Here is a 69,393-nt window from a genome sequence, read left to right as displayed (position 1 = left end):
AATAATGCAAACCAAATTGATTACACTATTTGATCTAAATCTCTCTCTTTTTTTTTCTTATTTATCCAATAAGAATGCCGTACTCAACAATTTCACAATCGAAGTCCAATCATTTAGAATATATATATATATAAATATATATATCTGGAAAACAAAAAGCATAAAGGAAAATTCTTCCAAACATGAAACCATGCATACAAAACTCTCCCTAGCTAGAACTAGTCATACATTAATCCAAGTACAATAACTTCAAAAACAAAAACAAAAAGCACCTCATGATCATGATTTGGGCATAACAAAAAGGTTATCACGAAACCGTAGTATATATCAAGCTAGGCGCTGCAACAGATACAAGGTCGAGTTGATCCGCTAATTAATTAAATATTACCAAAAAAAAAAAAAAAAGCTACAGTCCAAAAAGGCGCTTACAGGCTTTAAGGATCTTGCCTCCCGGTCTGTGTTTCTTCGGATCCATTGATGATCTTCTTCTTCTTGACGCACTAGCTGTACTGTCCCCATCATCATCATCATCATCATCAGTAGGGGGGGATGCTAGGGTCATAGACTGGTCATGGATCCTACAGTACCTCTCGGAAACTGATGATGATGATCTTCTCATTGACAATGCCCTCTTAACTGCAGACTGGAATCCAGAGTTTGAGGAAACTGAGCAGTTCCTGCTCAGTACCGCGCCATACCTCTCCAGCTTATAGTTTCCGGCTTCGTCTTGATCAACTTGCTCATGATCTGGTAAACACTTTTGGTTGTTGGCCGTCATGTTCTTGCTGTTGCTGTCCTTGCTGATCTGATTGCTTTCTTGGGCTTCATATGAGTTAGTGATCATGTTTTTGGTGGGTTTTAAGGTTTGATCATGAGGAAATGAAATTGAAACATCCGAAAACTCCATGGATCTGGATTTCTGGGTGTGATCTATGACTTTGATCTTCGAATAACCCTTCATTTTTTTTTTTTTTTTTGGCTAAACGCGAGGGTTGAGCAGCATCAATTAGCTAGGTACTATGACGGCTAGTACAGAGAAGTCAGATCATGAACATCTTTGATCAAGGGTACTAATCTCTACTATTAACATATATGGGCGCGTGTATATATATATATATAATATTTATATATATAATGTTACGTACAGTTGTGGGATGCATAAATATTGTATAATTGTTTTGAAAAAAGTAAAATTTATTATTAAAAAATTAATTTTTTTTATATAGATCTCATATTCATTTACATTTATTTTTTTTAAAATGATTATATGATACTTGCGCACTCACTATTATAAATATCATTTATATATATATATATATGAAAGACATTTCTGATAAGGAGAGACCAACGGAAAGGCCTAGCTAGGATGGGCAATAAAAATTAAGATAAGAGGTTGTTGGAAACATGATAGAGACATGAGGAGGGTGAGAGCAACGTAGTAGATTTGGAGGTATATATTGATTTCATAATAATAATAGTGGGAGACTTCTTTTTTTTTTTTTATTTGGTTGTTTTTTTCAAGGAATATTTTTTTTAATCCAAGAAATAAGCACAGTATATATATAAATACATCATCAATTAAACTTATATATATATATTTATTGGTATTAATTCTTTAAATGAAAGCAAAATATGATTATAAGAAATATTATTTTGATGTTTTCTTAAGAAGTCTTTTTTTTTTTTTTGGTTGAAATAATATATAAACAAATATGGGACCCAGAGTTTGTGGATCTAGATCAATTCATTAATATTGTAACTAGTGGTGAATTAAAATGTGTCCTTTCGCATATGATGCATGCGCCCCGAATGAATTCACTTTATTAATAAGATTTTGCGTCACATCACATGTAGCAAGTTATAACACGTGTGACTTCCTCTATATATCATAGAAAAATGATAAATACACATCACTTTATACAATGAGTAATGTTACATATAGTTGTAGAATGCGCAAACGCCGTACAGTCATTTTAAAAAAGAATGAGATTCACTCATAAAAAATTAATTTATTTTCACATGAATCTCATATTTATTCACTTTTTTTAAAATAACTGCACGATACTTACACACTCATGATTGTAAATATCATTTTTCAAATAATAATACCCTTACCTCTTCTCCACCACCGCTCTACCAGCCAGCCCACGTGGCTCTCTTTTTTATTTTTCTTCGTCGTCTTTAGAGCATCCCCATCCCATTCCTCATACCACTATTATCCCTAAATTATAGGAAAAAATTTAGGGAAAAGCTCAAAAACCCCCTCCCATCACATTCCCTATTTTAGGATTCTGATTTAGAAAATGAACAGTAGTTACTATTCATCTCTTAAATCATTTTTTATTAATATTTTATTCAAATAAATAAAATAAATTCTTTTTTTAATCAACTACATTTTCTCTTATACTTATATTTATTATACTTTTAAATAATATTTTTAAAAATAATTTAAATAATTACCAAAATATAAAAATAATAATTTTAAAAATATTATTAAACCCTTAAAAAAAATTTAAATTTTTGTTTAAAATATTCACTATAATAATAGTCCAAAACATAAGAAAAAATATTAAGTAGTTAAGTTTGAAAATAGAAGTGAGAGAAAAAAGTTATAAAGAAATAATAGAAGAATATTATTTTAATAGAATAGAGAAAGGATAGGGAATGAGATGTAGAAGGTTTTTAAAAAATGAGTAAAATTTAGGATAAAATTATAGGGAGTGTCCTTTTTAGCTAAAATTTAGGAAAAAATTTAAGAAATCGGATGTGAATGCTCTTAGGAGATTAAAAACACTGTTAGAAAGCTCGGAATCTGTTCTTCCGCCCAAAAGCCACGCTTGCTCAGAAGCTCAAAACTCAACAGCCACTGTGAATAGGGGTGTAAACTTAAACCGGAAAACCAGAAAATCGGACCGGACCGGACCGGTTTTTAAAACATAAAAACCGGCCGGTTTCGGTTCTGGGATTTTTTGGACCGGACCGGACCGGTTAATTAAAAAAAATAAAAAATAATATTTTTATATATAAGTTTTATACAAAATATTTTTTATATATTAAATATTAATATATATAAGGTTTATATATAATGTATAATTATAAATTTTTATGTGAAAATTTATATATATCATATATATTCATATATGAAATAATTTCTTATTATAATTTATAAATTATTACATAAAATGTTAATACTAAATCACTAAAAGTTTATAACTAATACTAATATATAACTTGTAACTATACCAATAGTCTAATATTAATACTATTATATAGTCTAATATATTAATAAAAGTATAAAAAAAAAATTTTAAATCAATTTTTTTTTTTATAAATAAATTTTTAATGAAAAATTGTGAAATTTATATTTTAAAAATACTAAAAAATCGGACCGGAAACCGGTAAAATCGGAAGTACAGTTTAGGAGGATAACCGGTGCGTAATCGGTTTTGAAAAATACAAAATCGATACATATCGATTCGATCATAGATTTTATCTAAAATCGGACCGAATCGGACCGATTACACCCCTAACATTGAATAATTCAATATGTCGTTGGCATGATAACACTTTATTCGTAATAAATTCATTTCATATTATTTTATTATTATATAATAAATAAATAATTCAATATAAAAAAAAAAAATCAAAATCAAATTCATCACAAACTTAGGTTTGGCTTTGTATTCGGTGATTGGCTAAAGACTTCAAGCGTTATTAAAGTTGATAGGTGACTTTAGAATGGTCTGCGTTGAAACTTGGGACACTTTTGACTCTAATGCCTCTGTGAAAGTCACATCCTCGCACGTGTCAAACACACTCCATTCTCTCAAATTAAATTTGGTCAAACCAAACCAAACCAAAATCATGAATTTACCCTCTCAAATTCCCACGCACACAACACTCTCTCTCCGTCTCTACGTGACATTAGGGCTCTTTTTTCTCTTTAGACTCGCCTCGAAATTTCCAGTCCTCGAGCCAAGGGTCTCGATGCTTCGTAATGCCATTTGTGAGTGAACCGATTGAGGTTCCTGCTTCAATCTAATGCTTGAAAAAAAAAATGTCTTTGTTATATCTGATCTATGTGTTATAAATGTGTAAAATTTGCTTAGTTTGTGCTAAATATGCAATTACTGAACTATGCGTCGAGCTTGGAATTTTTTTTTTCTGAAATCTGCGTAATTTGAGTTGAACATGGAATATTGAACTTTTTTCTTCAGTTTGGATCCGCTTCATACAGAAACTTGTATGGTATATCCATAATTTCAGCTAAAATTGCATGTCTTCAACTCTTTCGTGCGGTTTGGATCTGCCTTTTTTTTAAAAAAAAATGTTTAACATTTGTGTAATTTGAGCTGACTTTTTTTTTTTTTTATCGGAACCGTATGTGCAGGTTGAATCTTGTTTAAGTGAAGAAGAATAGAAATGATAGAGTAAATGGCGCTAAAGCTTCCAGCTCCAAAAGCTGCTGAAATCGCAATTGGGTCGATCGGATGTGGATATGATATATCAGAAGACTTGAGGCTCAAGTACTGTAAAGGCGATTCGAAACGTTCACGGTTGATTGAGATTGATGAAGATGGGGGTAGTGAGATTGTTTTGCCTGGTGGAATTTTACTCCCAAATGTCTCCAAATCAATAAAATGTGACAAGGGGGAACGCACACGGTTCAGGTCTGACGTCCTCTCTTTCCAACAGGTATTGTTCCCTCACTAACTTCTTGATAAGTTACGCAGCACTATGGTTAAAACTGGTTGATTCGTGGTTTCTTAAGTCAGTTGTCTTTTTTGTTGCTTAGAATCTTTAGGCATATTCCCATAAAGTCTTGGCTAAAGTACAATTTGGTCTTTCAAGTTTATTTTTTTCCTGTGAATTTGGTCCCTGTGGTTCTTATTTGAAAGATTTAAACCCTGATATTCACTATGATAGCATGGAGTCGCCTGAGAAATATGTTGCTGAATCTACGTTTAAAACAAGTGATAAAGGGGACCAAATTTGTCTGCAATTGTAGGGTGTCTTGACACGTTTCTCTCCCTCTCTGACAGATGTCAGAGCAGTTCAACCAGGATATAAATTTGACTGGAAAAATTCCTTCGGGCCTCTTCAATGCCATGTTTGAATTCTCGGGTTGTTGGCAGAAAGATGCAGCCAACACTAAGACTCTTGCTTTTGATGGGGTGTTCATCACACTCTACACAGTTGCATTGGAAAAATCCCAGATGGTATTCTGTGATCATGTTATGAAAGCTGTCCCATCATCATGGGATCCATCTGCCTTGGCAAGGTGAGATTTTGATTTTACCTAATTTTGTTTTTAATCAAGCAATGGCATTGTTGTTGCTCCGATGCCAAGCTTACTCTTGAAAGCTTTCTGTCGCTGAATGCTAGTATTTGATTTCTCGATTATTGAGGAGGAAGTTTATTGTATAAGAGTCGTATGAAATGGTCGAATAAAATAGAACCATAGTTCAGAACGTGTGATTTTAATCCTTCTTTCCATTTTCTACCAATGTCAACCAGTGAAAGACATAAAAGTGTAGCAATATATTTTCCTTTGTTAGTAGAAATCTTAGCGAGGTTATTGATCGTTTCCCAGCTGGTAATAGGTGTTGCTTTTGTGACCACTTTATAATGTATGTGTTTGGCCAGCATTTATGCATTAATGTTAGAGCAAAATGCAGTAGCTCTCTCTTCCTCTGCAACAATGATTATAGAGGATTATTCTACTGACATTGTAATGGGTTGGTGTCACTGTGATTGGTTTTGATTAGTCTCAATAACATGGACTAATAATTAAATTAATTTTTGTGGATTTATCTCATCTTGCATAGTTCTTCTGAAATAATAAGAGCCAATGTGTATCCATATATATAAAATTTCCCAACTAATAATTAGGTTTGTTATCTGAGAAATTTAGTAACACTTTTTTACCATCTGAAGGCTGAATTCCTGCTTAAAACCTGTACAAACCAGTCTTCTTTTTAAGCTTTTTTTATTCCCTGATAAATATTTTTCTTTCCTTTACTTTTTCTAGTTACATCGAAAACCATCTATTTCTGGGAAAAAAAAAAAGATTCTTGGCTGTGTTTTAAAATTAAAGCTTTTATTTTCTGAATTAGTATCCAGAGCAGTTCTGATTTACTTTTTTTTTTCCTTTGAATTAAGGCCGTGATAGCCTGTGCTACTAGACGTTTTTCTACAAGTAAAAAAAAAAAAAAATCCAAAAAAAAAAAAAAAGCTGTCTACTACAATTAGCAGTTGCTTGCAAGCAAGAGGTTATGTTTGCTCTATAACCTTAAAGCTCATCATATTTTTACATGATGCTATCGGTAGGATAACAAGTTGAATAGCCAAGTTTTATCTTGCTGTTTGTTTGGTTCCGTATGGCAAATGGTAAAGTAGTGTAGTGTAACTGATTTAATAATTTCTTTCAAAGTAGTGAAATTGATTTAAGGAGAAGAAAAGTAAGATTATACAAGTGCAAGGGATGTAAATTTCATTTTAACTTTTGTTAATATTCAGTACACCATGATCTGTTTCATTTTTATTCCGATCTGTTTCTTTTTTATTTGATCTTAACGCACCATATACAAGTGTAAGAACTGGAATGCATTTTTGACATTTTCAATCATTCCAGGTTTATTGGCACATTTGGTACCCATGTTGTTGTTAGCATAAAGATGGGAGGGAAGGATGTAATATATGTGAAGCAGCAGCATTCATCAACTCTGCAACCTGCTGATGTACAGAAAAGATTGAAGGAGATGGCAGATAAAAGATTTTCAGATGCTAATGGACAAAATGGCATGGTTTCTGAACGAGTTTACCAGAATGAAAAGGTTTGTGATGAAATTCTAAAACCTCCTTTAGCCACCAAGATTCAATCTTTTCAAGCCCTAAATCAATGAATCCTAAAGGCTTTCTTTACCACGACAAACATCAAGATCATCACTTTCCCTATCATACCGCCCACTTTTTTCCCTCTTTCCTAGGCACCCCTGTGGCACAAACGCACACATGAATGATGCATATTTAAGATTGTAATACTCATCTTCATGACTGTAGTTTGGCCTTTCATAGTCTGTGCTCATGTATATTATAGTTGTGGCTAGAATTTCTTTCTTGTCCGACACTTAAGAACCTTCTAATGCTGATTCATATTGGTAATGCTGTCTGTTCTTTTGCAAACTACTTTTTCTGCCATATCAGTCCTATTTTGGAGATTTCTCCTTTCAGGTAACTCAGCTAATCACTTTTATTTTCAGTTTGAAATTAGGGAACAGCGTCTGAGGTTTGCAGATATCAGTCCATCGAGTACCTATTCACGCAAGGAGGTTTGTTACCATATAATGTTCTTGATAGCATAGTTGAAGAACTCTGCTAAAGAATTCTGAAACAATATTCCTCTTGGTATTGTTTATATTTGTATGTGTTTGTTTAATGAGTTTAATCACAGGATATTCTAAGCATTTGCAAGAGAAGAGGTGGAAGTGATAGTAGACACCTATCTCATAATGAGTGGTTACAAACTGTCCAGTCTGAGCCTGATGTCATCTCAATGTCCTTCATCCCAATCACCTCTCTATTGAATGGAGTCCCAGGGAGTGGATTCTTGAGCCATGCCATAAATCTTTACTTACGATGTAAACATGATCCTTCTAAAGTTTTCATCTATATATTGCATTTGTGTTTGCACTATTGCTTTCAAGAAACTGAGTCATATTATTCCATGCCATTTCTCTAGTGGTTTGGTCATCTTATTTCAGAGAAGTGTATATTTAGTTTATGATTTCTTAAATGATTGGAATTGTATCTCTTCCTGATAGCTCTTCAGACCCCCGTTTTCTTTGATAAATTGTTTAAGAAATTAAGTGACATATTGTTCTTCTTAAGATCTGATCCAGCCTTTATTTTCTTCTTCCAATATAAAACTCGGGTTATTTTCTATATTAGGTATTTTCAATCGATAAGCAATGCTTCAATAAACGTTCTGCCTGAAACAGTAGCTGGACAACTAGGAAAGCATTGTTCTTAGTTGTCTGTCTTATCAAAAAAAATAATTTGTATAGTTTTTCTATGTCTGGCTTTTGTTCTTGCAGATAAACCTCCAATTGAAGAGCTCCACCAATTTCTGGAGTTTCAGCTGCCAAGGCAATGGGCACCTCTGTTTAGTGACCTTCCACTTGGTCCACAACGGAGGCAGCAAAGCAGCCCATCTTTGCAGTTTAGCTTAATGGGCCCCAAGCTTTATGTGAACACCACTCCAGTAAAGCTTCTTCTCTTGTCAAATTTCTGTTTTTCCATTGGATGCACATACAAGTTTTATATAACTTTTTCCCCTTTAACTTGAGCGACTATACACATGTTATTAACTTACATTATCTTTAAATCCAAGAGAAGGAACAAATCTGAGTTGTTGTCTGGTTTGATGGAGTAACTGGAGACTGTTGTGGATAATCCATATTACACTGCACTCATAGACAAGTCCTAGAATTCTCCTAAAGAACAAACAATTCAAATTTAGTGTACAAAGTTCTGCACTCATTTCTTGTGTTGCTGAAAACCATAACTTGTTTGTATTTTTTTCCCTTTATTTCATGGAAGGTTGATGTGAGTAAGAGGCCAGTGACGGGTCTCCGGCTTTATCTAGAAGGTAAAAGGAGTAATCGCTTGGCTATCCACTTGCAGCACCTCTTGTCTCTTCCCAAAGTCTTCCAACTCGAGGATGATCTGAGTTCCAGCTTCCGCCAAGATTCCTTTAATCATAGATACTATGAGAAAGTTCAATGGAAGAGCTTCTCTCATGTCTGCACTGCTCCTGTGGAGTCTGACGAAGATCTATCAATAGTAACTGGGGCCCAATTACAGGTTGAAAACCATGGATTTAAAAATATTCTCTTCTTGAGACTCTGCTTCTCAACCGTTGTGGGAGCTATGATTGCAAAACGTCCAGAGTGGGATGGATCTCCAGGGTTAGCTCCAAAGTCAGGACTTATATCAACACTGATCAGCCATCATTTCACGACAGCTCAGAAGGCACTTCCGCGGCCAGCCGATGTGAACATAAACTCTGCTGTTTATCCTGGAGGACCTCCTTCGCCTGTTCAAGCTCCGAAGCTTCTGAAATTTGTTGATGCAACAGAAATGGTGAGGGGGCCGCAGGAAACTCCTGGTTATTGGATTGTCTCGGGGGCCAGACTTGTTGTTGAGAAAGGCAGGATTTCTCTCCGGGTTAAGTATTCTCTATTGACTGTAATATTACCGGACGAAGAAGTGGTTGAGGATCCATAGTGGACAAAAGAAGAAAAAAGATGTAGAGATGGGAGTTACAGTGAAACTTAGGTAGCATCCTCCATCTATCGTAGGAAATAGATGGAATTGAAGGAGACCGGAGGATAAGCTTTGAAGCCTAGAGGTGTCTGTTGTTCTTTATTTCCACCTACGATGTTTCTTTCTCTAGTGTAGATGCTAATTACAAAAAGGCAAGGCGGCATAAAATCACACGGGCAAGGGCTCAACGTCGAGTATTAGGTGTTGCAAAAGTTGGGGGCTATAAGTTTAAGTGATGGCCTGTGTGCAGCATGCTAGCTACCCCGGGTTGGGTGTTGAACATAGATGGGGGGTGATTAAAATGAAGGGGTCAGACACAATAGCCATTCAACAATGTGCATGAAATGCATTCTTTTTTTCTTTTTTTCTTTTCTTAAAAGAAAAAACTTGTTCTCTAAATTTACACTCGAGATGGTGGTACGTAGTGTAGCCGACTGGATGGTTCCTTTCTGTAGGTGCTTTTTCCCATGCTGTATTGACTGCGTTACTATAGGCTTTCGCTTTTAGAAAAATGTTAATGTATTTACAAAAAGTTTACTTCTCCACGTATCAGTCAGCTATTGATATGCTAAGATTATGATATTTGAAATTCAATTTTTGAATTTTAAAAAAGAACTAGTAGAATGAAGTTTTTTGTAAGTAAATGTAATACTACTTATCCATCCAAGTCATTTAATCAAATCTCACAAATCTTATACATCTATCTCTTTTAGAACAAACTAGTTGAAGACGTATGCTATGTGTATGAATTATTAAAGTCACGTGTTGTAAACCAAAAGACTAGTAATTTGAAATGAAAACTACCCAACTTAATTAGGGTTTTAATAATTTTTAAGTTTTCTTCTTTTAAAATCATATCTAAGGAGAGAGTGAATAATGTGGCTAAACAGGATCAAAACTTTGTGCTTCGAGAATCATATGTTGTGATCGAGAAGTAAGTTGTAATATTTATTTAGCCTTTGGCTTATGCTTGATATGTTAACTTGAATGAGGTTTTAAGAGGTAGACAAGAGGAGAAAGATCTGGAATGTTTACCAAAAAATCCCAACATGCTTCGCAATAAACAGACTTCATCAAGATATAATAACATCTCAACTTAGATGATCAAGGAATTGATTAAAGTTGTAAATATACATTGGAACTTTGTGATGCTTCACTTAAGCGCAGGTCAGGTATAATATATATACTAAGGATGTACAAAATTATGTTCATGGGGAGGCCAATAAATCCCTTCCCTTGTGCAGGGGAGAGGAGCAGGTTGTGCAATGTAGGTGGGACAATGCTGTCCTGGCATCAACACTGAGAAGTCAGATGCATACGATGCTGAAACCTGTTACAAAACTCACCAAAATTATTTTTATATATATATATATATATATACATGTGTGTGTGTGTGTGTGCATTCGTAGCTATCTAACCAATGGGAGGGAGAGCATACAAGATATGGATATCTTCCAATGACAAGTAATTTGATTGGACAATAGGAGAACTAATGCTATCTAAGCCAGAATTTATTTCATAAACTGCTAAATAGAACTAATCAATTCAAGGATTATTTAGAAAAGAGAAAAAATTCAACAAGACCTATTGGACTATGGATATATCATGAAAGAAAAGCCAACATAAAACGGCTTTGCATAAAAATTCATTGAAAGCATGACGGGATAGAGATAGACTCACTCTTTCTTTGCGAAGTTTCTCTACAGGTCTGGATTCAGGAGAACCGTCGGTCAGACTTTCAGGTGAAGAAAAAGGACCTGGCCTGAACAGATGTTCAAAAATGGCCATGATAAGAAACATTGATATCAAGATAGCAGTGGCAACAAAACCAAAAGAAATGGCATTCATGGATGTTCCAAAGCTTTTCCATGAAGCTTCCTGATTCCCTCCTGTTTGAGACGGGCTTGGGTCTGAACTTGTGTATATGTTCCAAGGCTTTGATCTTTCAGAACCAAATTCAGTCATAGTTTTACCGTGCTAGAATATCTGTTTCTTCTTCTCTCCTCTTTTGAAGAGGGCCAAAGGGGGCAGGAAATACAGCTAAGGAGCTAAATTGTTGGGACTGAAGCTAATTCAATCATGGCTGCAACTGTTGATTCTTTGATAAAAGTATCTTTGCTCATATGCAAATAGTCACTAGCCCTGAAACAAATGATAAAGCAAAAATATCAAGATTGACAGTAAAAAAAAAAAAAAAAAACAGAGAGAGATATCACATATGCTGGACAGAATTTCTAATCAAGAAGCAGAGAACCTTTAAGCATTTGTTATAAGAGATCACTCCAATGTCCCAATAAAATATAGAAATTTTCATATTAATTTCCACTTTTTTAAGTAGATAATTCATTATTGGACAATTTAAAACAACAACATTTCCCACAAGAGTAGCTGCTTTCACAAAATGATGATACCAATGTAAATGATGCAATCTAGCGAAACACTTGGGCTCACATTAACGCTTTGGGATTAGGTTGATCTCTGTTCATGTCAATATGCAATGTAGAAAAAAAATAAAGCAGAATTTATTTTCATGCAATGATAAAATTGTTATCAGATGAGGAGGATGATTAAAATGAATTATAATAAAAGTTATCAAAAAAGAAATAAAAGTTGCAGAAGATCAGAAAGTTTAACTGATTCCAAATAACAATAACTTTGAAAAGTACCATTTGCTCTACTTATCCCCAGTTTATTGTTCCAAGATGCTATGAACTGCGAGAGTACAATGGCAACTGATGTAACAGACTAATAAACTTGAATGGATAATATGAGGATCTAGCTTTAAATTCATCGGAAGCAAGAAATGAATAGCCAGTGGAAGGTAGACAAGAATACGACTGAGACAATGGATTACTTACCAAGAGTTTGCATCAAGATCCTTGATGGTAGTATTCTTTTGTTGCAATGACGTGTGGATTCACATATCACAACCCTTGCTGCAATGCAAGCTAACCTGTTAATAGAAAGGAAGCCTCTAATTTTGGTCCTGTGACAAAAGAGTGGCCATTATTTTAGTCTTCCGACTCTATAGCTTACCTGCCAAGACATCCACACTTCTCAATGCATTATTTAGAGAATGCAGTTCAACCCAGCTAGCTTTATACCCAATAGAAAATGTAAAGACAAAGTTATATGATAATCCCAGTGGCACTTCTCTTTTTTCGTTTTGATGTTCATGACCCTGATGCCTAACTTAATGAATACTATACCTTGTCTGAAGAAACAAACTTAAAGAAATCAAAAGAACGGACCTTGCTGTCTACGGAGCCAAAACAAGGTTGGCCTATTAGTGCTTTTAAAAGTAGCCACCTTTAGGTGCTAAATTTTGTTGAGGTGGTAATTTCCAGCCCAAACCAATCAACCAACATTAACCCATCTGGCTCTTGGTAGGGACTAATTTATGTGATGATTTTTAAACCTGCTCAATAATGAACAACACTTGCAAATAAATAGGGAAAACATTATTATATGCATTATTACTTTTTTAACAAAAAATATATGGTTATAATTATCTCTAAGTGGATTTTAATACATTTTATAAGGTACACACGAGTTACGTGGACAATGTTCGGGTTAAAGGTCTCGTTTATAGCATTAGGGCCTGGCCAATTCATATCCAACATAGCCATTCAGTTGTAATCATGGGAAAGGTGGCAGTATCTCACATAATCTCATAGAATCTACCACGAGAAAAGAAGCCACAAGGAAAGAAAAAGCCGCTACATAATGTTTAGACTAGGATAATCTCAAAGGCTGATGCAAGGTATACAGATCAGTGTAGACTAATATAGAATTCCTCGACAGAGGCACTCAATAGGTATTGGATTGATCCCTACACATGGAATTAGGTATTGTATTGATCCTTACACATCTGACAACAAGAAGAAATCAGCAATTCAAGAAAGAAAACATAGAATAATTATGAGAGAGAGAGAGAGAGAATAATGTAAGACGCCTTACAGCTATGCAGTAACAGAACAGCCATCATTCAAGAGAAGAAAGAAATGGGTCTACGGAGAAAGAACGTGGATAGAAAAGGGTTTGGTATAGACCACATTTATTCACATATTCCTTTTAAAATAACCTGTTCAGAGGAATACTTTTGTCAGAAACACTAAAGCCAGCAACTGTACTATTTGCGAAACTAAATTTCTAGCAAATTAACAATTAAACGCATGCTGCCTCTCTCTGTCTCTCACTCACACACACACTCACTCTGGCCAGCATTTCCAATAAGCCGGAATCCTTTACCATAAAAATCTGAGTAATCTAATAAAGAAACGGGCAATAATTACAATATGAATGATTAAAACCACCCTATAGGGAGAAAGAGAGAGAGGCTCCTTGCCTAAAATGCATCGAGTAAGATTCTTTATTCAACAAGACAATCACCGTGTCTCAGAATGATATGAAAGCTCATCTTGAACTACCCCGAAAAGAGTTACTTCTTAACGTCTGAAAGAAACATCATTTTCATCCAAGAATCATTTCATGTTACAGAACCCGTGTCTTTCTTCTATCGATCTTAGTATCGAGTGAGGAAATAACTCAAGTCCATAATGCTCAATTGATACCCTACATAGCCACCGCCACTAGAAAGAATACAAACACCAAAAAGAAATTTCCAAAGCCACAAAAGAAACAGATAAAATTGAGACTCTTCCTTCACGGCCTCAACTAAAGGATAAAAGGCAAACCCCAAATTCACTTCAAAAGGAGCATCTAAGAACATGCTCTGTTATAACAATAATGCATTTACAAGATATATGAACCTGTATTTATTTTCAATTTCGCATAAACAATACCCATTTCATACAAAAGGGTCACCTCAAAAAAGATTGTTGTTCCCCATTTCCATGTAAGACATTTTCTAAAAGAGAAGGGCCCCATGACAAGAAAGCACGCTAAAGAGGAGGTTGAAAATAGATTTGATTGAAGCATATATTTCTCCTCTCTCTTTTCTTTTTTTTAACCCAAGTCTCCACCCCAAGCAACCTTTTACTTTCCCAACAATTTAGCAAGCAAATTTCAAAGAGTTTCAAGCAAATTTAGTAAGCAAGTTGATGATATTGCATGGAAAAAAAAAAAAATGGTAGAAGTACTAAAACTCCATGCTTTTATTACCTCTTTACCACGTTCATGGCTTTGCCTTCTCTCTTTTTGGCTCACTTACGAGTGACCCTTTACTTTTTATGCATGTGCCCCCCTCCCTCTCTTTCTCTTCTCTCTCTCTGCTGGAAGAAATGATGGTTGTGGTTGAATAAAAGAAAATTGACAAGTTTAGACATAATTAATTATAGTTTTTCTTAAACAAAATATGAAAGAAATAGAAGATATTGGCTGATATAGCAATGATTACGGTAAATATATAGTTCTCAGATGATCTCAAGTACTCTTTTTTCCACCCTTGGTGCTCATTTGGAAAAGTGAATTCGAGTGCCCTTGATCATGTGTTGTCTGTCATATTTGGGTGTTGGTTTTTATGGGGTCCCATTCAGAATACGAAAATCTGTCACAGATTGTGATGTGCCGAACCAGTTTGATTTTAATAATTTTCACAAATAATTTAATTTTTTCAAATTATAAAACATTAATAATATTAAAAAATTATATTTTATTTAATTTTTAATTTTTATCTCACTTCATTATTTAAACATGCAGCTGGACAAAAAGATGAACAAATAAATAAAGGGAAAATGATAATCCACCGATCAGTAATTTTTTTCTTAAAACATTTGTGTATTTTTTTTTTAGTATTTTTTTTAAAAAAATTACTAATACAAATAACTTTTAAAAAAAAAAAAAAACATTATCTATACTTCATTCGGTGCCATCTAGGGCTGAAAAACCGACCAGTCGGTTCGGTTTTGGGCCCAAACCGAGACCGACCGGTCGGTTTGAGAGGGGTATCAAAACCGGCCGAACCCGACCGAAATAGTGCATGGAAACCGACCGGTTCGGTTATCGGCCGGTTCGGATTTGGGCCGGTTTGGGCCACTGTGTTTGGGCCGGTTTGGGCACTGTTTGGGCCATTTTAAGACCCAATTCAACCTCTTTTTAAGCTCATTTTGTTATTCAAAATCATCTACTACAAAGACTTTTTTTTGCAGAATTTTTAAAATTAATTAATTTAAACAATTTGTTTTTATTCATGCCAAGCATATATTATTAGTAACTAATAACTATTAACTAATAACTACTACATATGTACTACTTATATTTTATAGTCTTATTATTAATTACTAAATTATTAATTACTAGATAAATAAAAAAACTCCACTAGATGTTATTGTTTAATACACATTACAAACAAAATTAAATTGTCTTATGCAACAAATAACAATTGTTTTTAAATAAAACCCAAAAAATCTTCATTCTTCAGTCTGCAGTCTTCGACTCTTCAATCATCAATAGTTGTGATGTATGATGCTCCTAACTCTATAAGAAAACACCAAATAATCAAATTATCAATATTAATAAATTAGGATAATGAAAACAAATTAAATTAAATAATAAAAATAAATGAATATGGAATTGAATGAGAAAAAGTTAAAAACACATTACCAGATTCTACTACAAAGCTCTCAACATTATCCATAGAGTCTCGAATATCAATTGGCGTTGACGGATGTCGCAACCAATTCTGAGTACAAATAAGTGCCTCAACAGTTCTTGGAGCCAAGGAACTCCGAAAAGGATCAAGTACCCGACCTCCCGTACTAAATGCGGACTCTGATGCAACCGTGGAAACAGGCATGGCTAACACGTCTCGTGCAATTCTCGCAAGTATAGGATAGTTAGGCTCATTCACTTTCCACCAATTCAACAAATCAAAAGATTGACTGAATGCCTCACAAGCATTTGATAAATACCGATCAATCTCAGTTTTGGTAGATGTAGATCCAGAGGCAGTCGATGCTTGCAACCACTCATAAAAAAGTTGTGACTCAAGATTGTCTTCAACATCATCTGGAGGTGCAGATGACGGAGGGGAAACATGTTCTCTGCTACTCGAGAAAGAACCGAACGTAGCATTATACTCCTCATACATGTCTGATAATAATTGTCTCACCCTCGACAATAAATCTTCAGCCCAATTGTGATCATAAATTTTTTTCAAGTGAAAAGTAAGAAGCCCCAACTTACTACGTGGATCAAGGAGAACTGCAATCAACAACAACAAATTCAATCTATCCAATGAACCCCAATACTTATCAAATTTCATTCTCATGCTTATGGCCATGCTCATCAAACAAGTATTCTGACTCTCACACAGTCTAACCAACTCTTTTTGGAGCCTACAAATCTCCAAAAAACTTGTGTTTGCCGTGACATGTAAAGAACCAGAAAATCGACAAGTAGCATCATAAAACATCTTCAAAAATTTCACAAAAACCCGCACTGTCTCCCACTCGTCAGCTCTAGGAGGCCCAATGTTTCCATCCTTAAAGTAAGAAAGAAAATTGTAGTCCTCACTCTCCATTCGCCTAAAAGCCTTTTCAAATTTCTCAGCAGCCTCCAACATCATGTAAGTTGAATTCCATCGGGTTTGTACATCAAGGCACAACATTTTTTTACAATCAATTTTTTCCTTTTCTGCACATCTCTTAAACTTGTCTAATCTTGCAGGGGAGGAGCGAACATATCTAACCGCATTTCTAACCATTGTAATGGCATCATCACACTCCTTAAGACCCTCATTCACGACAAGATTCAGAATATGAGCACAACATCTCATGTGCATATACTTCCCTTGCAACATATTCTCCGTCAAAAAATGTCTCAAATATGCAATTGCAGTATCATTTGAGCTAGCATTATCAACAGTAACAGTAAATATCTTATCAATGCCCCAATGAAGGAGGCACGATTCAACATATTTTCCAATGGTATCCCCTCGATGATTAGGGATTAAACAAAAATTTATAATTTTCTTCTGTAATTTCCAATCACTATCAATGAAATGGGCAGTTAGACACATATAATTAAGATTTTGTACCGATGTCCACGTATCGGTAGTTAATGAAATCCTCATTCCCCCATCTTTGAATAACTTTTTAAGTTTGGCTTGTTCAGATGTAAATAGTTTCATACAATCTCTTGCAACCGTCACTCGACATGGCACTTTAAATCTAGGTTCAAGCAACCAAACCATCTTCTTAAATCCTTGCCCTTCAACAATTCTAAATGGTAATTCATCGAGAATTACCATCTCCGCAAGCGCCATCCTCACAGCCTCCTCACTATATTTATGAGTTACAAGATTTCTTAAAGAATTATCACTCTCTCCAAACCCCTCCGAGGATACCTCACCCGCCAATGTTGTTTGGTATTTATCTAAAGGCCCACGCTTATGAGGATTTTTGGGACATGAAGGTAGATGGTTTTGCATAGTTGAAGTTCCGTTCCTCTTCGAGTGGCAAGCGTATATCTTGCCACAATAATTGCACTTGGCCTTAGGATCATCTACGGAACAACCCTCAACTTTTGTAAAATGATCCCAAACAATTGACGGATCCTTCCCCTTCCGTTTCTTAGGAAGTGGACAATTACTACTATTAGGGCCACTTGAAGTCGGGGGTTTTGGTATTTGAGAGTTCGAATCAAGATCAATTAGACTTGATGAAGAATCCATCTAACATGTAAAACAAGAAAGAACAAAAAATCACCACAATTGATAATTACACAGCAGCTAGTTTGCAACGTGGCAAACATCACAAATCTAAGATTCTAATCTACATTTTAGATCGCTCATAAATCTCACAAATTATTTTACTTTCAATAAACATCACAAATTATTTATAACATAAACACATCATAAATTTTACTTTCAATAAACATCACAAATTATTTTTTTTTCAACAAAATTACATCAATCCGTGAATAAATTGCACACTGCCGAAAAAAATCACCACAATTCTTCCTCAAAATGATATTCACTATTTCAATCATCTCAAACAAAGCAAACACAATCCCTAACCCTAGATTGAAATACCAAATCAGAAATGATATATACTGAGTCTCTCGGGTTCTAAATAAAATCTCACAAAATACTATTAAATAAATAAATAAAAAACAAAATCATACCTAAAAACAACAATGGACGGTGGACCGCTGGGCGTCGTGCGTCGTTGAGCCGTGAGTGGCTGGAGGCGTGGACGGCGATGCGGCGTCATGGACTCACGGACTGAGTCACTGAAACGGCGCCGAATCCGATTGCTGAAATCGTCGGGACTCGGATTCGGAATGACTCAATGAGAGTCTGAGAGAGGGACTCGGATTCGGAATGACTCAATGAGAGTCTGAGTCTGAGAGAGGGACTGACTCGACTGAGGGAGGCGCCGAGGCGGAGAGGATTAGAGATGAGAAGTTGAGAACAGAGAAATGCTGAAATGGACCTGGGGACTCGGGGAGGGCCAGCTCGGGGACAATATGCCCTAGTTGGAACGGCGCCGTTTGGCATAAGCCAAACGGCGCCGTTCCCTTTAATTTTTTTTCTAACTTTAAAAAATAAAAACGACGTCGTTTCACTTATTTAAGTGAAACGGCGTCGTTTATCAAATGAATATATTCAAAAAATATATATATATACGGCGTCGGCCGGTTTTTCGGTTTTTGGTTGGTTCAAACCGTGACCGAACCGGCCGACGCCGGTTTTGATGATTTATCACCGACGGCCGACCGGTTCCCTACCGGTTTCGGCAGGTTCCGAGCTCCGGCGGTCGGTCTGAGTCGGCGGCGGTCGGTCCGGCCGGTTTGTGTACAGCCCTAGTGCCATCCTTGAGGTAGCACGGAGGTCACGTGAGTCCTACAATAGCTTGGAGGTAAATATCACGCCTGCCCAGTCCTTTGTTTCTTACCTGAACGAGATTTTCGGATTTAGATGTTTTAAATTTGAACCTTACAATGTAAAGTAAAAGAGACATAAATATGTGAGATTTATGTATCTGACATATTCACACTCCTTAAGCTCTAGACTTTGAACCTTACAATATCTGACATCTGAACCTTAAGCTCTAGACTTCGGTAGAGTACGATCTTTTGGAGAATTGATAGTTATTAATGCCTTTCTTTAGTTGTTTTTACCTAAATAATCTTCAATGATAACTCTTGATTTTTTTTTCTTTGTTGAAGAAATTGGAAACAATTCTTCGAATTGATCTAAAAAGATATAAAGAACTCAGATTCAAGGTTTATCCATCACTTGAGGTAATATGGGAGCCAACCAATGTTCTCAAGGTATCATTGTAAATAAGGACAGTCATACTAAAGACAGACCAAGTAGCATCATTAGCTTAATATCCATAAGAATTGCTGATAGGTGGTGGCAAAAAGCAAACTCACCGATTCCCAGTCATCATAGTCACAAAATCCCGATGCCTATAGGAGTTCAAACCAACGGGTAAGTGTCAAAGCCTACAGAAACTCATAATTTATGAATAACGGGTAAATAGATCTCTTTCTATTAGCCAGAAAATCAAGCCTTGACCCGCCCATAGAACTTGTCCTTCTCCTGAGTTGTCTGGAACCGACCATGCCCAAATTTGGAGGATGTATCGATAAACTTTAGCTTAATCTCCTCCATGGCAAGCCTAGATGTCTGCTTCAAGAGCGACTGCCTCAAGGTAACCACACGCTTCTTGGGGCCAACACAGCAGCCCTTTATCAGCAGATAGTCCTCCTTCACAACACCATAGTGGGGGAACCCTCCAATTGGTGTAATATCCTTCTCAGTCCTAAAAAGAAAATACGAAGACTAGATGTCACTAGAAGGGACGACCCAAATTGTCACTAGAAGGAACATGGAGCCAACAGCCATCAAGAAAAATATATAAATATAATGAAGGTCAGAACAAAATTTGGGCAGAGATTCTTTAAAATTGGATTTTGATATTTCAAGGAAATATGAGAAAAACCAATAGCCAACCTGTCAAACTCAGTCATGGCCAAGTGAGACTCTTGGCCTGCCTTCCCAAGCCTGTAAACTTTCTTGTTCATCTCGGTACGGTGATGGTAACCATTCTGTCCAGCCCTGGCAACCGTAAATGAAACCCTAGCAGGATGCCAAGCACCAATACAGGCTACTTTACGAAGCCCACGGTGAGTCTTACGGGGCAGACGGGTGACACCCCAACGGGTCACAACACCCTCATAACCTTTCCCCTTGGTCACTCCAATTATGTCAATCATCTCATCTTTCTGGAAAACAGCATCAACTGGAATCTGCTTCTCAAAGAAACCATAAGCATAATCAACCTTCTGGGCAACGGTTTCACCATTCACCTGGATCTCCATCAAATGAGCTTTCTTCTGCTTCAGTCCCTTCATTTTTCTTATCTAAAAAATCAAACATAAGAAAGGAAAGACAATGCATCCATGAGATTGACTTTGATAATTTGATGTAAATACTACTGAAAACAGAATAACTGGAGCTCAGGTAGCGTGTGGACTGTAAATGCCAAGGGGAAAAGATCGATTGCAATTTAACCGCATAAAATCAAATGAAAGAAATCCATCGACATCCAAAAACAAAAAGAACAAATATATAGGAGACTTATTTCTGAATGAGGTTTCTACGTGCGAATTGCATCAATGGAAAATAGGAGTAATTATTACGTACTTCCGGAGTGTGGACACGTGGTACTCCCACCGTATCATAGGAAAAGTCAATTACAATCAATGCTTAGATAGACAATTTTGATTACATGGCATATGTGCTAGGATGGGAGTACCACATTATCCGTACTCCAAGAGTACCTAATAATTCTTCGGAAAATAGAGATTAGTCAGATTAAGCCACTTGAGTCAAAGATTGTTTGAGACATCAACAGATGGGAAAAAAAATAAATGTACCTGTGTATGAGCCAAAGCACGAATCACAGTGCAGTACTTCTTCATTTTCTCCAACTGTGCCTGAATGTCTTTTTTACCATCTTCAGTTTCATACTTCTTGGAATACTTGATGAAAGCTTTCTTCTTGGACTTGCACCAGTTCTTGTAGAATCTCCTCTTAACCTCCTCACTAAGATGCTGGGCCCAAATGGTGCTTAGAGAACGAAGACCACGTGGTGTTCTGACATAACCGACAACACCAACTACAACCATGGGTGGTGTTTCTACAACAGTTACTGCTTCACACGTTTCCTTCTTGTGTAGCTCTGGGGAGAAAGGCATTCTTAAATGAATTTTTTCCACAAGAATAAATTGATCTTTTGACATTAGGAGATATACTAATAAAATGACTCAGGGGTCTGAGTTTACAAGTAAAATAGATATGAAATGTAAGCAAGAGAGGAGTGCAGGAATTTTTACTTGAAACAAAAGATAAAGAAAGCAAGCTACAATACAATGCAGATCATTAATGAAACAAAAAGCAATTCTAAAGAAAACAAATATATGGTATTATTTTGAAAAATGTTTGATGAAATTCTTAATTAGTCTCAAGTTGCTCAGACAAATTAAACATGGAGAACCAGCAAAATTCTAGACAGCAAAAACATGATATTTTGTCTTCTCAAAGTTTGACTGGAGTTTCAAAGCATTTCCAGTATACAAAAGAAAGTTAAAAAAGTGAAAAGAAAATTGGAAATAAAGATTTAAATATTATCATAGGTTTACATTTACTACATTGTCTCTACTGAAGTCTTAGTGGAATAAACACATTCTCCTTCTATTCTAGTAGATCTCCTTCTATTCTAGTAGAACCAAACAAACAACAGGGAAACTCACTAGATCCTGGTTTCTCGACTTCTCTGACAATATGAGTCATTCCAGCTTTGTAGCCTAGGAAAGCAGTCAATCTGCAAGGTTTAGTTGGATCATCTTTGGGGAAGGCCTTCACTGCAAAGAAACCAAGGGGCAATCAATTATTAGAACCCAATGGCATAGCTATTGACAACTCTGCAATGAAATGGAAAATTGGGACCAGGATTATATACTGGAAATGTAACATCCTGATTATTTGCCTGCAAGAGAGCCACAACTAAACGAAACACAAACTTTGGCTTAAAGTATACAAGTGTCATTATCAACAATTTGCCGCCTCAAGGACTCAAGGGACTAGAAATTATGAAGAAATGGTTAATTTCAGGTTGCAAACAATGTTAGAAGATAATCCCCAATGAAAAAATTCATTCAGAACAGCAACAGGTACAAAATTCCCACAACATTTTGACACCTAATAACTTCCAAATTTCATAAGTGGATCAATGGAGTAACGCATCAAATGAACACAAATTATATCTTGAATATCAAAGAAAACCTTTTCCTCTGTGGCGGGAGGCTCGTTTCCTTGGAAGAAAACCCAGAGAACCATGTCTTGGGTGTTCAAACTTGCGATGAGACATGATTTCTTTTTGGTATTACTATCTGCAAAGCTCAAGAAACTCAATTATATGTTTTCCAACAAAACAAAATTCAATCTATCACAAAAGGTCAAATAAAAATGATCGCACATGTGGATAAATTAATCTAGTTGGGACCAACTTAAAAAAACTAAGATATCCTCCAAACAAAATCTTCAGAAATGAATAAAAATAAATCATTTCCAAACTGAAAATAATCCAAACTTTTATATACTGAAAAAAAAAATCAAGCATCTTTTGTTGCATAACAATTCCAGAGTTCCAAAACTAAAGGCATGGAGTCACATTTGGTAGTTAAAATAATATTTTTTCATTGCCCCAGTTAACACACCTAAGTATATAGATCCCCTACAGATGCAAACACATGATATTACCACAAGCTCCGCAGATGAGTAGAAAAACTCCCCAACCAAAGGCCTATGGCATTAGAATATGCCAATTCTCGGGCTCATTGGTGTTTCTTTCCAAATTCCCACTGTAGGGTTTTGGCAAAAAGAACCCCTTTGAGACTCCAGCCTTGATTATTCAACGAGATCTTTTAGGGGTAGTCTTCAAATTCACATCATGGAGATGAGAAATATCACTATGCCCACAACGTGCGGGGCACCCAAAAACACAAATTCACTAACACCAATTAACCTTAATATAAGAGCACAAAAGAAATTGGTCCGATAAAATTCAAAAGTCAAAGCCAATTACATTGAACCTCAGATCCAACTCAGATACTAGATTAAACGTATTTCTTTGCTCAAATTGTTATACACATATGCGGTATACATACATGACCGCATATAAATGCTTGTATACGCTTAATTACACACACTCGCATATACTAATTCACATATATGTTGAAGGAGATTTATTTCCACGTGAGAGAATAAAATCATCAAATTTACACACTGACCTAAAGAATTTTCAATACAAACAACATGCGACTAAATAGTTCTTTTATTTTTCAGAATGGAATTTACATCTGAGAAATATAGATGTATAAAACTCACAGAAACTCAAAAGTCAGACACAAATGAGCACAGATCTATCTATATTAAACAAAATCAGAACGGTTTTAGAGCATCCTACATGGTGAAAGATCGACAAACGAACAAAGTTACCAATAGATCGACGAAAAAGGGAAATGACCTAGGAGGGGGTGTAGGGAAAGGTGGCACCGGCTTTGCTCTGATACAGTAACACTAGGGTTTAAAGCTCGTGGTTTTATAGAGGTTCTGAGAGGGAGGATTGCGTAGATATGAGCTGGAATGGGCCGGGCTGGCTCAAAGGCAGTCCGTGTTGGTATTTGGGCTGGGTTTAAAGAGCATCCGACGACGTCCAGTTTTAAGGTGCTCGTGGGCTCATCACAGCTATGGGGTTAGGTTTTGGACCAGTTAATATAAAATGGGTTTAATGAAGTCATATATATCAACCTGCAAAAAATTATGTTTTGATCCTTAATTACTAGAAAAACCAAAGGATATTGGGAAGCAAATTAAAACTGAAAACCTTATAAATTAATTAGTTTAGATGAATTAATTAATTAATTAGCAAGCAGTAGTACTGGTCATGATATGACATGGCCGGACTTATTCGCGCGATCGATCGATCGACATGAGTGATAATGATTATTATTATTATTATTTGGGTCAAGAAGTCAGCATGTGGGGATCATTGACCAAGAGCAAGCTAGGACATGATGTGGGTCTTGCATGCAACTTGACACGTAGGATATTTTATATATATATATATATATATATATATAATAATGAGTGACAATGATATCCACAAGACATGCACGAACAAGTGGACATAGAAACCCATCTAGATATGAGTTGGGTTTCCACGGCCATATATAACTATAGATATATATTTATATGTATATATATAATATAATATAATATATCAATAATGATCACATGCATATTATATATACCGATCTCTTATTATAATTTAAGGTATAATTGCATGATTATCAGCTATATATATCAACTATATATCCAGTTGTTCAATTATAACTAATTACTCTGACCTTGAATATATTCATGAATTACCAGATTCAACTGACAGTACTTGTACGTGTTTCCTTTTTTTGTGTAATTAATTATATATTCTTCAGGAAGCTGATCGATTAATCCAACTAATTTACTGATCAGGGAGTTGATCATCACGTTCAACGTACGTACGTACACCCCAATGATCTTATACAAGAATAATATTTTAGAGAACCTATATAATATATATAGATCACTAGGTTAAAGTAATGCGTAAAGCACGTTTGTCTAGTTAGATTAAACATTTATTTTATAAAAATAATATATTTTTTTATAAAATTTATAAAAATAATTGATGGCATATCTAACTTAGAAGACACTGCTTCAACTTTTATACGATTAATATAATTAATAGAATATTACAAATGAACTTTAACAAACAAATTAACTACTATAATCAGTACTTTAACAAGATGATTGAGTTTGCATCATCAAGATTATGGTATTCAATGTCATGTTTTGGGTCAAATGAGATTTATTTCTCTTTTTTCCTACATATTTTGGCTTTGTATTATATTTTGTTAAATAACTATATAATCTCGTTAAAGATATTTCACTGTTGTGGTTCTGTTTATAAAATTTTGATATTTATAATTACTAAGTAGTTGTGAAATTTATGATTTAAATAGTCAGATACTCTAATAATTTTTTATCTCATTTGTCAGATACTCTAATAATTTTTTATCTCATTTTATTTTATTGTTGTGCTTTAACCAAACGATCTTCAAAATGGTATTAAAAAACTTTGAAAAAGATATAAATATATATTAAAATGTTTAAAAGTTTTAATTAATAGTATTTCATTGTAAATATCTAAAGAAATACATCCTGCACCTTGAGATTATCATTTTTTTTAATAGAATTATATATATATATATTTATTTTGTATGCTTTTCCTGTAAAGCCATTATGCACACGCACGCACAATAAGTTGGTGAGCCATTATGCACACGCACGCACAATATATATTAATACACAACAGTCCATTAATAGAGTTATATATATTGCCATTAACTTTAACGAGAAAAAAAAAAGAGGTTAAAACAAGAAATTCCATCTCATACATACTTTATATATATATATATATATATAGAGATAGATAGATAGATAGATAGATAGATAGATATATGCAATCCCATTAATGCATTAATGAGAAACTAGCCAGCTAAGATATCATAATATCATGTGTGTACTCGCGTATACCTTTAAATTAATTAAATTAATTTCAAATAAAATCTTTTGACCGATGGACACAACTTTTCCACCACAGCATGCATTATGTTAAATTAAAACGTAAAGGTCAGATCATCATATATCGACATGAATCCACTAACTTAACCCACTAATGATCAATATTAAATTCCCCTTTTTTCCTACACTAATTATATATGGTAAATTAATATTTTATTCCTCCTATATATGCTGTGACACAGACCAGAAAAAGAAAAAAAGTAAAGTGTGTGCATATATATATATATATATAAATTAATTGGGTCATGAATGGATCAATTTCAGTCTATATATTTTTTTGAACAAATCCTCACTTTCACATAATTTAAATATATAAGTTTTATGTACTGGTCAAGATTTATGAACTTCGCTTTTATATATGCTTTTGACAAAATCATAATATATATATATATATATATATATATATATATATATATATATAGTGGTGTTGGAATTCCATTAGATTGTCAGATTTTTTGTGTGCCTTTGGGTCTGGTGCATGTGAAAGACAGAGACCTCAAACAAATAAATTTTCTCGCGGGTGTTGGGTATTGGGATGTCTTAATATTAATTAATAAAGCTGAAACAAAAGGTAGAATTATTAGTAATGAGAGTTTTAAAACCAAACGAAGACAAAACCTCACGTACTTGCATGAGAGGCTTCTTTTGCATGTATTTTGAGAAGAATATATATCCTACTCGACTAATGAATTATTCCCCTGCAACATACATTAATTATACAGCACTAGGTAGAAAAGTGTGTCATAATCCTTGATAATCTAGCTTCCTAGCTAGCTATGAGATACTGTTCTTGGAGGTATTTACAATGAAATGAAAGGTAATTAGATTTCAATATATTAATATAAACAAATTAAGCAATGAGGTTCGATTTGCTGACTGCATGCATGCGCGCATGATTCTATTAATCACATGTCTAAAGATCATCTATCCCCACTCACCTAATTAAATGTCTGTCTTTTATATCTGTTGTTGTTGGTGGCCATAGTTGGACAAACCTTGACACACATAGACCATACGTAAGAAATTAATAGCCTTAATTTAATTAAGTCCCAGTACTACACCCATCTCACAAATCATGGCATGCATGCGAAAGGTTGATAACTGGTTGTGTGTGTGTGTGTGAGAGAGAGAGACCCCACCTTTTCTCCTGCAACAGTTGTGGTACTTTGGACTGATATAATGAACATGCAATGTTCAAAGTGGGGGGTACCGGCCATGGAAGAGTCTTAAAACTCGAAGGGAGAAAATAATAATTGAAAGGAAAGTCAGCAACATATATGTCTTGGAGCATTGTATATTTTGGGTGCGATTCCAATGAGAACATGAACTAGTCACTGTTATGATACATACAGTAGCTAGCTAGGGAGCATTTTTCAATCAGCGCGGTGTGAGCTGGTCGCTTTGTCGAGTAGTTTGTGCACACAGTACGTACTTGAATCAAGGGGCTAACTTCAACAACCTTATAATTGTACTACAGAGTGAAACACTGATCACTTCTTTCTATATCAATTAAAGGTGTCACTTTTGATGGTGAATAATATATATATGCATGCATGGTGGTATATATTACAACACGCAGTACTAGTTATGCTTGGTTTCTTCATTCAAATGATCGTTTGAACTGAAACTTGCCGGCCAATCATATACGTATAGCACAGATCAAAAAGAAAACTGATCGCTTCCAGTAATCCTGTCTCTTTTCTCCCACGGAGATCAGGAAATGCGGAATAGTGATGTGTATGTGGTGCTTACTCTTAATATATGGTAATTGGTGGGGCTAGCTGAACCCCTTCTAGTTTTACTTAATTTGGAGCCTAATAATACAAGTCCTCCTAAACCAACCCCACGTACCGCCTCTCCCGGCCCTTTTCCCTTTTCCTTTTCATTTTTTTTTTTTAATTTTGTTTTATCTTTATAAACGGATGGATGAGAATAAGGAAGGACCATGGCCACCATCTTATAAAGATGCTTCGTTCCTTTGTCCTTTAAGTAAGTCAAGCCAGCCATCTTTTGAAGGAAAGCTACTTGGGGCATTGCCAAAGGTGTTCAAAGGTTTCAAGCGTGACTGTGGCCTGAATATCAGCTTTGTCTTTGATCTATAGCTGGACTCATTAATTCTTGGCGTTCATACCATGCAATGTTAATTGGATAATAATTTTGTTTTTTCCATTCTCGGCGTTCATACTAAGAAGGGATTATACAAAGTGATTACATAAAAACAATCTTACAAATTGATGTAGTTTTATATGATTCGTCAGATTGTAAAGTTACTTTTACTAGAAAATAAATTTAACGGATTACAGGAAGACATGTGAGTTTGTGAGATTTTTTTTATATAATTATTTTGTGAATGAAAGAGCACTTCTACCAGATGAACTGCCAGCTCTGCAGTATGAATTGCCACGTAAACTAAGCCTAACTAACTGATCAAGTACTGCGGCCTTTCCGCCAATAGAGAAGTTCCCTCTTTGGACTTTACCTACAATACATATAACAATACTCCTCAAGTGGTGCTATTACTAAGCTAAACAGTTTACCATCTGAGGGGTTTCCAGCGCAGGATAGAGCCAGACTGCAGACAGTGACCCTTCAAAATGGCAGGCCTAACCCTCAATAACACGGATAGAGACACCTCAAAAGTGCACTCCTTGCCCGAGTCACTTGCCAAGAGGGCATCGAGCATATGTGGAGCCAAACCACTATTCTATGACAAAGCCCACATGAGAGAGAGAGAGAGAGAGGGAGGGAGGGAGAGGGGGTCATGTTAACACAAGAGCGCTCTTTCCCATGTATGGGGGGAGGGGGGCATGGATTTTTCTTTTGAAGGAGAGATAAAGGTAGTGAATGAGTTCAGGTCAAAACAAGAGCACTCTTTTCCATGTGAGGAAGAGGTCATGGATTTTTCTTGTGTTTCTTTTGAAGTGGAAGATCATAGCAGATTATCTATGCTTTTACTTTTCAGCCCCTCCCTTTAAGACTATTCCATCTTCTAATAAAGCTCTCAAAATATGCCGCATTACATTGAGACTTGTCCCGGCCCTGTAGGGCACGGAAGGTGAAGGAAGAAAGTTGAAGAAAGAAAAGCTTCCACTGGTTCCTTCTTCCAAGCAACCCTTATTCAATCCAACACAATTATATATTGATCATTCAACACCATGGTAATGATATATTAATAATCATAATCTTTTACTTCTTACAACCTCTGTTTGTTGCAGGCACAAGTTTCCGACTCAAGATTTAAAAAAGGAGGAATGAGGAACTCTAGGCAGTAGAAATATGCCGGCCCCTCTTTTTCTCGCGTAAGTAGGATGAAAAATAAACTGTGTGAATGTATATACATACCTAAGCATACACAAACTGTGGAGAAATGATTGGACCATTTGATGAGGGAGGCATGTGATTATGACAGTGAGTCATATATAGACGACTACCGATGTAGGGTATACCATAATGTTTTTTCATAGGCCCTCCATGCATATAATCAAGATTCTCATATGCTTTTCATGCGTATAATAATACTATATGTCATGACAAAGATTACATTAATGTTAGCTCCATTACTGCTGCTTAGATCTTCTCTTCACTATATCAATATGTCGTTTTGATTATAATACTAAGTTCTTCCAAATAATTGATAATGATTCTTATTTTTTTTCAACTACGTTATTCGGAATGATGTTATATAGGAAGTGGGAAGCTAACCATTTTTGCAAGCTCTGCCTTAGACTAGGAAGAATTTATTCTGATCTTGCCTGCCAGTGAATCATGCCCTTTTATTACTACCCAAAAGAAAAGGAATGATGCTCTGTTTTCAAATGCATTTTCCAGTGAATCAAGCCTGCTAGAACGTATTGATTGACTTAAGGAGTCCACTCTTCTGCACCATAAGTTTAATCATGATTTAGGCTGAAGTTTTCTGCAAAATTGATTGTTTCAGGTAGTAAGAAGGCAGCATGCAAAATAAAGCTGAGATTTGAGTCACATTCTGGGGCAATACACAAAATGGCATTATATATAATAGGGGTAACATCGATTTCTTTTCTTTCTTTTTTCTCTATTCTGCATCATTTATTCATTGGAAAATAAGGACTGCATGATAGTCATTGCACAAAAGCATCAGGACATTTGAGCCATTCTGAATGATAGAAAGTGCAATTCCATTATCTCTCTCATTCAAATCAATAAAGAGCATCCTTTAATTAAAGCTAAAGGGCATTCTTGTCATATGAATAAAGAAAGAGAGCACCCAACATTACTTTTCTCCCTCTATAATCTGGACTTTAAATTTCTGTTATCCAACGGCTTTTCTACTCTACTTTAATTTACTTGAAAAAAATTGAACGATCCCTCTTCTCTCCCATTCGTTTTCTTCAGCTTTCTCTCCCATTAGCTTTTCTTAACAAAGAGAAATACAGATAGGAACCAAACCATTGCCAGCAGAATGTCATCTTCTTATCATCTTCTCCAGTCCTCTCAAATAAAGGAAAAGGAAAAGAAAAGAGAAGAGAGAAAAGGAGAGGCATAGCTTCTTCCATGTATTCGAAGGTTCCTTCTGGGAAAATGTTTGATTCCTTAATCCCATACTCACACCCAGCTCCTCCGATTCCCATTGCGTTCTCTTCCTTTTCAAAAAATCCTCTTTTTTCCCAAGCGCTTAAATCTTGTCCTCTTTGCTTCAAGTATATCAAAACTCAATCTTCTTGAAGACATTCTGAAAAAAATATGGTCCCTTTCATTGTTGTGGCACTTTTCTCTCTTCTTGGTACATCTACCGCTTCTTCCTTAGCTAGTGATTTCCAAGTCTTAGTCACACTTAAAAAAGGATTCGAGTTCTCTGACTCCGTTCTGAGTGCTTGGAATTCTTCGAATCCTAACTCAGTTTGTTCTTGGGCTGAAATTCAATGCTCAAGGGGACGTGTTATTTCATTAGACTTGACAGATATGAATCTGTATGGCTCTGTGTCATCTCTGATTTGGAAACTTGACCGACTTACCAACCTCTCTCTTGCTGGAAATAACTTCACAGGTACCATTGAGATTGCAAATTTGGACAGTCTTCGTTGGCTAAATATCTCAAACAATCGGTTTAATGGCGGCTTGGATTGGAACTACTCGAGCATTGCCAACTTGGAAGTGTTTGATGCTTATAACAACAACTTCACTGCCTTTCTTCCACTTGGGATTTTGAGCTTGAAGGACCTCCAGCACTTGGATCTTGGAGGCAATTTTTTCTTTGGCAGAATCCCAAAAAGCTATGGAAATCTTGCAGGCTTGGAGTATCTTTCGCTTGCTGGCAACGATCTTCACGGAGAAATCCCAGGCGAGTTGGGCAATCTCACTAACTTGAGAGAGATGTACTTGGGCTATTTCAATGTATTTGAAGGTGGGATCCCAGTGGAGTTTGGTAACTTGGCGAATCTGGTTCACATGGATTTTTCTAGCTGTGAATTGGACGGGCCAATTCCAAGCGAGCTGGGGAATTTGAAGGCGCTCGACACTCTCTACTTGCATAGCAATCTGCTTTCGGGTTCAATTCCAAAGCAGTTAGGCAACTTGACAAACCTGGTGAACCTAGATCTTTCCAACAATGCACTGACAGGTGAAATCCCGCCGGAGTTTGTCAATCTTAAACAGCTCAAGCTTTTTAATCTGTTCATGAACAGACTACATGGGTCTATACCGGAGTACGTCGCCGACTTTCCAAATTTGGAAACTCTTGAGCTGTGGATGAACAACTTCACCAGTGTGATTCCCGAGAATCTCGGCCAAAATGGAAAGCTTCAAGTGCTCGATTTGTCCACAAACAAGCTCACCGGTACAATCCCTCGGAACTTGTGTTTTTCAAATCAACTCAGAATACTAATTCTCTTAAAAAACTTCCTCTTTGGGCCGATTCCTGAAGGACTGGGGACATGTTCAAGCCTCACGCGAGTGAGACTGAGCAACAATTACTTGAATGGTAGCATTCCGAATGGGTTCCTATACTTGCCTCAGCTAAATTTTGTGGAATTGCAAAACAACTACCTATCAGGAACCTTTGCAGAGAACGCTAATAGTTCCTCAAAGCCGGCTAAATTAGGCCAACTTAATTTGTCAAACAATCTCCTGTCTGGTCCTTTACCCTATTCATTTTCAAATTTCTCTTCCATCCAAATCCTCTCACTTAGTGGAAACCAATTCTCTGGTCCAATCCCATCTTCTGTAGGACTCCTTCAGGTAGTAAAACTGGACTTGAGTCGAAATTCACTCTCCGCTTCAATCCCACCCGAAATTGGAAATTGTTACCATTTGACATTCCTCGACCTGAGTCAGAACAACCTCTCTGGCTCACTCCCACCAGAGATTTCCAACATCCGTATACTGAGTTACCTAAACCTGTCCAGAAACCACTTGAACCAAACAATACCCAGATCAATCGGAGCAATGAAAAGCCTCACAAACGCCGATTTCTCCTTCAATGATTTCTCCGGTAAATTACCGGAATTTGGCCAATTCACCTGCTTTAACGCTTCCTCTTTCGCGGGTAATTCTCAACTTTGCGGTTCCCTACTAAACAATCCTTGCAACTTCACTGCAATCACAAACACACCCAGTAAAGCCTCTGCAGATTTCAAGCTGGTATTCGCTCTTGGCCTTTTGATATGCTCTCTAGTATTCGCTGCTGCTGCCATGATCAAGGCCAAGTCATGGAAGAGAAATGGTCCGGATTCATGGAAGTTGACCGCATTCCAAAAGGTCGAATTCAAGGTATCTGACATCCTCCAATGCGTGAAAGATGGCAATGTGATTGGAAGAGGCGGAGCTGGGATTGTTTACCACGGAAAAATGCCCAATGGGGTCGAGATCGCGGTCAAAAAGCTTCTTGGGTTTGGCTCAAACAGCCATGACCATGGCTTTCGAGCTGAAATTCAAACGCTAGGAAACATTAGGCATCGAAACATTGTGAGACTGTTGGCATTCTGTTCCAACAAGGAGACTAATCTCCTCGTTTACGAGTACATGAGAAACGGGAGCTTGGGCGAGGCACTGCACGGCAAAAAAGGCGCATTCTTGGGTTGGAATTTGAGGTATAAAGTGGCAATTGAAGCAGCCAAAGGCCTATCCTATCTTCACCATGATTGTTCACCACTGATTGTTCACCGGGATGTGAAATCCAATAACATTTTGTTGGATTCGACCTTTGAAGCACACGTCGCCGATTTCGGGCTCGCCAAGTACTTGATCGACGGCGGCGCGTCGGAATGCATGTCAGCAATTGCAGGGTCTTACGGCTACATTGCGCCTGGTACGTGCCATTTTTGCTCTCCGCTTGTTATATGTCAAACTTATATTTTTGTTAATTGTCGAACTGTCAAATCTCTGCAATCTGCATACATATATATATATATATATATATCTATATAATATTATTATTATATATATCCGTTCGAAGATTATAGTATTCATCCATTCTAGCTTAGGAATATCCTGATGTATGCGCGTACACCACTAGGGTATCTATGGAAACCAAATACCCAAAATCTCAAGTTCAATTAGAGGCGGAGACGAGAAAGAGATGAGCCATTAAGAATTTTTAGGGGTAACCAAACTGCCGACTCTTCATTCTGTGCCGAGAGGGAGGGGTTGTGGGGACACACTCAGCTTACTCTGATATGAGTACCTGACATGTCAATCTCTGACACACACAACAACAATGATATTATAAGTGTGAGTGTGCCTCCTGCTGAGTCCGCCCTGACAGTGATGCTTTACGTAACAGAGCGTTGAGTGGCGTGAAAGGTAACCGACATGCAACCATGTTAGCACGACGTGTTTGTTTTGTTTTAGATTTCTTTCAGATTTTGGAGTCATCTTGTCGAGTAGTTTTTTGGTCTTACGTGGAAAGTCTTCCCACTCCCATTCTCTCTTTTGGCCTGCTCTGTTCTCTTTTGGCAAGTTGAATCTCCTTTTGTCTTACACCTAATGTGTTCTCTTTTTCTTTTCTGCAAACTTGAGATTATGTCGTTGATTTTTTAATAACTTTTTCATTATTAAGTGTGATGGTTGACTGTCCTTAGAATCTTAGGTCAAAAGTATATTTATCTTATTTTATTTTATTATTATAATTTTTTAAAATTATTATATAAAATATAATAAATAATTTAATTTTTTTAAATTTAAAAATAATAATAATATTAAAAAATAATATATTTTTTTTTAACATTCATCTCTCATCTAAAATCATTTCATCTCTTATCTGAATCCAAAATAGTCCTTAGACAATATTTTTTTATTTTTCTTAATCCAAGGACATATCATCTTATGGTTACCAAAACCAAATATCAATAAACGAATGAATGAATGATTTTCTTTTTTCGGCTTAGTTTTAATATATTAAAATGGACTATATATGTTGGGTTGGGCCTTGAAACCTCAACCCAATAAGTTTAATTATGTTGTACGTACGTGAAAATCTGACATTGTCTTCGTCTTGTTTATTTTGCAGAATATGCATACACATTGAGGGTTGATGAGAAGAGCGATGTATATAGTTTTGGGGTTGTTCTCCTGGAGCTCCTCACAGGGCATCGGCCAGTGGGAGATTTCGGCGAAGGAGTGGATATTGTACAATGGACCAAAAGGGTAACAAGGTGTCGAAAGGAAGAGGCCATGGGCATTGTTGATCCCAAGTTAAAAATGTTGGCCAAAGACGAAGTAATGCACTTGTTCTTTGTTGCAATGCTATGTACCCAAGAAAATAGCATTGAACGTCCCACCATGAGAGAGGTGGTACAAATGCTATCAGATCATGAGTTCCCTCGTCACTCATTGGACTACCAATCTTCATCGTCTTCCATTGATGTTCCTGATCAACAAACAAAGAAACAAGACACAGACAAAGATTGCCCTAAGTAGTTCAAGCAAGATCTTTGATTTTTTTTTGTTTTTTGTTTTTAATTCTAAAGTTCAAGTGGTGTCTTGAATTGGGATTTTATTCTCTGTACGTATTATATTATTATTATTATAGTTGTATGAATTTTACACATGGTGTTTTATTTGATTGCAGCCAATTTTTATACCCTGCCCTGGAGATCATGTGATCATTGCTGTTGCTCATGTCAAACTCGACACAACTTAAGTATTAAGTAGAAAGTAGTAGGAGAACATTCATATAAGATAGGTATTATTTTAGTTTTATTTTTATTTATATCAAAATGTATGGCGTCAAATTAATTAATGAGGAGTCTAATAAATATTTGTAGACATAAATATTAATCAGAGAAAATCAATTGTTTTATATTATTTGGTGGTTTTTGGGCATTTGATTGATCACGTGTAAATTATGATCCCTAAAAATCATCATGCTTGCCCATTTTTCTGCTCCTAATTCAACTACCATAACATCATGGGAGACCAACCAAATTCCAATTGCAAAACAACCAACCAAATGTTGAATTAGTAAGGAATAAACTTATACGAACTTATAAGGTGTAATTTGATGGAGCATTTAGAAAAAATAAAATAAAAAGTAAGCAGAAGAGAAAGGCGGATGAGTATCAATGTGCCGCTGCAGAGACAATTCCTGCTGTAAGTGCCGGCCAACACAAAATTTGGAATTCCTAGTATTTATTAACAAAATTTTAATGATATTTAATAATTTAATTTAAACAAATCAAATTTCTTTCAAGGGCGAAGTGAGATGAAAATTTTGTGAATAATAATAAAATAATTTGTAAATAATAATAAAATAGTTTAAATTGAGTATTTTTTTAGGTTTTGAGAAAGAAGAGAAAAAACATTGAATAAACAAATATTATAAAGTTAATATATTGTAATAATATAATTTTATAATATAATTTTTGTTTATAGATTTGAAACAGTTAGAATTGTTTTTTATTTGAAAGTTTGAAAAAATTATAATTATTAGTTGAAAAATTGTAATAATTAATTTGAAAATCTTAGATATAATTTTAGAGTGTGTAAGTTCACGCACTCTATTATTAAATAAATATTTTTTTTATGTATATTTTATATTTACTTAATTTTATTTTAAAAAGAATGTATAAGATTTACTCACTTTAAAACTGTAAATATAATTTTTTTTAATATTTATATTACTCAATATATAAATAATGAATATATCAGTAATTAGGCTATTTTTTTACTCTGAAAGCCGTTTTCGGTCCATACAAACTGAGCCCAGTCCCCAAAACATTGATCGGCCCTCGTTTAATTTGACCTCCTCATCCAACGCTCCAAATCCATCTTACACTAAAGTTTGAACAGATCCTAGCCGTCCAATTCACCGCTAAGGCGCTAAGGGTTTCTCTTTTCCTTCTCCTTAACACTGCCTCTCTCTCTCTCTCTCTCCGCACATCGGAAACTGCTTTTCGGACCAAAAAAGCGGTTTTCCGATTCATATCGTGCCGAGCCGTGTTGATCCTCGTTTTAGAGGTTCGTTTTAGTTATTACGTTCGCTTTCCTTTCCTTCCACCTTTTTTACTATTAAGTGTTACTGTGTGATAGAGATCCTCCTCGAGCTCTACTGTCCGTCTCGTTGATTGAAACGTTTCTCTCCCCCTCTTTCCCTCTCTCAAATTTGCAAATAAAGTTTTATTTTGTGATCTCTTTGACCGCTAATCAAAGATAACTCGGAATTTCTCTACATGTTAGGGTTGCGTTACTTTCATTTCTCTTATCATAGTTTCTCGCCAACTAAACAAAGGTTTTCTCACGAAAAAGATCGAAACTTTTGTGCTCCTTTGGGCTTACTTCTCAATAGTCGTTACGTAGCTTTAAAAATTTGGCCAAAGTTACGCCTGTCTCATAATATCTAAAATTTGGTGGATTTTTAAAATAGTTTTGTAAAAATTTGGAGAGTTATAAATAATATCTAAAAATAGTATATTTATTTATTATATCTGATACATTTCCTTGGTGCGAGAGTTTGGGGAATTTTAGAAATATAAACGCATATAATAAACCCTTGGGTTTTTATTTAGGTTGCCATTTTATGGGTTTATTCAAATTGTCATTTTAAGCGAGGAGATTTAAGTCTCCTTTCTGTGCGTACTGTTTTGATAGGTCTGCTGATGTGAGCCTCGTGCGTTAGATTAGATACATTATTATACGCGCGTTTTATTTTATTCAATTCATATTTTTATTTGATAAGGTCAGAATTTTTTAAAGTGAATTTTACTAGCTCTAACGTTGTAAGGTTAAAAATTAATGATTCTTTTGGGCGATTCCTCCGGTTTGAAGTCCACCGACAATTTTAGTAGGATTTCCTTTATTCGAAACAGTGTTCTGTTGGGAAACAAAGCTGTACTTCCTTAAAGACTTAGGCCGCTTGCTTTTTTCTAACTAACTTTTTTTTCTTCTTTGTTGTTTAATTGTAGGGGAATTCGAATTTTGAAGATAGACAATGGCTGGTGAAAAGAGTATCGAGGAATGTATCCTGTAGTCTTCTGTTTGATGATCTTAGCTTCTATGTCCAAGTATAAAATTGTATCTTTTAAGTCTCTGTATATACTTGCTATTAATTCAATAATAACTTCTGGGCTGTTTGTACTGCAATAGAATTGGCTTTATCTATCCAATCTGTCATTGGTATTGGAAGATTGAACCTTTGGACGTGTAAATTTGAAAATTGCATCAAACTTTGTGATCTTGATGGAAAAGAAGAATCCCTCCCTTACAAACAGTTGATATTCCAAGTGTAAGTCATTATCCAAGAGGTAGTGTGGATTTGCGAATACTTTTCAGATGTTAGACTAGCCACATACTGTGGATTTGATTTTTTGGATTGGGGGTGGGTTTAATTTTCTGAATTGACCTCATAACCACAGCCTGAATTGATCATGTTGCGACAGTCAATTTCATTTTTGTGGACGTATTTAAAAAGATCCTTGTTTTGGGGGTATGTCAAAAAATTCATTTAGGCTTTCACGATTTACTTAACTATATATTCCAGCTGAGCCTGGGGCTGCAGGAGGCTTGAAGTTGGAATCTGTTATAGAATTGCGCGAGCAAGAAGTGGTATGTCATATTTAGCTATTCGAATTTTTCCTCGTATTTTGTTTCTGTTTTAAATTCTGTTCGTTTACTTTTTTCTCAACTTAGAGTTTGGCTACAAATTTGAAAATCATTGAGGTTCAAAGCCTTTTGTCATGTCATATTTTTTGAAGTTAGTAGTTGGTACTTGTATCGGTTAAATTTATCCTTTTCTAATTTACTAGTTTTATAATGCAATGAGATTATTTTTTCTCTATATGATTAGACACTGCCCACTACAATACCTGCTTCTTTTCCTTTTTATAGACTCTGTGAATTCTTGTCCTACTTGTTTTTAATTAGGTGCTCCCCTTTATACTCTCTGTGTACTTGGGCTGTGCCCCTACCACTCTTTGATATAATTTGGCATATTTACTTATTAAAAAAAATGAGATTATGCTGTGTTAAAGTAAATGTATTTCTTGCAGATTTCTGGAAATGACGGGGTACCATCTAAGTTAACCTCCTCTATACCTTCTTCAGCAGATGCTACCTCTAGCACCAAAGGTGAGACTGATCGTGAGTCAGTTGGAGAGCAGGGTGTTTTCCATCCACCTACTAGCTGTTACAATTATTATTACTCAGGTTAGATGTCAAAATGGTTCTTTGTCCACAACATTAATCTTTAGAACTCGTGAAGTTTTTGGGAAAATCATATGTAACGGGGAATAATATAGCTGCATAGAACGCTTGGACTGATATTTTCTCTGTGTTATGTAATTGGTCTTACAAACCAAATCATGTGCTGCTCTGTGATGTAAAAGATCTATCATTATAATAATATTGTCTATCAAGTTAAACTCGTAAAAAAAACTTCTCTATCAGAATAAGCAAAAAAATGAATAAGTAATTTGTTTGCTTGTTTAGATATTTATATGCAGAATATATTCTAAAATAATTTTTTCTCTTGTTTTTTACTAAGAAATAGACGAGCCTCTTTTAGAAGATGAAAATAGGGTAACAGAAGGTAGTGCTTCCCCTACTTGTTCTATGCCTCTTGAGGGAGCAGTAGGGTTTGACAAAAAAAAAAAAAAAATATGCACTAAGTGTTAATGACTAACAACTCAACTTCGATCTAAATAATTAAAACCCAAATTCCAAACCATATTTCAGCAAATTAACGCAACTCAAACAGCCACATAATAAACCGGACAGCCCACACTTCAACCCAGAATACCATATTCCAATTTCAATATTGACCTATACATTCACCAAAACCAACGTCAAACTCAAATAACCAATATATCAACCCTGCCTCCTGCCTTCATGGACTCGTATGCTGGGATCCGCGCGCCTTCCTCCGCGTCAATCTACGCAGTCCTCCGACCGGCACGTCCAATTACGCTGGTCTTCTTCCCTCATTCTCTTTAGGGCATAGCAGTCTCGAGTGTTGTGCTGGTTATTCATGTGGAACTCGCAATACGGGTGGTTTTCCTCATCTCGGGGCTGTTCTCTTCGGGGGCTAGCAACAATGGACAACAACCATATAGTTGTTGAGGAGGTTCGGGATTTGTATGCTGGATATTTGTCGTTGGTGCCTTGTGAGGTGGAATGTCTAGGGTCGGGAGTGCAGTTGGGTACTATGTCTGGGGATAATGTTGTTTCCCTAGTTTCTCTTCCTCCGATAAACAATATAGCGGGTTCACTATCGGATTGGGTTTTGCACAAGGTTAACGAGATTCAGCATATTGTGGTGCTTTCACATGGAGGATGTGAAGACCAATTTAAAGTACTACTCACTGCAATTGAGGCGAGCCACTTGTTTGAAACCAAATCAAGTTTTAAGAAAAGCAGGGAGTTAAAGTGTCTTTCTTGGCAATCAACTACGACATTAAAGGTGGTAGCTCAAGTCAAGGAAAGATTAAAGAGAGGGCATTATGAAGACGTTGTCGTAGAGGGAGTTTTGGGTGGAGTATTAGTCTTACGGGAAACAAGGGGTTGTGGTTGGGGAGGTGTGTTCTATTCCAATTCGGGTTTGATGTATTTTGGGTAGTTTTTCACGGGCTTTTTGGGTCATTAGGAGCTCTCTAGTATGGGCTAGGGTGTTTTCTTGTATATGTCTAGTGTAATTAGTTACTCCTATTGATATATATAATATTTTTACTTATCAAAAAAATATCTTTACATACTAAAAAAAAAAGTACAGCTAGATGCTATTTTGCCTTTGACAAGATTTTGATACCTGAACTATCATCAATAATAGAAGGAAGGAGGGAGGGTAACTTGTAGATATGGGCTAGATTTTGAATTTGATAGTGTATCAATCATGCTTATGCAGTGGCAATCGTGGTGTCCAGCTGGTGTCAATGGTACTAGAACTTAACTGGCTCTGGTTGCACAAAGGTTAAGGATGACCTGGTTGAATTGATTCAGTTACATTGAAAGTTCTCTTTTGCTTAATTAACACTCCCTCCTGCCCCCCCTTCCCCTCATGAAAGAAAAAGAGCGGAAGTATAATCTGAATGTTCGAGAAAGACACTGGACCAGCATCAGCACTTTTGCATTATTACCATATCTAGCTATATACTTTACCCAAATATAACATCTGAGACAGCTCATTACTGATATATGTACAGAAAGGGTTTTATCCTATTTGTTCAGAATTCTCTAGCAAACGTGGAAAAGTTTCTGGGAAGTTCCAATTTGCTTGTTCAATTTGCAGATGATGTTGAACCTGTTAGTATTAAATATTATGATTCTGAATTATCAGCTCTTCTATTCATTTTTATAGGGGAATATTTTGTGTGTTCTGTCATTTTGCAGGATTTAATGGATCCTTTACTCAGTCAGATGATAATTATAATCTTAAAGGAGATGGTTCTCAGACAGTATGTTCTGCTACACATATTTTGTGAAATTTCTGATGAAACTGATTTATATACTGCAAGCATGGCATTAATAATTGAAATTAGTGGCTGTTTCCTTCTTCATTGGATTTTACACCAGGGTATTCAAGACAATGGTTCAGTGGTCTATTATCTGCCGGGCTATAACCAATTTGCTTCTGGATCTCTTGTGGGTGCTGGTGGCCAGTGTGCTGGTCAACAACAATATTTTCCTTCCTCGGGATATCTTCAGCAACCTGTTTCCTATGGATCAGAAGCTGTGCCTTGTTATTCATGGGACCCGACATTTGTTGGGGATGTTCCAAATGGAACCGCCGCTGGTGTTACAAATGTGAAATGTGCTTCAGGTTCTACTCCTCTTGCAAAGTCAAATGACTTTTACTCTATGAAATCAAATGGCAACACTGCTAGCAAAATTTCAAATTCTCTTCCTCATACACAACCTAACAGGATGCTAAACAAGGTACTTTATGTTTGAAAGAACCCTCTTAAAAATATGATACTAATTATGATGTTTCAGGGTATTATATCGGACCCTGCTTATTATTGTGAAGTGGTAAAAGTTCTGTGCGATCAGATTTTTGATAGGCTTGGTATTGCCTGAGTGATGCCTAGGAGGATGCTGGATCTATTGGCTTGTTGGAGAGGAATCCAGGGTAATTGCCAAATTGCGGCTGTTTGGAAGATGGTGCCATTATGTCTTATGTGGTGCATATGGAATGAGCGGAACGAACGTTGTTTTGAAAATAGAGAACGTTCATTGGGAGGAATTAGAGATTGTTTTCCCATACATTGTTACTTTGGGCGTCGGCTATTGTATTGGATGGGATTAGTTTTCATGATTTCTTTGCTGCTCTTTCCAGTGCCTATAACTTGTAATTAGGTGTTTTCTCTTGTATACTTCCTGTGTACTTGGGCTATGCCTAATTATGTGGTTTAATAAATATTCTTACTTATAAAAAAAAGATTATCGAATGCATAGCTGTTTCGTAAACTATAATTAAACTTTTAGCAAAATATTTAAGATTATTATTGCATTGCCTCTCTATCTATCCTATCCTTGGGGTTTAAGTTCTTTAAATTGGATGCTCCATCATTGATTGCAGTTAGAGAAGTCTATTGCATTCTACTTGCCCTACATCTGTTTCAGTCATCCCTATAAAAAAAACTTCGTCATTAAAGATTCTTTTTAATCTATCAGGAAGAATGCTTTTGTTGGAATTGATATGTGAAGGTGTTATCATTACCTTCAATCATGGATTCATTTATGTGATAGAATTGTTTTTTATTATTTGAACATTTAATGTTTCAGGTGCCTTATGTGGGTTCTGACTTCTCAAAAGGCCTTTTGAAGGATTACCATCCGATTGGAAAGTTTTCTTCATTTACTTACCCAAAACAAGGTCTGCTACCGCACAATGGTCAAATGAACTACAGACCAAATGGAAGAGCAGGGAATTTAAATGATAGGTATAAGTCAAGAGACAAATACAACTGGACTGGAGAACTTGAAGCCTTGACTGAACTAACTCGTGGTCCTAGGGCACACGCCAAGAGCTCTCCTTTAGACTCATCGGGTGAAAAGGAAGCATTTGGGTTCTCTGTCCGTAGAGATCAATACAACCTTGACGATTTTCAAACTGATTATGAAAATGCAAAGTTCTACATCATAAAGTCTTACAGTGAAGATGATATCCATAAGAGCATTAAGTACGATGTTTGGTCTAGTACCCCAAATGGAAATAAGAAGCTAGATGCAACATTCCGTGATGCTGAAGCAAAAGCCACTGAGAAAAGTAGCAGGTGTCCAATCTTTCTTTTCTTCTCGGTGAGTTGAAAATGTATTCTTTTGCAATAAATCTTGCCATTTTTTGTGTGACTATTAAGGTGCCGTTTAGATAATGAGTTGAAATGAGATTAGTTGAGATGAAAGTTGAATAAAATATTATTAAAATATTATTTTTTAATATTTTTATTGTATTGGAATTTAAAAAAGTTGAATTGTTTATTATATTTTGTATGAGAATTTGTGAAAGTTGTAATGATGAGATGAAACACTTTCACTATCCAAACATGACATAATTCTAAATTTTCCCGATTCTTTGATTTTGTAACTAGGATGCTTTAATAAGCTAGCTTCTGTGCTCTTGCTTCATCTCTATTTCATTGGAGACTTTTGTTGCTCAAGAGCTGGCTAGAAGATTATAGTATGGTCATTCTTTTGTTGATGCTTGGAGGAAGATAGAAGATAGAGTTAAGAAGGATAAAAAATTTGTTTGAATAGAAATAGTAGATGTTACTGTCATGGTTTGGGATTTTGTTGGGTGTTTCTTTGTTCTTTTTAAATTATGTGTAACTGTGAGCGTACATTGATTTTTGGAAGTGGGCAGATAGATGTAATCTATTAAAGATGACCATACATTACCTTGAAGTGTTGCCTGAAGTTGTGTATCTCTTGTATACTCTGTACTTGAGTTGCACTTTTTGCACTTATCAACTAAGATTTACTAGTTGTGAAAAAAAAAGGTGTTGCCTAAGGTTGTATAACCACTTCACCTTTCATTTTCCGTTTCTCTTCATTGTAGGTTAATGGAAGTGGACAGTTTGTGGGCGTTGCTGAGATGGTTGGGCAGGTGGACTTTAATAAAGACATGGACTTTTGGCAACTTGACAAGTGGAATGGGTTCTTCCCAGTGAAATGGCATATAATAAAAGATGTTCCTAATGGTCAGTTGCGGCACATTATCCTGGAGAACAATGATAATCGGCCTGTAACCTTTACCCGGGACACTCAAGAGGTATTACTCAATTTTCCTCGTTTATGGCACTCTACAAGTGCTTGCTGCTTTCAAAGTGTACCTGGTCTTTATTTTTTTTTGCCCATTTTTTTAATGGTGTTAAACTGGTGTCTCATGTCTTTAAAAAGAAGAAAACATGAGTCAGCTCCCTAGATTGGAAGGATTCAGCAATTTTTGATATGCAATATTCTTTTAATGTCACTTACTAGAAAAAAATGTTTTCATATCTCTTCCATTTTTTTTCTCTTGCTCAGTTTAAAATTGAGACACTATTAGGAACCGAAAGGACTAAAAGTTGGACACTAATTGCATGTACATACTTCTATATATTTTCTATAATTAAAATTTATGCATGAAACCTATCACCTTTTAATTCAGTTGACTGGGTTGCTTTATATCAAAATTTATTAAGAATTTCATTCTTGTGGTTTTTAACATGTAGAAAAACACTTGTGAGAAAGGCTGAGGAGAGAGGAGAGAGAAACACTTGTGAGAAAACCCCGTGTGAGAGTTACCATCTCGTCGCCGCCTTGGCCAGCGAGTGGTTGCTCACCGCCTGCTCAGACATCATCGTCGAGCCCCGGCGACCTCACAGAGGGTTGTCCATAGCTGGTCATCCCGCCGGCGAGAGATACTTCAGTGCGTAAGGTTATTACCCGTAAGAGAGAAATCCATTTTGCAGTCACCTAGGCCGGCGAGTGGCTCCCGGCGGCACAGAATAGACTGACGGACCACGGCGGCTACACCAAGGGTCTTTTGGCATTGGTAACCCTCTGGCGACCTGGTTTTCTTCTAGATCCGTTTCGGGCGTCCGTGTCGTTGGTTCTGTCTCCTAAGAAAACAGATCTGCCGCCACACACCCTTACAGGCGAGAGACAGCACGGTGGTCACAGACCACCCTCCGTCGTTCTAGCTCATTGGTCTTCAGCAGTGGTTCTTAGCCGTGTATCGAGTTCTGAACTGGTTTCAATGTGATGATGAATGGCTGTTGAAGGAGGGGAGTTGGTCAGTATGGGTTCTTCTATGGTGTTAGCCATAGAATCTAAATCTTTTACTCTGGTGAAAGAGGGGAGTATGTTGGCCATTACTGAAAGGGGTCGAAGGGTGATTTCTAAGTTGGTTTTGGGATCAACAATAGTGCAGTGGCTAGCTAAGGCTATGGAAGCGTGCACAAAGGATGAAAAACAAGATTTTTTCTCCACTGTTCGGGAAGGTAGATGCAGCTTCACGGCGCACCGCTGCTCAAATACTCGAGGACGTTATATGGCGGTAGAAGAATATGGTGGTGGTGGGAGGAGGAATTTTATCTTCATTCCTGAGGAGGGGGGCAGTGGTTGGAGAAGGATGGGGGAGGTGTTGCATGACTTTTCCTTTGGCAAGAGAGGGAGCGAAGGACAAGGTGCTGCAGGATGTGGCTCTGCTAGGGAAGTCGAGTAGCAGACATGTCGGTGGCGTGTTAGGGAAGGAAAACTTGGAGGTGCACAAAAATTCTAGTAAATTCTCAATGGTGAGGCGATCCTATGCAGCAGCTCTAAAGACGGGTCATGCTTCGGGAGTACAGAGTGAAGGAGATTCACAAATCACGTCTTGGGACCAACTTGTTGAGATGCACAATTCCTTAAAGGATATGGAAACCCAACTTGTCGAGTTGAAGGTATCGATAGCTTTCTTGTCTTCGAAAATAGACCGGCTTTCAGTTGGAGGCAACAGGGTTGTAAGAAACAAGAAGACCCCAAGCATTTAAACCTAGTTAAAGGAAAACGGAAGATCGGATTCGACTCTATCCCTATATCTAGATCCAGGAGAGTATGGTGGGTCAAAAAGAAATCTAGGTTGTTTGAAGCAGGGTCTACATCGGGTATCGGCGTAGAGACATCAATAATGGAATGTCATTCCCCTCATGTAACACAGGGTCCTCGATCCCTCATTAGAGTTGAAGGAAAATGGTGTACTACCAAGGTCTGAAGGAGATGTAGGAACCCCAGAGGTAAAGGGACTTGTTGTCACCCCAGAATCTCCAACGAAGACCATGATACCATTGGAGCGAACCAATGGAGTTGCTGGAGAACCAAAAGGTTTGGAGTTAGTGTCTCATGTAGATGAATGCCTAGAGTCGGGAGTGCATTTGGATACTGTGTCTGGGGATAACGTTGCTCCCTTGGTGTCTCTTCCACCAATAGCGGACTGGATTTTGCCTAAAGTTAACGAGATTCAACAGTTTGTGGGAATTTCACATGGAGGATGTGAAGACCAATTCAATGAACTAATCACTACATTTGAGGCAAGCCACGTACTTGAAATCAAAAGTTTCAAGAAAAGCAGGGAGTTACAGCCTCTTTCTTGGGCAATTAACTAGGACGCTAAGGGTGGTAGCTCAACTAGAGGGAAGTCTAAAGGGAGGACATTGTGAAGACGAGGGGAATCAAGGGTTTGGGGTTGGGTGTTAGGGTAGAGTTTTAGGTCTACAAGAAACAAGGGTTGGGGACCGGTTTGGTGTATTTTGGGTTATTTATTTCACGGGCTTTTTGTGTCATTTTGGGCAAGGTGTTTTCTTGTATACATTTTGTGTACTTGGTTTCTCATTTGATATATAATATTTTTTACTTATAGAAAAAAAACATGTAGAACTTACTGATAAAAAGAAAAAAGTAAACAAAATGTAGAACTTACCTGAGCAGAATGAAAGAATTGTATTAGGTGTTAATTACATGGACCTTTTAGTTACTGAATCTTCTTTTGTGTCAAGTGTCCCCCTTGTATCCTTTCATGTGTACTTTTGCAATGCCAATATTTTATTACTTACGAAAAAAATTTGAATCCCTTTTATGATATGTTATTATTTAAATCTTGAACTTTGTTTCTAAGCAACAAAACCTTGTATTAATGAAACTTTAACCCACCGATTGCCCAAGGAACCACTCTCAGAATTGTTAACATTTTATGCTTCTTATTTATTAGGACTGTTGTTTTTGTTATTATACTTTGCAGATCGGACTTAATCAAGGCTTGCAGATGCTTTGTATTTTTAAGAGCTACACAGCAAAGACATCTTTGTTAGATGATTTCAAATTTTATGAAAGTAGAGTGAGGTCTCTTCATTCCAAGAGCAGTAAGCCTGCAACTCTGCAAATGGATATGTACAGTAACGGAGATTTTTCTGTAAGTTGCTTTCCTTTTGAATAATGCTACAATTTTTCCCAGGGCAGAGGACTCCTTTTTTCATGAATGTTTTTACAAAATGGCAGCACTAATATGTTATTTTCAGTTGGTACATCATAGTGTACTTGCCAAAAAACAAAAAACAAAAAAAGGGACCAACCTTGTTTTAATTGGGACCTTGAGAATTTAAATAGTGTGTTTGCGTTAAATAGTTTTGATTTTTCTTTTATTGAGAATTTGAGACCTAGACGATATTTGTAGAGGAAGGTGGGTCTTGTGATTAATTTTTACATCAAATTACCGAGAAGGAAAAAAATAAATTTCAAGAATGTTTTTTTTATATATTCTAATGGAAACTTTCAGAAAAAAGGGAGAACTTCTGCTCATTTCGCCTCATTTGCATCTCATCTTCTCATCTGTATTCCTTTCTTCTCATTTGCATCTCATCTTCTCTTATGTTTCTGAACCATAGTTAATCTTTTAATTGCTTAACTCTTTTATATCATAAAATTTTACTTAAAAAAAGACTTTTATGTCATTTCCTGATAGTAAGGAATTTAGCTTGGAATTGTTGTGAAAGCTAAAGACTTCACCCAATCATGCATAATCATGTTAAGGTTAATGGCTGTCTTGTTTCTCTTACATGCATTAGAAAGGAAATCAAGGCGTTTTTATGTTCTCCGATTCCAAACCGTTTTTGCTCTTGCATTGAAATTTTATTGATGCTGTTCTCTCTTCTTTTTTTTTTCTCTCTCAACAGAACATTAAAACAGGAGAAAGGAATATTGAGGTGGAATCTGGAGGCATCAAGAGAACTACCAATCCCAGTTCTCTTATCAATCTCACAAAAAATCTTTCCCTCAGTGCCTGCCCTGCCCCTCAGAAGAGTATTTCTGTAAAGAATCCTCCTACAGATAATTGTATTCCTTTGGTCTGAGCAGCGTCGGCATTTTAGAGTTTTTAGGTGTAGTTGTCAAGATATAGGCTGAGCGCCACCCCCCCTTTTTCTCCCCTTCGTTTCCTGTTCAAATTTATTGTATTTTCAAGTTGGTGCGTGTTTAATTTTTTTCGCATATCCCAAATGTTAGTTGAGATATGGTTTGGGTAATTAGTTTGTAGTTTTGTGCTCGAATCCTGATTGCATCACAGAGATGATGTTAGCATTTTGTTTCTCTCCATGGAAATGCTTTCTTTATTCAACGTTTTGGATTTATTACGGTAATGAAATGGTGCAAATGAGACAAATACTCTTATGTTGTTACTTGAGATAGCAGCTCATTAATATAGATACTTGCTTATCTGATCATACTAGACCTCTTTATGCCCTTCATGACTTCACTCGTCCACTAGGATTTCCAGCAATCTTCCCGTTCACCCATGTATTTTTGTCTACATTCCTCGAATCTTTTTAAATATATCTTCACTTATTGTTTGTTTTGGCCAATTTTGAATGATAAGCATTGTACTTCTTTATTTTCAATGAAGGGACATCGTCAATCTGAAAAGTTGCTAAGTGCCATGATTATCTTTGGTTCTTCATAAAGAAAGAAACAATAGACTCAACTGTTGAAAATGTCAAAAAAATGAAATTGAAACCCCCCAAGAAAAGAAGTAAAGAACAGAAAAGGCACTCGACGTATCGGTTCGGAAACTAACAACACCGCGTCCAAAAAACAGCTAAAACCCTTAAACCCTGAGCCCCCCAACGTTCAGAATAAATAAAGAGAACCCCTTCTTTTTTAAAACAAATAAAGAAAACCCCTACTTGCAACTTCGGGGGCTGTTTAGATCCATGACGGCAAATCCCAAGCACTTGCTAGACATAAGCGCCGACGAAGAGGAACAACAGCAACGAGTATCTATGAGCCCGAACCCAGGAAATGGAATTCAACGCTACCTGGTCGCGATCGAGTATATTGGGACTCGTTTTTCTGGGTCTCAGCAGCAGCCTAATTTCCGTACGGTTGTTGGCGCTCTTGAGGTACGTTCCCATGCTTCCGTTTCTTTTGTTTTCTGGAAGTTCATTCCCATTTTTTGTTTTATTTGGCAAGTGAAAGTTTCATTTTTTGCTTCTTAGAAAGCAAAAAAGTACTTTCCAGATGATAGAGTTTTCTTGGTTTTCAAATAGTGAGATCCTCACGACTTCATATTTTTTTCCCTTTATCTTCTATTGTTTATAACATAAAAAATCTTATTTTTATTGCTTATTATCTGTTATTTTTATTTATTTATTTTGTTATCCCGGTTTTATTATCAAGTAAACGGAGAATATGTTATGGTATGTATCAGTACAGACCCTGCATTTTGTTTTCGTCGATGTTATTGGATGAAATTGCTAGTTACTGTTTCGTATTGACTGATTGGCTAATGTTGGGTGTCTTATGGTTGGTGCAGGAAGCTTTTCGTAAATTTATTGGCCAGCCAGTTTCAATTTGTTGTTCAAGTCGAACTGTAAGTTTATACTCTGCTACCCAATTCATATTATTTCTTACAGTAGGATATTTTCTTCATTGTAGGCTCGTGTTTCTTTCCTTTTGTATAACATGGAACCTCACCGAGACCCTTTGGACTCACTTAGAGAGTAAACCCCGGATGAATGCGCCCTCTAGAATTGTGTATCAGGTAATCTAGGAGAACTCCTAGGGAGGAATCGGACCCAAGATGTCTGGGCCTACAATTCATCTCAAGCCCGTCCTTTGACCATCAGGCTACACTCTGGAGGGTAGTAGGCATCATCTTTTTAATAGATTTAGAGACACATGTATTGTTGTTATTTTGTATCTGCATTGATGCAATCTTCCACCGATGGGATTAATGTGTTTGCGCGCAGCAAAAATAAGCTCCTTGTCCATGTCATATGTCTTTGTTATGCCCTACCATGTGGTACTTTTATATGACGTATGAGGTGCAGGGATGTCTACTTTCTTATTATTGCAGGATGCAGGAGTGCATGCCGTATCAAATGTTTGTCACATAGATGTTCAGCGCATAAGCAAAAGGAAGCCTGGGGAAGTGGTATGCAATCTATCAGTTATTATGTGAACGTATGCTGTGCACATGGATGCACAAGTAAGAATGTGTAATTTAAGTTGAAGGCACCAGTAGGAAAAGTGAAAAAAGGGTACCCCGCTACCAATCCAAGTGGTCTTATTATCTTTCTCTCTCTCTCTCTCTCTCACACACACACACACAAAACAGCTGATCTTGGAGGATTTTGATCTGTGGATGAGCTTTGCTGTTTCAGTTAAACTATCAGGGCTCCGGAATTATATGAATTTAGGACCAATTTCTGAACTGATCTTCATTTTTTTGAAATGCAGTTACCACCTCATGAGCCTAATGTGGTCAGAAGAGCTGTGAACCATTTCTTACAGGTGTGGCGTCAAGAATTCTATGACACAATGTTTTCATCAACATAAACATTTATGCTTGTTATGGCCATTACAATATATTTATTCATATTTTCTGGATGTCCTAATTCCATTGTCATTATGTTGGATGTTCTGTTAATTATGGTACAAAACATTGTTCACATTCAATCTGTTAGGATGTGGATGAGTCTGTTTTCAATAGGTGGTCTTTTCATTGAACTACCTCCATTTAGATGAAGGTTTTGATAGGGCAGTTGCAATACAGAGGGAAAACCATTTCATGCGCTTTGATGCAACCTTTTGCATCAGGCTCTATATATAAGTTGTCAAATTCCTATGGAACACGAGTGAAATTGTGGATTTGAAATGCTTCCAACTGGTGTACTTCAAAGTTCATTTATCAATTGGGATCATTCTACCAATCTACTGACATTTTTCTTTTTGGCCCCAGAGGAATGAAGGTGATATAATGGTGATTGATGTCCGATGCGTTCCAGCTGATTTTCATGCTAGATTCAAAGCTCAAGAACGCACGTAGGTACTCAGTTAATGTAAACTACGTTCATGGTAGTTGCAGCTTATATTGGTAGGCACTTTTGAGTTTTCGTCACTTTCAACCAAGTTTTAGATTATATAGTGGTCTGTTGGAAGTAAAACTGGGTAGCTGCTAATGCCATTTGGCACATTATGTTAGTATCGATCAGAGAGGAATTGCCAGGCCTGGGATTAATTTGGCTGTATATTTTCCAGCAGTGAAGTTCCAGTAATTTGTTATTAGGGTTTCCTGATTACTGATATTGAATTCTGGATCAATGTCAGACGCTCATTGTGGTTTGTTCTTGCCTAAATATAGGTTCTTATGTTTTAGTATTTGACTATTTTTAGTCATTGACATACGACTATGAATATTTGAATTTTCATTGAATACATCATTTAGGTATTTCTACCGCTTGCTATCTGGGCCAGAACCTTTGTCGATTTTTGAGAAGGACCGAGCGTGGCATGTTCCCGAGGAGTTAGATATTCTTTCTATGCAGGTCCTTGACAAATATCAATGAGTTTTGGTTGCCTAATTATAGTTAAATATCCTTTATTCGATTAAAAAAAACCATCAATCATGCAGGAAGCATGCAAAGTTCTTGTTGGCCATCATGATTTTAGCTCCTTTAGAGCAGCTGGTTGTCAGGTTGTTTCTGATCTATAAGATAGTTGGCAGATATTTTTTTTGTTTTGGGGGGGGGGGGGGGGGACATCACACTTTATACCACTCCTTTTGCAATATGACCACTGAAATGCCACAACTGTTATTTCCCCCCTTGGTAAGATATGACCGTTAAAATAGATAAAAAAAAAAAAATAGGTGACATGACACAAATCTAACAGTTGATCTTAAAGGAGGGGGCAAATTGCAAAAGGAGTGGGAATTTGAGGGTTAAAATGAAAACTTTTGCAATTAGGTGATCGTATTAAAAAGGGAGTGGTAGCTTGAGGGGGTAAAATATAAATTTCTTTTTATTTTTCTTTTTATTAATCCCACTGATGTTTCAGGATATCTCTCAAATTATTTCCTCTATCCTAATTGATATATGACTTCAATTTGCAGGCAAAATCGCCAATTAGAACTTTAGATGAACTCAATGTTACTGAGGTAGTTTCAACTCCATATTTTCCATCAATAATTGAGAGGAGACAAGAGAATTTAACCAAGGCAGATGTTTGCGCAAGCTCTAACAAGCCTGAGAATGACCTGCCTCTTAGATCCGTTGAGGGGGCAAGTGACTATAATGGTGGAACTGTTCTTGGATTTGGCGTAAGGAGAAGGCATCGTTGCTTTGTGATAACAGCACGGGCACGTTCTTTTCTTTACCACCAGGTCCTGTTCCTTTCCACATGTTTTCACATTTTTCTGCACTAGTTAGTTATTCTCTGTACATTTATTCTTTTTTAAAAATAGTTTAGCCTTATGGTCCTGTGGTTGATTCTGCATTGGAAGATATCCTTTGAAATAGGTTTCTATTCAAAAGCTAAAAATGGTCAAGGAACTTGGAACTTTGTTTTCTTGTCATGGGCTCTGTTCTTTTTCCACTTCTTGTAAGTTCTTATCTTTTGTAAGTGATTGGACAACTATATTCTTTTGCTTCTCTTTTTAAGCTTTAAATCCTAGTTAGGTGTTTCTCTTGTGTACACCCTCTCTACATAGGCTATGCCCGTTCTTTTATTAATAAAATTTGTGATAATAAAGAAAAAATCTCCACTTTTTTAGCTTTATTGCTTATTGTAACATACCAGCCTCACATTGGGAAGAAGAATAACTCATATAGAGCGGGTAAAAGTTATAAAGTGATCAATGTCGGATTTGTGACTACTTGCTATGGAAATTGAACTATAAGTGATTTTAGGAAAACTTCAAATTAATTAGTCTTTTTGGGGATATAATGCAGATCAGGTTAATGCTTTCCCTGTGTTACATATGACATGACCCTGATTTGTAAGGTTAGTCATATGATACTAGAGCACTGCAGACATGACCCTGATGAGGTCGACTAGAATTTAAGAGGGGGAGCATGTAATGGCCTAGTCCCACATTGCAAAAAGAATAACTCGCGTACAATGGGTAAAATTTTTTGAAAAGTAAAAGATTTTATTCAAGTGTGTAAAAGTTACAAAGGTGGTGTCATGCTGCTTTTTGCAGCACTTAGCTTGTAATTAGGCTTTCTCTGTATACTCCCTGTGTACTCGGACTTTATCTATTTACATGGATTAATAACATCTTTTCTTACTTATAAAAAAAAAAAAGTTACAAAGGTGGTGTCATACGCAAGTCTCACATTGACTACTTATTAGGAAAACTTGGCTTTATGAGTGATTATAAGGGAGCTTCAAATGACTAGTCTTTTTTGAAGTTGTAGCGCAGATGTAGCTAGCAATTATTTTTGGTTAAGTAGCTTAGTTTAGTTTATTCGTGACCAGCTGACCGAAGCTGTTCCAACTTACAGGTTAGACTGCTCGTTGGTGTTCTAAAAGCTGTTGGGACTGGAGGATTAGCAATCTCGGATGGTGATTTCACCTCTCTATGGCTTTCTCATTTTGCATATTTATATCTAATACAAAAGTGTTTGTTCGAAGTCTTACTTTGGACTGATTTCTGCATCTTTCATATACTTGGAGTAATTTCAGTTGAAAGAATCCTAAATGCAAAGACTGTGACTGCTGCTAGTCCCATGGCCCCTGCCTGTGGTCTCTACCTTGGGCTTGTAAAATATGATCTGCCAAGAGAGGAGTAAAAGGAGCCGTGGTTTTGACTGAACTGCAATTTCTCAAAAAAAAAAAAAAGAGGGGGGAGAGAGAGAGAGAGAGAGAGAGAGAAGAATGTACTGCAAAGTCTACCAGCTGCAATGATGCCCAAGACAGCCAGCATATTTCATTTCAATATGGCCCAGATGCACCGAGGCTTGAGAGATTGGTGATTGGGGCGTGGGAAGGAAGGGCAAAGTTATATTCTGCAACGTAATTGTCTGGAATTTGTAAGCACCTTGATCATGTGCAGCTTGCATCTCCAAAATTCGTGACGATTGAGAGTTCATTCTTGGGTAATCTTTAAATTAAGCTTTATATGACTTTCTTTATGGGCGGCCACCATACAGTACTTGTATTGTATTGCATGCAGGAGAAATTATGAATAAAATAAAAGTCCCCTTGTAGCCAAGGCACAATTAATTAATTAATTAATTAATGCTTGTAAATAAGATATAGAAAAAAGGCAAAACCAAGGAGAGTAGGCAGTACAATTTAATTAGATAATTTAAATATTCCTTGAAAGAGAAAAAAGAAGGGGAATATTGGTGGTCTTAATTCCCAGCTTTAACATTTATGGTACCTGATCCACATGATCATGCATGCTGTGCAGGCTCATGAATTCCTTTAGCCAACCCTAAAAGTTTCATGCATGTTTTTTAAGTAGTTAGGTTATGGCTTATAAATTTTTTTGAAAACATATATAATAATAAGAAGAAATTAACAATCTTGAAATTAGGTTTTATATAATATTAATATATATGGCAATTTGCAGTTTAAGTTTAAGCACATGGGTTAATTGTCTTACATTGGGGACAAATTAAAGAATTAATGTGCTGTTTGTCATTTAGAATCTTGTCTTTACATGCAGGGCGGCCTACGTACACATGCATTTATATACACAACTCAAATCTTTCCGCCAAATCATAAAATTTAAATGACATTTTATAATGTCATAAAAATGCTGATCAAGCTCAACATGACAATTCATTTCCAGATTTTCACTAACAACATTTTCAAAGATCTTTCAGTTTAATGAGGAATTCTTCTTCCAATTACTTGATCAACAACTTGTAATCCACATATTCAAAAGCTCGCATCCAGGAACTTTTAGGCTACGTTTGGATGTTGAGCTGAGTTGAGTTCTTTATAAATAGTAGTGAGTTGAGATGAAGAAGTGAGTTCTGTGGGGTCCACCTGAGATGAATTTAGATGTGTTTGGAGGTTAAGATGAATAGATGTATTTATGGGAAGTTGAAAAAAGTTGTGGATCATACGTGTAAAGAGATGTTGAGTTAAAATCAGGTTATGAGTCTCATGTGTAAAGAGACTTTAAGTTGAGATGAGTTTAGTGATTTGAGAATTAAGTATTTAGATGTTAGAAGATGTCTAAATGTGAACTAAATTCAGCTGAGCTGAATGCAGTCTAACAACCAAACGAGTCTCGCATTATTGTATTAAGGAATAATTCTGGGGTTTTAGGAATAGCCAAGATAAGGTTCAAGAAATAGGACTTATACCATATATATTTGTCAAGTGCTTCTGCAAAATTCGAAGTATTATCCTATATATACTTCCAAGTTAACAACGCGTGCAAGCATACGACTTCAAAATTCGAAGGAAGCTGCTTTAATTTATAATAACTAACGTGCTATATAAATTAATTATACAATATATATATATATATAGAGAGAGAGAGAGAGAGAGAGATCAGAGAGATTTGAAAATGTCTCCTTCGATCTTAGATGGACCTCACTATCATTAATGTATCATATTATATATGCTTAATCACGTGCAGATCATAACGTGACGTATCTGAAAACAGAACAATATTGGCATGATTGTACCTCAAAGAAACAGATAAAAAGTCATATGACTCATGATGAACATGGAATTAGTCGATCGTCAACTTGATAAAATTGTGAGAAACCTCCAAAGGAAACTATATATATACCTACGTACCTTCCAAGACAAGAAATTGATGGACCTAACCCTGATCTTATACGCTAAATCGCTAATGATTCACCACCCGTTATTTCGTCTGCTCCAAGCACCACTACTTCTACTTCCATACGACAATTACTGATCTCTCATTTCATGATAATAACCTAAATTTCTTCTCTATAGTTCCTGCATTCACCATAGCTTAATTACCGACGTACGTGCATGCTAGATCACTGCATAACCACCAGCTGTTTTTACTTGTTATATATCACACACACACACACACACACATATATACATCCAGAGTATAATCAATTCATTATATATATATATATATATATATATATATATATATATATCTGCATATATCTTCCTGGAGCTGGAACTAGAGCAAATATGTCTAATCTTCGACCAAGATCAACCACAGTACTACCCAAGAAGCAACCTTCATCATCCATAGCTGACAAACCCGCGGCTCCAACCACCTCCGATGCCATTCCCGACGGCACAGCGAAAGACCCTAATCTTCGACGCCAACGATCTTTCTCACAGCGTGCAATCTCCCAAACCCTAGAAGGCACAGCCAACCTAGCCAAGCGCTTGCCATCGGGCACCCTCTTAGCATTCCAACTTCTCATCCCCGTCTTCACCCAGAACGGTGCGTGTGACTCCGCCACTCGCCCCATCACCTTCATCCTCCTTGTCCTCCTCGCCGTCTCCTGCTTCCTCGCATGCTTCACCGACACTGTCAAGGCCTCGGACGGACAGGTCTACCGTGGCCTCGCCACCTTCAAAGGAATTTGGCTGTTTGACATTAATCCAGACGACTCTTCAAATTCAGGCTTATTCCCGGATTTGACCAAGTATAAAATAGGATTCATTGATTGGGTTCATGCAGCGTTGTCAATGCTAGTGTTTGGAGCTGTAGCTTTGAGAGATAAGAATGTGTTGAGGTGCTTTTATCCAACGCCAGGACATGAGACCCAGGAGGTTCTGGACATTGTTCCTGTGGGTGTTGGGCTCATTTGCAGCCTGTTGTTTATGGTCTTCCCCACCACAAGGCATGGCATTGGCTACCCCAGTGTCATGCCAGCTGGAAAATAACTCTTCTTCTTCTTCTTCTTCGTATTTTTAACTTAAACATTAATTTCTTTGGGAGGGAAGTATCATTAATTTACTTTTAAATTTTTCTTCCTTCTGTTAATTTGACTTTAATTTTGAAGAATTGTAAGAGACAGTACTCTATTTGCCTATATATATTTTTTACGATCGAGCCCCAGCAGGCCATGATCAACTCAAGGGTAGCCATTGATTAAAAAAAAAAAATATAATAATAATAATAATAATAATAATATTATTCATTCATAAATAATATATATTTTATTTAATTACTTAATTTTTTAAAAATGGTTAAAGATGTTTAAAACATATTTGAAAAAAAAAATGCAAATGTACTTGGAGACATGCCCAACAGTACATGATGCTAGTGGTTGAATAGTGATGTGCCTCGTGAAAATGTTAAGCAAACTAAGCCAAACTTCTTGCGATATAATCCTTATTCTAACAACGAAGCTATTAATTAATTTTCGTGCATGAGAATTTTATATACGGACATAGCCTCATTTGATTACGTAGTTAAGATGAGATGAGATATTTTGTTGAAAGTTGAATAAAATATTAATATAATATTATTTTTGTTTTTAGATTTGAAAAAGTTGAATTGTTTATTGTAATGATTATATGAGATGAGATTAAGGGTGTTCATCTGAGTTCCGACCCAAGAACCCAGGTATACCCAGACCGGGTTGACTAGGGTCAAACCAGGGCCGGAATCCGGATGGATCAAGGTTTTTGAAATCTGGGTTCTGGGTTGTACCAATTTTTTTTTTAAAGTAAAAGCCTTTATTTTATTAAAAAAAAATTCTAAGAAGTCAAGTTCATGAAACGCATAATATTTGTGTTCTAAAAATACTAAATGAATGTGAAACAAAAAAATAAATCCAATATTCATCTATGCATGCATGCATCACAATGCAATCCACTAGATATTACACTAATGTTATTTATAAATTACATTACCAAACACAAAATTACAAGAAATGAGTTACAAAATTAGCAGCACGTTCTTCCCATCAGCAATTTAATCTCACACCAAATAATAGTCCATTGTCAATTCCTGCAGCCAAGAAATCAAAAAGCTCATTAACTAGTTTTGCATATTATATTCAAATTGAATATTAAAAAAGAGTATAGAAAATGAGTATAAAAATTGATGGTTTTATGTATAAAGATTGCAGCAACTCAAAACGGTTTTGAAATTAATGACAATACATAAAAATAATGTCAAGAAATGCACCCAAACAGTCCTAGCTAGCTAAAGGGCAGTCATAGAAAATATGCATATCAGATTCAATATCACCCAAAATAGTCCATTGTATACTTGCAAATGAATGTGCTAGTGTTTGACAATAATGTTTTATAAGTACAATTGATTGGGTGCAGCAATAATGTTTGGCAAGAATCAAACATTTTATATGAGTTGAACTCATATTTTTCAATGAATAAAAGTATGTAACTAGATTTAAAAAAAAAAAAAAAAACTTCAACTAACAAATGCACAATTCAAGCAAATGCATATAATAATAAAATTTATTCTTTATTTCAACGTAGAACTTCCCAAGACTCTAGTTTTTCTTCTTATATTTATTTAATTTTTCACTATAGGAAGCAATTAATTATGATTATCCACCATTGCTCTTCAATTATGGCCATGAGATCTTACACTGTTTTAAAAGCTTCATTAGGTTACTTTCTTCATCACTCGGTTCATGCCAGTTTTTCAAGCAATAAGGGTTCAGTAACAAAAGAAATATTTCATTCCATCTACCTTGTAGTCAATTTTTTTATAAGTAAAGCAAATGAATCGAATAATCATGTTCCCTTCCCAAGGTTACTACATGAAAACCAGACCATTTCACCAGAAAGAATTGTGTTCCATCTACCAACTTGTAGTCATCATGCTTCGCAAAGAACATTTTCCATGAAAATGAGCAGAAACCCACCCTTTGCCTAATAGATTGCACCAGTTCTTTTATATATCAAGCCAAACAATACAGTAAGTACTAAATGATAAAAATCAGATATATGGGTAAATCTGAAAGGATCTACAACTACAATGAAATTAGTGACTTGGTGGAATACACAAAAGTGAACTTTTTGAAAAATACTTGAATTTTAACATAATCCTGAGTTATTATAGCTAGCAAGGACATAAACAGGCCAAGAAATTCTGGAGTGAACAACTCTAGACAGAGCATAATGGTAGAAAAGAGTTCAGATAGCAAAAATCCTATTATTTCAGATAAGCTTGTTTGGGTAAGCAAAATTAAAATGCATTTTAGGCCAAGTAATATTGAGATTAGAAAAAAGAAGCATGAGCTAAACATCATTATTAGGCCATAAATCATCTATAAAAAGCATTTGCTTTTGTCTGAAATAATCAAGCAAAACAAGTCTAAAAATCCTATTCACCACCAATCACAACTAACAAAATAATAACGACAAAGAATCTAAGCTAAACAAAAATCTAACAAATACCACCACACACCAATGTCCCAAACAATCCATGAGTTATAAAAGCTCAAGAGAGAGAGAGAGAGAGAGGGTTTCAAGTAACTGGTAGATCTGGCCAACCAAAACGGTAGCTCTACTAGTCATCGACAACGATGGCTAGGGTTTCGGCTTCCCTAGGACACTCTAGATACGAAAGAAACCTCCCCCTTAGAGAAGAGATCTAAACGCTCAAAACAGAGAGAGAGAGAGAGGAACATACCGAGAGTAGCGAAAATGCTTCTGTCTTCTGTGGACGGTGGCCTCTGATAGCACCGGAGGTGATGGTTGTGGTTTCGACGCTCGGTCGAGAGAGAGAAGTTGGAAAGAGAAGAAAAGAGAGCTAGGGTTTCGGTTTGGACTTTGGGAAAGAAAAGAGAGATCGAGAGCTAGGGTTTCTGTTTGACACTTTGGGTTAGAGAGAGAGATGGAGAGCTAGGGAGTCAGGGACGAGGGTTTGGAGTTAAACTTTGAGTGAGAGAGAGAGGACATCACACAAAAGAATGATGGGTTTTATATATATATATAACATGAGTACCGGATGTAAAATCTGGAACCCAGGTTTCATAATCAGATCCGGCCCGGATTAATCTAAATTTTGTAATGTGGGTTTCGGACTGGGCTAGAAAAAAATTTGGCCCAGATGAACAGCCTTAGATGAGATGAGATGAGATAGTTTGGTTTTGTATAACCAAACCAGCCTGAGTTTAGCATTGAGAAGCATTTTTCAAAAAAGTCGCGGTTTTGCTGAGCATTGATGAAGTTAATTACTTGGTTTTCAATCAAGATTGAGAACTACTCAACCTAAATCCAGTTTAGTGATTATTGCGTTTGCATGCATGTTCTTGCAGCTTGTAACATGTTAAAAGACTCCAAATTAGGTTGGCAGGAAGTTTCTCCAACTTGCTAGTTTATAGGGTTGCTACCCATACCTCGCCCCTGCATGGGGCCGGGGTGTTTGCCTCCTGGAATCCGGTCCTGCACTTGCTAGGTCTATCCGAACGTTGAGGGCAGATTGGACCTCCCCTGGTCCACCACTCACTCATGGCGAATAGACAACCAGAAAACACTAAAAAAATTAATTAAAACAACCGAAAAGTCACAACAAATTGAAAAAAAGAAGTCTTAAACTAGTAAACTTTTAACATATATGAGTTCAAACTCTAAAAAGAACCAAGGCCACTTGTGGTTCCCTTTGCAAACCCACGACCATTCTAACTTCGAGGAGGAGAAGAAGAAGAGGACGTGGCGGTGAGAAGGAGAGAGAGAGATAACGACGTGGGGGGGAGAGAATTAACCATAGAGGGAAAAAAAAGAAAGATTGGGGGGGGTTTAGGTTTAAGTTAAATTTAAAATAATGTTGTTTAAGTTGTTTAATTTAAAAATAAAAATAAAACTTAAGTTGAGACAACACATTATTTTAATAACTATTATATATGTATATATATATTTATATATATATATTATAAATATTTTAGGTTGGGCTGTAGGAATCGGCCGGGGTGTGGGGTATGGAGTATGGGAGGGAGCTCTGCCCACTCCCCAACCCCTGCCTTTCACGGATGCGAGTGGGGCACCCCGCCCCCTCATCTGAAGGGTAGGGTAACCCACGCTGCCCAGGTGGGGCAAAGCGGTGGAGGGCAAGCAGACGGGGTGCGATGCCCCACCACCCACCCGGCCCTACTAGTTTATATAAAAGTCGACAAGCATATATCTATTGAATGTATGAGAAATACGTGCTTTTTCAAAAATCTAATTTAAAAAATCATTACATGTCTATTTCTTTTCTTTACAAAAAAAAAAAAAAAAAAGACTGAAGAAAACCATGAAAAATTTACAACATGTTAGAAGAATTTTCTCAAACCTAATGAGGAAGAAAACTGCATTCGAATGTAATTAATTGTAGATTTTTTTTCCTGGTATTTTAGTTCTAACGACCCCTCCTATAAATGCATCGATTATATATATATATATATATATATATATATATATGATCTTCTATATATTGAGGTTGAAAAAGACACTGATGCAGGTCATCGATCATCAAAATGATAAGATCTAGAGAATAATTAATTTATAGTACTATTGATACAGGTTAAAAAAATTAAATAAAAACCTTTAATTGTTTTTCCATATTTCTGATCTATATATATATTTGAGTGAGTTAAACAGAAAAAAACACGAGAAGTCAGTACATTCTTTGAATTTTCCGACACGAATGACGAATTCCTTGCGTGTTTTTTTCTCGATTGGGATGAGTTAAACAGAAAAAAACAGTACATGAGATGACATTCTTTGAATTTCCCGATCGAAATCATGAATTCCTTCACGTGTACTGTCGTATCCGTATATCCGTATACGGCGATTAAAATACAGTTTAAGAAGGCGTCTTTCTCGTTGGCCCTGTTATGGTGGGACATGAAAAACACATGACAACACACATGAGAAACAAATCATTCATGCATGCGAATATATATATATATATATATCACATGCATATATATATATATGTTTTTTTTTTTTAATTCTTAATAATTTAAACAAACGAGAGTTGATCATCTAGCTCTAGCTCTAGCTCTAGCTCTGCTCAGTATATGTAGTACGTACCAATATTCATTATTGCCTCCCGAATTAAAGCTGCAGCTGCTAGATCTTCAACAGAAAATGACAATCTTATAATTGCTTTTCTCCCGGTGGCCGTACGTTCTTTTCAATATTGCCCTTAATTGGATCTCATGTGCTTTGGAGCTTTAACAATGCAAATTTGACATATATAACACAGCAGACAATTTCTACGTTTATATAATATATATATATATATATATATATTTCCCATTCTGCAAAACTAGCTATAAACTATAATTAATTCTTCTGCCAACACACCAAATTACATTATCAGTACTAAAATCGATTTAGAATGCATCGAAAGCATTCTCAACCCAACATATATAGCTCCTCAATCCTTGACGGTATTCCCAATCAACCCTTTCTCCCATCATATATACTTATACGTATATATTAATTGAGCTTGCATGACTTGATCTACTCTGCTACCACAGCCGATCGAAACAACTTGACCCCTCTCAACGCTTGTTCAGGTTCGCCCGCAGATCTCTCTCTCCAAACTCTTATCATTTCCTTTTAATTTCAAGTACTGCATGCTCTTAAAAAAACAATCATGTGTAGGTTCCATATATAGGTAGGAGAGCATTTTGAACATGATCATCGATATGCCTTGCATGGCCTTCTTCACCATTAATATAATATTAATGCTGTTAGACGTGCTAATTTCTTCGTTTTGTATTGCATATAGATCATTACAACTTTTCCTCTCTTGCATGGTTTATTGAGCATTCTCTCTCTCTCTCTCTCTCTCTCTCTCTCTCCTCCCATTATTCTCTGTTTTTTTTTTTAAGTTCGTCTATTTGTTTCCTGCATTCACAGGATTAAAAGTATCTCCCGGGTGTTTTTCTTGGTGGATAACCATGATGTCTTGCAGAACCGCTTTCTCACCAAAGAATTTCACGAAAACAGAAGATTCTAACTCGGATGTTCAATTTAGTAGCGAAAAAAACAAGACAAACTCATATGCATCCGATCACAGTAGTACGTCACAAACAGCTGTCTGCTTGTTTAAAAAATATCTTATTACAAGATCGCAGTATAACATGGGTAAAACCAATTACATGGATGGATCGCAAGTTATCGAGAGGAAAACTGCTGCCCGCCCTCTGTTGCCTCCTAAATCTTGTTGCAATTTGAATCGACCCCCTTCTTTCTTAGAGCAAGGATTACTTCCAGGACTTGGGTATATATACTTTACTCATTAATTCATTTATATATGAAATTAATTTGAATATATATTTTATTTATTTTCGTTAAAAATTGGTGTTCAACGAACGTGATCTCTTTAGCTTTTTGGTCGTGTAAATATATAGGTGTGATGCGTTACAACCAAATTTAACGGACGACAAGCCTTCAACCTCACAGCTTACAATATTCTACGCAGGGGCTATTTCTGTCTTCGACAATGTTCCTGCTGACAAGGTCTGCAACTTCATCATATATATATATATATATATATATATATATATATTTCATATTCACAAATATGCACTCTGGTTTGTAATTCATATATAATTAATTAATTTATGTGCCCCCATAAAACATTAGCTAGCTAGGTTCCTGATGGTGGCTTCATGTATATATATAAAAGATATTTATAATTATCAATTATGTAATTGTCTAATCATTTTAAATAAATAAATTTAATTTTTTTTAAAAATAATTATACAATAGTTATACAATTAACAAATATACGTAAAATTACTATATATATATATATATATATATATGTAGTTGAGCAGCTAGCGCTGAGTCCTATGACTATGATGTTAAAAGTGAGAATAATCAACTAGCATTGGGTTCTTAATTGCTATCTCTGTTTCCGTTTTCAGGCCCAAGCAATTATGCTTCTTGCAGGTGAAAGCTCTTTCTCAAAACCTGTTGTCACAGAAAAGCCGACTGCAGGTACTGTAAATTCTAGCAGAGTATTTTCCTTGTACAAATATATAAAGCCTGACCATTCAAGAAATTTTCGTCTATATGGTATATTTTATTTTATATAAAATAAATCATGGGAAAATCATATAGATTAACAAAGCAGTACCCACTTGACAGGCCTTCCAATGGCAAGAAGCTATTCTATCCAATGTTTTCTTGAAAAGCGCCGGGGCAGGTAATTTAAAATTACTTCATCTGCTTTGCTAATAATTTCATCACTAATATAATAATAATAATAATAAATACTTAATAGAATCCAATGTATACACATATATAGAAGATCAGTATTGTTCAGTACTTATATATCTAATGTGTATATATATATATATATGGCTTTTGTGTTTTGCAGGAAAATAAACAAATCTCCTTATGCTCCTCCCATTTTAAGAAATGATGATGAAGAAGACGAGCTGGAGGGAGCAATGGACAGTGGGTGCCACCAAACTAATAGCTTTATTCTTTCCCCTTTCCCTTCGCGTTTAGGTCATTTTTAATCACATGTATCGGTTGATCATGGGCGAGATAAGGAATACGTACGGATCATGTGCCCAAGATATATTCTTATTTTCACAACCCTGTCATGAAATGCAGTACTTTCAATGAGATTATTTATATCTATTCTGAATGGAGTTTCACTTTCTTAACAAATTAATGGCCGAAATGACTTCCTGATCCAGTACTCATATATGGTAGAACAGGTGCATGATCTCTGTTCACTAAACAAAGATTCTTCCTTAGATTTGATAATTGATTTACATTTTGTTTGTTCAATGTTAGTATATTTTCACTTCCATGCAGTAGCTTTCAAAATGATTCCAGCAAGATCTATCCAGGGATTGTTAAATATTATGGAAGGTACTCCACTGTCTGCCTTGCTATATTTTATTGGGTCCTCGGACTGCACTGGTAGAAACCTGGGAATTATACCCTGCACTGCTAGATGTGGTGGCATAATTTAATAGGCAGCGATGTCGTCCATGGAGTGCACTGATGGGCAACTAGCTAGCCTTGGTAAATCATTCATGACCAGATATACATAGCCAGCTCTACTAAAGAAAAAAATTTGATGAAATCAATCAATTCATGATCCAAGGTTTTTTTAACAAGGAATTGAAAATGCAACATTAACCCAACAAAGCTTACAAATACTTCATAACCAAAAGAAAGACTGTCTTTTTCGCAATTTAATAGCAGAAAGCTTTAACCCTTTCTTTACACATAAATTTACACAATAACAATTTCATTAAAAAATCTGGGAAGATTGCAACAATCATTCTCGAGAAATCATTCAGATCGAAATGGTCATCATGTCCACCACAAAATTCTCCATCATCAGCGCCTCAGATTCTCCATAGAATGACATCTTTGTGCTTGGTTTATCTGCATTCACTTCTTTAGTTACATAGGATCCTTAATTATAGTCACGAAATGAAACAACAAAAGCAGATCAACGGTTTCTAGAGTTATTATTGTAGAATTCTTGTAGATCTCAACTGTTATGTCCAGATTGTGAATGATTCAGATTTTGTTCCTCACTATTATTATTATTTTTTTTTTTTTCGCTTTATATTACTATTAATAATTGCTGAAATGGCCAAATCTGAATCGTTTAGCTTGAAAACAATTAACCAAATATGCATAGTTGGAAAACAAAGAAGCAAATGGTAAATCACAGAGAACTTACCATAAAACGATGAGGTCGTGTTGTTCCTGCTGGTATTGGGTAGCTTAAGAGGGCATGATATAAGTGGAAGAACAGGGAGATTTTGACAATTGCATATTTCAACCATGTACCCGTCAGGGTCATGGAAGAAAAGCTGATCAACTGTAATTCCACCTTCTTTCACCACTGCTGTAACATACTCTATGTTCATCTCCTCTAGTTTGCGAATAACCCTGTTCATGTCTGTGCACTGGAATGAAATGTGGTTGTCTTTTGGATTTATTGCGCCTTTCTTTGATGGGGCAGCGTCTGACTCCAGCAGATGTATGCCAATACCATAGTTGAACAACCTAAAGAAGAACCGTTCAGTTTTGGATAACAAAAGAAAGAGAAATCAAAAGAGATAAAACTGCATATTACTTGACATGATCTTGTAAAAGAGAAGAGAAAAAAGAACGGGGCTGAGATTGGTGTTTAGTGGGCATACCAAGCTCCTTCAAAGTCGAAGGAGGAAGGGCGTTTGATGAGTACAAAGCCCAAAACTTCCTCATAGAACCTGATGGACTTTCTCAGAGACTTGGAAACGAATGAGACATGATTCAGAGCTAGAAGAGGCATTGTTGTTGAAGAGGAAGACCACTCCTGCATTTTCTCGACTTCTTCTATCAACAAACCCTGCATTTCTTCGATCTCTCCCACGTTCCCCATCTCTCTCTCTCTCTCTCTCAGGATTTTTATCTCCTCAGAAGAACTAGAACTTTCGGCTGTGTTGATGTGTAGGCATTAACAATGGACTCATGAGCATTTTATAGAGCAGAAAAATTATGAGTGCATGTGTGAGCAGCGTGTCAGCGTGAGAGAGACAGCAGCCAGCCCACCAAGCAGGACCCAAAAACAGAGAAGAAAATGCCAGACTAAACAAGGAAAATATTTAAAACAAAAACAAAATGCTAGACTGCCTATTAAAAGTGACAGTATTTGATATGTTATATGAAGCATAAAATTATTTTTATTATAAAATCAATCTAATTTATGTTACGTAAAATTAAATTAATTTATAATATAAACTTCTTTTTAACGTGTGGCGATCTAATTTGCACTGAAACTGACATTTTTATAAATTCAAGCATGTGAGCCATATTGTTTTCTCAAGAATTCGAAGTTTTTGAGTGAGTTAGATACTAAAACAATGCGTGAGGTAAAGAAATTGTTACCTGATAGTATTAAATAATTAATAAATATGGTTGAATCCACGCCATTTGTTTATTTTATTCTTATTTAGTTATTAAAACTTTATAATTTCAAGACAATAATTTTATAAGATAAAGCATGTGAGGTGACATTAATGTAATATCAAGTCTTGTCATATCAATATAACAGATATATTTTCTCTTCCTGATTAAACGACGGAAAAGAAAAAGAAAAAGGTGACTGCCTCCTCCAAATGCCCTATCCACGTACGCATGCACACACAACAACTCATTATCATGGCCATTTAGTTGGTCAAAGGAAATGATCAAATAATTACTATATATATTCAATATTATTATGTCATGACTTGTGAAAGGAAACAATATATAATATGAATTATATATTTATGTAGGGTAATATTATCTATAATTATAGAAGGTATAAATATCGTATAATTATTTAAAAAAATAATAAAATTTATTATTAAAATATTAATTTATTTTCATGTGAATCTCATATTTATTTATTTTTTTTTAAATAATTATACAATATTTAAATATTCACGATTATAAGTATTATTTTTTATTTATATATATATATATGGATTAATTAATAGGGAGAGAATGAGATTAATCATGAGCTGCATGGCAAACGTTTCAAAATAAAATAAAAAATGAATGGTGTGGAGGGTATCTACAATCCATCATCATGTCTAGCTGTTCGATCGACAATATATATCTTATCTCTACAGCATTCACTCGCATGCATTGTATGACTCGGTCGTCTTGCTTGCCCTCTATCCATACTGTATGCCACTAATTAATAAAGCAATTTGCAGTCGGGTTCTCATGATGACATTAAGTAATAATATAAAAATATAAATAAAACCGCGGGATGCCAGCTCAGTTGATCATTTACTTGGATATATTTTTAAATATATATATATATAATATTTTCAAAGAATACAATTAGGTGGTTGCGTTAGTTTTAAAACTAGGACTAACAATTCGTACTACTAGCTAGTGTTGTTATATGACAGTTAAAATAGTATGCGAATCAATTAATTTAATATAACTTGTTTAATTAAATGAGTTAAATTACTTTCGCCTTTAATCCAATAATTTTGTATATGGTGGGTTAATCATGTCGAAGTACCACGTACGTACCTGTGAGTTGATGTCGATCGGATCTGTCATGAGTTTGTGATTAGTTGTGGAAATGAAAGCTGTTAATTATTCTAAATTAATAATAATGTTGCACGTACGTACGTAACAAGTCAATTAATTCATGTAACATATTATCTATGAGTTAATCTTAACACCATGCATCATTTTAATTAAATTAACCTTCTTAATTATTTTGTTAGGGTTTGCAGAAAGTTAACAACCTTAATCAACCTCTTTTAGTCAACGTCATTCAGAGTACGTAATGACAATTGAGACTTGTAAGAATATAAAAACATTTCGATTGCGTTACGCATGCATATATATTTTTTTAAATGTCTAGTCTTAATTTTCTTGTATCAATCTTCACGAATGTATTGAGGTTGTGATTGGTTTTTGAATTAAATTAAACTCATCTTAATTTATCATAAATCAATTATTGATGAGATCTATTATTTTTTTAACTTCTTAAAAAAAAAAATTAAATTCATCTCAACTTATTTTATATATTTTAATCTAAAAAATTAAATTTATCTCAACTTAAAAAAATTAAATACATTCCAATAAAATTTATAAAATATTATTACTCACAATTTAATTAACTACTGTTAAGGCACTATATGGACCACCTCATGCAGAACCACTCAAGGACCTCATGCAGAATCATGCAGAATAACCATCTATTATAGCAGGATCAAGAGCGCGCACACACATATTATTATTTTGTAATTTTGTGACACATGAATATTCCTCTTACATGTAACCTTTATATATTGAGGCTCTGCCTTTGTACATTCAATAGTGAAGAAATATAATACAGAAGGAAAAACTTCCTCTACATGGTATCAAAGAATAACTAATTAAGGACTAGTCGTCCACCATGTCTACATATTCGATCTTCGATCTTCTACTCACTCTTATTCCTCTTCTCGTACCTGTCTTCCCTTACTTAGCTTTTCACACATTATTTCTATTAAACTCATACTTGAAAACTTTCTCCTTTGGAAAGTGCAAATAGTCTCATACCTACGAGGTCAGAGACTCTTCAAATACGTAGATGGCTCATGTCCTGCCCCTCCCACCATCCTTTCCAATAACTCACCTAATCCAGCGCATGAACTTTGGCTTCAACAAGATCAGCTTGTAATGTCTGCACTGATCTCTTCCTTGTCCAAGGCTATTATTGCTCAAGTAGTTGGGTGCAAAACAGCACGTGATGTATGGCTTTCTATTGAATCAACGCATGCCTCTGCCTCCCAAGCCGATCTCATTCAAACACAATTTCAGCTAGCTAACCTTAAGAAAGGCACTGGTTCCATCTCAACTTATTACCAACACGCCAAAACACTTGCTAATACAATGGCTGCAGCTGGAAGACCCTTACCTTCAGCATAATTTGTTCCTTATTTACTACCTGGTTTAGGACCTGACTATGATGCATTAGTCTCATCAGTTATAACAAGAATAGATCATATTCCTACTGAGGTCCTCCTAGGGCATTTACTCACTCATGAAGCTTGCTTACAACACCATTCAACCAATGCATCCCTACTCTCTACACTTGAAGCATCTGTATACTTTACTACTCATTCTTCCTCATCTTGATGTGGCCATACTTCAGGAGGGCAAGGTTCAAGAGGACGTGGGGGCTGCTTCAATGCATCTTCTTCATGTGGTTCATCTTGATTCTCAAGAACATCTTCACCTCATTTTTCTTCATCAATGACTGACTCAAGACCCATTTGTCAAGTTTGCAACAGAATGGGACATTC

The 69,393-nt window shown here is 35.9% G+C and overlaps 10 protein-coding genes across 14 annotated transcripts; 6 read left to right on the top strand and 4 right to left on the bottom strand.

Annotated features, from left to right (window-relative positions):
• Positions 1-406: 406 nt before the first annotated feature.
• LOC109021682 (topoisomerase 1-associated factor 1) lies at positions 407-907 on the bottom strand. The gene has a single exon (XM_019004370.2). The coding sequence runs from the start codon at positions 905-907 to the stop codon at positions 407-409; it is 501 nt and encodes a 166-aa protein (XP_018859915.2).
• Positions 908-3,858: 2,951 nt separating this feature from the next.
• Positions 3,859-9,871, top strand: LOC109021684 (MACPF domain-containing protein At4g24290-like). 2 transcript variants are annotated; one of them, XM_019004371.2, is made up of 8 exons: positions 3,859-4,006; positions 4,391-4,695; positions 5,043-5,281; positions 6,635-6,836; positions 7,263-7,331; positions 7,454-7,640; positions 8,097-8,263; positions 8,602-9,871. In XM_019004371.2, exons 2-8 carry the CDS (start codon positions 4,435-4,437, stop codon positions 9,286-9,288), a joined length of 1,812 nt encoding a protein of 603 aa, XP_018859916.2. In that variant the 5' UTR covers positions 3,859-4,006; positions 4,391-4,434; the 3' UTR covers positions 9,289-9,871. The 2 variants fall into 2 exon arrangements, with proteins under 2 accessions (XP_018859916.2, XP_018859917.2); XM_019004372.2 differs by having other exon boundaries at positions 3,874-4,024.
• A 529-nt stretch (positions 9,872-10,400) lies between these two features.
• On the bottom strand, positions 10,401-12,530 carry LOC109021681. Its single transcript, XM_019004369.2, has 3 exons — positions 12,186-12,530; positions 11,008-11,469; positions 10,401-10,657 (listed from the first exon to the last, which is right to left on the bottom strand). Exons 2-3 carry the CDS (start codon positions 11,290-11,292, stop codon positions 10,514-10,516), a joined length of 429 nt encoding a protein of 142 aa, XP_018859914.1. The 5' UTR covers positions 11,293-11,469; positions 12,186-12,530; the 3' UTR covers positions 10,401-10,513.
• Positions 12,531-19,483: 6,953 nt separating this feature from the next.
• LOC108979982 (60S ribosomal protein L3-2) lies at positions 19,484-23,896 on the bottom strand. 3 transcript variants are annotated; one of them, XM_018950787.2, is made up of 6 exons: positions 23,832-23,896; positions 22,589-22,695; positions 22,057-22,167; positions 21,181-21,485; positions 20,255-20,664; positions 19,484-20,063 (listed from the first exon to the last, which is right to left on the bottom strand). In XM_018950787.2, exons 2-6 carry the CDS (start codon positions 22,671-22,673, stop codon positions 19,805-19,807), a joined length of 1,170 nt encoding a protein of 389 aa, XP_018806332.2. In that variant the 5' UTR covers positions 22,674-22,695; positions 23,832-23,896; the 3' UTR covers positions 19,484-19,804. The 3 variants fall into 3 exon arrangements, with proteins under 3 accessions (XP_018806332.2, XP_018806331.2, XP_018806333.2); XM_018950786.2 differs by having other exon boundaries at positions 23,772-23,875; XM_018950788.2 differs by having other exon boundaries at positions 23,804-23,870.
• Positions 23,897-30,309: 6,413 nt separating this feature from the next.
• LOC109020264 (leucine-rich repeat receptor-like serine/threonine-protein kinase BAM3) lies at positions 30,310-35,008 on the top strand. Its single transcript, XM_019002693.2, has 2 exons — positions 30,310-33,272; positions 34,473-35,008. The coding sequence occupies exons 1-2, from the start codon at positions 30,710-30,712 to the stop codon at positions 34,880-34,882; spliced, it is 2,973 nt and encodes a 990-aa protein (XP_018858238.2). The 5' UTR covers positions 30,310-30,709; the 3' UTR covers positions 34,883-35,008.
• Positions 35,009-36,302: 1,294 nt separating this feature from the next.
• On the top strand, positions 36,303-48,089 carry LOC108982281 (YTH domain-containing protein ECT4-like). 2 transcript variants are annotated; one of them, XM_018953606.2, is made up of 10 exons: positions 36,303-36,421; positions 37,366-37,419; positions 37,941-38,005; positions 38,449-38,527; positions 40,784-40,848; positions 40,967-41,329; positions 42,179-42,694; positions 43,452-43,664; positions 46,653-46,823; positions 47,584-48,089. In XM_018953606.2, exons 2-10 carry the CDS (start codon positions 37,392-37,394, stop codon positions 47,758-47,760), a joined length of 1,677 nt encoding a protein of 558 aa, XP_018809151.1. In that variant the 5' UTR covers positions 36,303-36,421; positions 37,366-37,391; the 3' UTR covers positions 47,761-48,089. The 2 variants fall into 2 exon arrangements, with proteins under 2 accessions (XP_018809151.1, XP_018809150.1); XM_018953605.2 differs by having other exon boundaries at positions 38,449-38,605.
• A 390-nt stretch (positions 48,090-48,479) lies between these two features.
• On the top strand, positions 48,480-53,895 carry LOC108982283 (tRNA pseudouridine synthase A-like). The gene is made up of 10 exons (XM_018953608.2): positions 48,480-48,804; positions 49,218-49,274; positions 49,761-49,838; positions 50,144-50,197; positions 50,646-50,728; positions 51,132-51,231; positions 51,318-51,380; positions 51,798-52,067; positions 53,191-53,251; positions 53,372-53,895. The coding sequence occupies exons 1-10, from the start codon at positions 48,616-48,618 to the stop codon at positions 53,476-53,478; spliced, it is 1,062 nt and encodes a 353-aa protein (XP_018809153.2). The 5' UTR covers positions 48,480-48,615; the 3' UTR covers positions 53,479-53,895.
• Positions 53,896-55,810: 1,915 nt separating this feature from the next.
• LOC108982280 (protein DMP3-like) lies at positions 55,811-56,587 on the top strand. Its single transcript, XM_018953604.2, has one exon. The coding sequence runs from the start codon at positions 55,829-55,831 to the stop codon at positions 56,534-56,536; it is 708 nt and encodes a 235-aa protein (XP_018809149.1). The 5' UTR covers positions 55,811-55,828; the 3' UTR covers positions 56,537-56,587.
• Positions 56,588-62,073: 5,486 nt separating this feature from the next.
• LOC108982287 lies at positions 62,074-64,167 on the top strand. The gene is made up of 6 exons (XM_018953614.2): positions 62,074-62,139; positions 62,486-62,849; positions 62,980-63,088; positions 63,499-63,571; positions 63,722-63,779; positions 63,954-64,167. Exons 2-6 carry the CDS (start codon positions 62,527-62,529, stop codon positions 64,096-64,098), a joined length of 708 nt encoding a protein of 235 aa, XP_018809159.2. The 5' UTR covers positions 62,074-62,139; positions 62,486-62,526; the 3' UTR covers positions 64,099-64,167.
• A 499-nt stretch (positions 64,168-64,666) lies between these two features.
• LOC108982288 (metallothiol transferase FosB-like) lies at positions 64,667-66,049 on the bottom strand. Its single transcript, XM_018953615.2, has 3 exons — positions 65,755-66,049; positions 65,289-65,617; positions 64,667-64,984 (listed from the first exon to the last, which is right to left on the bottom strand). Exons 1-3 carry the CDS (start codon positions 65,973-65,975, stop codon positions 64,893-64,895), a joined length of 642 nt encoding a protein of 213 aa, XP_018809160.1. The 5' UTR covers positions 65,976-66,049; the 3' UTR covers positions 64,667-64,892.
• Between the last annotated feature and the right edge of the window lie 3,344 nt (positions 66,050-69,393).

This window comes from Juglans regia, chromosome 16 (assembly GCF_001411555.2).
Source record: "Juglans regia cultivar Chandler chromosome 16, Walnut 2.0, whole genome shotgun sequence".
Taxonomy (NCBI): Eukaryota; Viridiplantae; Streptophyta; class Magnoliopsida; order Fagales; family Juglandaceae; genus Juglans; species Juglans regia.
This window is presented reverse-complemented; position numbering and strand designations above follow the sequence as displayed.

Excerpts from the sequence above, each read along its gene's own strand:
- LOC109021684 (XM_019004371.2), top strand. The coding sequence starts at position 4,435 with ATGGCGCTAAAGCTTCCAGCTCCAAAAGCTGCTGAAATCGCAATTGGG. Across the intron at positions 5,282-6,634 it reads GATCCATCTGCCTTGGCAAG|GTTTATTGGCACATTTGGTA; the intron begins GTGAGATTTTGA and ends CAATCATTCCAG. Across the intron at positions 7,332-7,453 it reads GTACCTATTCACGCAAGGAG|GATATTCTAAGCATTTGCAA; the intron begins GTTTGTTACCAT and ends GTTTAATCACAG.
- LOC108982283 (XM_018953608.2), top strand. The coding sequence starts at position 48,616 with ATGACGGCAAATCCCAAGCACTTGCTAGACATAAGCGCCGACGAAGAG. Across the intron at positions 51,381-51,797 it reads TTAGAGCAGCTGGTTGTCAG|GCAAAATCGCCAATTAGAAC; the intron begins GTTGTTTCTGAT and ends TTCAATTTGCAG. Across the intron at positions 53,252-53,371 it reads AGGATTAGCAATCTCGGATG|TTGAAAGAATCCTAAATGCA; the intron begins GTGATTTCACCT and ends GAGTAATTTCAG.
- LOC108982287 (XM_018953614.2), top strand. The coding sequence starts at position 62,527 with ATGATGTCTTGCAGAACCGCTTTCTCACCAAAGAATTTCACGAAAACA. Across the intron at positions 63,089-63,498 it reads ACAATGTTCCTGCTGACAAG|GCCCAAGCAATTATGCTTCT; the intron begins GTCTGCAACTTC and ends TTCCGTTTTCAG. Across the intron at positions 63,572-63,721 it reads CACAGAAAAGCCGACTGCAG|GCCTTCCAATGGCAAGAAGC; the intron begins GTACTGTAAATT and ends CCCACTTGACAG.
- LOC109021681 (XM_019004369.2), bottom strand. The coding sequence starts at position 11,292 with ATGACTGAATTTGGTTCTGAAAGATCAAAGCCTTGGAACATATACACA. Across the intron at positions 10,658-11,007 it reads AGAAACTTCGCAAAGAAAGA|GTTTCAGCATCGTATGCATC; the intron begins GTGAGTCTATCT and ends GTTTTGTAACAG.
- LOC108979982 (XM_018950787.2), bottom strand. The coding sequence starts at position 22,673 with ATGTCTCATCGCAAGTTTGAACACCCAAGACATGGTTCTCTGGGTTTT. Across the intron at positions 20,665-21,180 it reads GTGCTTTGGCTCATACACAG|ATAAGAAAAATGAAGGGACT; the intron begins GTACATTTATTT and ends TTGATTTTTTAG. Across the intron at positions 20,064-20,254 it reads GCCATGACTGAGTTTGACAG|GACTGAGAAGGATATTACAC; the intron begins GTTGGCTATTGG and ends TTTTCTTTTTAG.
- LOC108982288 (XM_018953615.2), bottom strand. The coding sequence starts at position 65,975 with ATGGGGAACGTGGGAGAGATCGAAGAAATGCAGGGTTTGTTGATAGAA. Across the intron at positions 65,618-65,754 it reads TTCGACTTTGAAGGAGCTTG|GTTGTTCAACTATGGTATTG; the intron begins GTATGCCCACTA and ends GTTCTTCTTTAG. Across the intron at positions 64,985-65,288 it reads CACGACCTCATCGTTTTATG|ATAAACCAAGCACAAAGATG; the intron begins GTAAGTTCTCTG and ends AAGTGAATGCAG.
- LOC109021682 (XM_019004370.2), bottom strand. The coding sequence starts at position 907 with ATGGAGTTTTCGGATGTTTCAATTTCATTTCCTCATGATCAAACCTTA.
- LOC108982280 (XM_018953604.2), top strand. The coding sequence starts at position 55,829 with ATGTCTAATCTTCGACCAAGATCAACCACAGTACTACCCAAGAAGCAA.
- LOC108982281 (XM_018953605.2), top strand. The coding sequence starts at position 37,392 with ATGGCTGGTGAAAAGAGTATCGAGGAAT. Across the intron at positions 42,695-43,451 it reads CAATCTTTCTTTTCTTCTCG|GTTAATGGAAGTGGACAGTT; the intron begins GTGAGTTGAAAA and ends TCTTCATTGTAG. Across the intron at positions 43,665-46,652 it reads TTACCCGGGACACTCAAGAG|ATCGGACTTAATCAAGGCTT; the intron begins GTATTACTCAAT and ends TATACTTTGCAG.
- LOC109020264 (XM_019002693.2), top strand. The coding sequence starts at position 30,710 with ATGGTCCCTTTCATTGTTGTGGCACTTTTCTCTCTTCTTGGTACATCT. Across the intron at positions 33,273-34,472 it reads TTACGGCTACATTGCGCCTG|AATATGCATACACATTGAGG; the intron begins GTACGTGCCATT and ends TTTATTTTGCAG.